This window comes from Budorcas taxicolor, chromosome 13, assembly GCF_023091745.1.
Source record: "Budorcas taxicolor isolate Tak-1 chromosome 13, Takin1.1, whole genome shotgun sequence".
Lineage (NCBI taxonomy): Eukaryota > Metazoa > Chordata > Mammalia > Artiodactyla > Bovidae > Budorcas > Budorcas taxicolor.
In genome coordinates, this window is record NC_068922.1 from 46,865,333 (window position 1) to 46,937,421 (window position 72,089).

A 72,089-nucleotide genomic window follows, 5' to 3' on the forward strand; every position below is an offset into this window, starting at 1 on the left:
ATGACTTTTCTTAAACATCTTACATACTAAAATTGTGATATGCTGATTTTGGCCAATGCACACAGTGACCATATTTATCACCCACACTGGGACATTTTGAGAACAAAAGGGGGTGCTATTGATAATTACACTAGAGTAACAGACATAAGTTGGAGTTGTCCTGAGCAACCAGGACTTACAGCCCCTACCAATGAGCCCATAGTTTTAAAACTGCTAAACTTATGTATTTATAAAATATATGTTACCATTATGATAAAGTTCATTTACATAGTTATATAACTACATACTTAAATCATGAGTAAAAATTTTTGTTTGGTTGCCTCTTTTTTCCCTGCATTCTCTCCACCCCCTATTTTATCTGTTAGTTTTTACCCAGGTTCAATTTTCAGTAGGTTTGCTTGCATCTAAGTGTTCCAGGATTCTACTTGAATGTATTCAGAACTTTACAGTAAAGTCTTGTTCTCATAGCAAACTCCGGTTAATAATAGCTTCATTACATAAAACAGATACCAACAAATTATGTCATAAAATTTGTTTTCATAAAGCAAGACAGAAACTGCCAACTCCTTTGGCAGCAGCTATTAGTATTTGTTGGGTGACTTCAGGCACTCTAACTTCTATAAAGTTTACTGCCTGATTTGAGGTCTTAGTAGGACCCCAAAAAGACTATTTATTTTTTGTTTATGCTGCCTACATCCACATACTGTACAGTACAAAAACCTCACTGCTTTATATGTTTTAGCTGTTTGCTCATCTATTTCACTCAGTTTAATTAATTCAGCACCTAAAACGCTGCTGCTTGGAGTGAAAACTCTAAATATACAAGCATTGTTTGGTGGCACTGATAAGAATATAGTCTTGGTTGTTATCTTTTTCTAGAGGTCAAATTATGCTGGTCATTCTTTATGCTCCATGGCCAGATATCCTAAGAAGACAACTGTCAATCATATATTTAAATGTTCTAAACCAACTACACAACCTTTCTCTGTGTTAGAGTTCTGCAGAGAAACAGAGCCAGCAGGATGAAGAGAGAGATATATATATACATATTAAATATATAATATATAGATATAACGTATATCTATATCAATATAGATATAGATAGATAGATATAGAGAGAGTTACTTTAAAGAATTGACTCATGCAATTGTGGGAGACGAGGAATCCAAAATCTCAAGGGTAGGCTGGCAGTCTGGAGGTCAGGGAAGAGCCAGTGTTGCAGCTATAGTTCAAAGGCAGACTGGAGGCAGAATCCCCTCTCCCTCTCCCTCAGTGTTTTTCTGTTACGGCCTTCAGTTGATGGGATGAGGCCTACTCACATTATAGACGGTGATCTGCTTTACTCAAAGTCTACTGATTTCAGTGTTGCGTGCATGCTAAGTCACTTCTGTCATGTCCGACTCTTTGTGACTGTATGGACTGTAGCCCACCAGGCTCCTCTGTCCATGGGATTTTCCAGACAAGAATACTGGGGTGCGTTGCTGTGCCCTCCTCCAGGGGATCCTCCCAACCCAGGGGTCAAGCCCGCTTCTCTTACGGCTCCTGCATTGGCAGTTGGGTTCTTTACCATTTGTGCCACCTGGTTAATCCCGTCTAAAAATATCATCTCAGCAATAGCCGGACTAGTGTTTGACCAGTATCTGGGTGCCATGATCTAGCCAAGTTGTGCATAAAATTAACCATCATCCTTCCCCCATACCATCTGATGGAACTTGGGCCCTAATTGGTAGGTCTTAGGTTTGGCAACCCCTGGGGGGCTGCCACCAACAGAGAGAAACCCAGGTCCTCAACCCAAGACAGTGGTTTGACCATTTACAGATGAGGGAACAAGTCCTAGAAAAAGGTTCAATGAATTGGCCCCAAAAAACCCAGGGTAGAGTTAGGACAAAAATCCAGCCTCATTGAACAGCTGTCCCCAGCTATTCCTACAATTCTTGGCTCCACCGGGGGTCTGAACTCAAGATTCCTAAGGAATATTCTAATTTCACTTTCTATTTGGAAAACTGGAACGAAGTCCGAACACATTCAAACCATAAACTCTGAAGGAAGACTATCAAAGCCTCTCCCAGATGCACCTTCACATTCCCATCCCCAACCCTCCTATAATGCAGCAGACACACATACTCGTCCACCAGAAAATTCTTTTTGAGAGTGCTTTATTCAAAAAGATCTAAGTCAGGTGCTTTAAAACATATCAAAATGTTACAGAAATTCACAGTTCCCTACTGAGGACTTGTCAAGTTACATTAAGATATCTAAACACATCAGTTTATAAATTCAGAACCAAACACTGAACCAGGTCATGTACCATTGCTTGAAAAGCAAGTTATGATTAAGATAAAAGATACTTCACAAAGCTAAATCAAATGGGGAAACCCTTAAGAAACACTAGCAGTTATACACCAGAAACCAGCAGCTTGGAAAACAGGTCTGCGATCCGCTGGGGAGGCTCCACGGGTAAAGTGAGTTTCTCCCTTCACAGCTGGTCCATGTCTAGTGCTCGGCTATAACACAGCGGGAGCTGTAACCTCCCACGACAGGGGTGCTGCTACTGCTGCTAAGTCACTTCAGTCGTGTCCGACTCTGTGCGACCCCAGAGACGGCAGCCCACTAGGCTCCCCCGTCCCTGGGATTCTCCAGGCAAGAACACTGGAGTGGGTTGCCATTTCCTTCTCCAATGCATGAAAGTGAAGTCGCTCAGTCGTGTCCAACCCTCAGCGACCCCACGGACTGCAGCCTTCCAGGCTCCTGTGTCCATGGGATTTTCCAGGCAAGAGTACTGGAGTGGGGTGCCACTGGATAAATGCTGTCAATTCCCTCAGAAAGAAAGGGTGCCGCATTTCTCTATTTTTACCTCTCTAGATCATTTCTCATCTCGTCTGCCTCCAACAAGAAGACTTTGTGTAAAACAATTTAAGTAGAGACTTGACTAGAGAATCTGTATTGCTACATCAGTGCTCAAGGAGATCTCTGCCTCCTACCTAGGCCTTCACATCATGGTTTGGGTGCTATGATGGTGTGCTAAGTCGCTTCAGTCCTATCCAACTCTGTGCGACCCTTATGAACTATAGCCTGCCAGGCTGCTCTGTCCATAAGATTCTCCAGGCAACAATATTGGAGTGGGTTGCCACGCCTTTCTCCAGGGGATCTTCCTGACCTAGGGACTGAATCCGTGTCTGTTAGATCTTCTGCACTGGCAGGCAGGTTCATTACTACTAGGGCCACCTATGGAATTCCTTTGTTCATACAGAAATTTCTCTTGGAGATGTACCTACGGCACCATGTTCTCTGTGCTACAGAGCTTTGAAACAGTTTTGTTTTTTAAAGACAGCATCTCTTTTCTTTAAGAGAGCTTCCTCTCCTTCTGTGATCCATCTCTCCTTCCAATCTCCTAACCCTGAAATAACTGCCCAAACTCCAGAGAAAGAATTCTGGCCAAGACATTTTTGCATCAGAGATTGTGTTTTGAGTGACTTTTTTATTTTATGGTCTTTATGTCCTAAAGTCTTATCTACATAGATGACAAAATATCATTATCTGGAGGTCTCTAGGAGAGTGTCTTGTTTTCTTTCTGGTAGAAAGGAGGGAAAGGTGAATATATTATTCCTTGAAGTCTCAGGCCAAAACCTCAACCTCAGGGCTCAGCATCTGTCACAGGGATGGCTAATCTCAGATTCTCCCACCTCAGCCTCAACTCAGAGTTAAAGTCCAAAAGCCTGGAGGTCAGTATGCATTCGTCACCAGTTTGCACAGTCAAGCCTATTTTGTGCTTTTCAGTTCCTCCTCAAGGTAACCACTCCCCCTCCCCCTACAATTTAACTCCTCACATTGTCACTAATGTAATTACTAAGAATGTTACCTTGTGCTTAATTCCAACATCACCTGGAGGACTGGATCCCCTTATCACCAATCAGATAAACTCAAGTTTTTCCTTCATTTGATCACCTTATAACATAAGCTCCAGGAAATAGATTAAGTTGGATGAGGCTATGTTGCTTTTCACAAGTGAGGGAAAAAACCCTATAAATTGGCCCTTTGTTCATCACACGATTTCAGGTTCATTGCACACAATTACATAAATGCACACAAATCTGTCCAGGAGTTCAAAGCTGCAAGGCCATGTGATACCAGTGAGAAAATACAGCTCTACATCACAGCAGTGTCTCTATTTCAAAGAATCTTTCCAAAATTCCTGATTGGGTTATTAGTATATGAGAAATGATTTCTAAACAGGATGAGCCAAAATGGAAAACTGGGGTCTGCATTAAGTGAAATGTATCATGTAAGAGATTTCCCTTAATTCCACCCCAATCCCCAATCTTTAAAAAAACCAAGTCTACCCCAGTATCACTTTCTCAGAAAGTGATCTGGCAAATTGACATTTTGCAACATTTCCATGTTTAATACTATCAAAATGTTAGTACAAATTAAAGAGAACTTTCATAAACCAAAATAGCTGTCCAATAAAAGTTAGTCATTAGTAATTTACATTGTGGAAAAATTTTTCCCAAGCCATTCAAGGAAGATTATTAGGGCCAACAAAGGCTTTGAACATTCAAAATAAAAATAACCAGAAGAAAAGTTTTCCAAGTCATTTCTCAAGTGCAAAATTCAGGAAGTATGTTTGCATTCACAAAACTGTTCTTTCCCATCTGTAACAAAGGAAGCCTCTCCCTGGGCCCCTATTATTTTCTGTGCATTTTGCAGAAGCCCACTGAGGAGGCTAAGGCCCTCCTGATTTCTAGTCCACCCTGCACAAGGCTGGTGGATATCCCCACAGAGGCAGTAAGCTTAGCAAAATGACAGGTGGCAGCATATCATCTTCTCGAAAGTCAACAGTGAAACCACAGCTGCAAGCCATCTAAAGAGGTCTTTCTTGGAAGCCATAGGGGCAGATGGGGGCAAGGGTGTTCAGGGCAGGAAGAGCTCTGCTGCAAAGGTCCACTTTCCTTGCAGGCACAGATCAGTGGCTCTTCTTTCCTCAACTGCCCAGCTCTCCAAATCTTCAGAGAGGAGGTAGAGAAGAGATGGGGAGTTCTACCCCAACAAGGCTCAGACTCTTGCTGTTAGGAGCTCCTGGCCCTGCTTGGTTGACCTCCACAGCCAGCACCCTGTTCCAACCATCCATCTAACCCTCTTCAAACAGTATCAGCTGTACTGAGGCTGAGCTACTTGTCAGTCTTCCCAATGGGGGCTCCAAGGGACAGACTCTTCTTGCCCTTTCCCCTCCACTGGAGTCTCTCTAAATATCACCCAGGTAGCTGCTCAGAGAAGCTGAGAGAGAAGTTCCATCCTAACTATGCACCATCACAGGGCAGCCCAAAAGGCATCTCTGAACCCCATACTTGGTAAACAGCAGAAGTCTTCATTCCTAAGAGTCCATTTCCACATACAATGTGAGAGCAACCTGCAAGAATATAGTGGTTGGAAAGTTTAAAGCCTTGACTTCAAACATAGGACTTCAGCTCCGAGTGCAGGAAGACTCCTTGATTATGTGCAAATAGACTGAACTTACAGGCACCTGTCATTCTACAAGAAGTCTTCACATTTCCCTAAGGAGGGGAAATTTCCCAGCCACCCAAGACTAGGCCCTGATCTCGCCAGCCAGTCAGCACCTTATACAAACAAGTGAGACCTGTTTCATAAGACATTTCTTTCAACTCAGGAGGCACCAAAGAATTGGGGTCAACAGCTTGGCATGCTGAGAGAACCATCAGGCTCCCCCTATCTCCAAGAGGTAGCCAGGGAGGCAAGGGCCAAGGGAGGGTCCATTCTTTACTGGCATCCAGACAGATACATCCTTGTTATTTAGAACAATCAAAGTTTCCAGTGTAAAAACCTGTGGGCTTATTGCATCTACCCCACTGATAGTTTATCTTTTTTTTCATCAGACCTGCCTTGAGGGCATGGTTTGTTAATTAATTTGTTTATTTCCAAGGATCTCAGACTCACAGATCCTTCTAGGCATACAAAGAGAATATCTATTAACACAGTGAAAGTGAAAGTCCCTCAGTCTTGTCTCCATGGACTGTAGCCCACCAGGCTCCTCTGTCCATGGAATTCTCCAGGCAGGAATAATGGAGTGGGTAGCCATTCCCTTCTCCAGGGATCTTCCCAACCCAGGAACAAACCCCGGTCTCCTGTATTGCAGGCGGATTTTTTATCATCTGAGCCACCAGGGTAGCCCAAGAATACTGGAGTGGGTAGCCTGTCCCTTCTCCAGGAGATCGTCCCAACCCAGAAATCGAACTGGGGTCTCCTGCATTGCAGGTGGATTTTTTACCAGCTGAGCTACCAGGGAAGCTCCTATTAACACATAAATACCCCAGATGGTGAGTTTGCTAGGCCTTCTTTTCCTTCTAAAGTTGAGCAGATATGTATGGTTGCTCCCTGGCACTTGAGAGGAGAAATCTTTTCTTCAGTCTGAAACCCCTCAGACTGGCAGTGACTTCTCTGATTTTCCTGCCTACAAGCAGCATATTTGCCGGCCTCAAGCACTAGTGCTGGTTGCTTGGAATTGAACTGCATGTGAATATATCATGTAGGCATGTGGATGTGTACCATATGAGCACACACGTGTGCACACACATTTTGGGTCCTCCTTATAATAAAAATTGAAAGTCCTCATGAGTGAAGCAAAGGAGCAGGGAAAGAAAGGAGAGGGAGTTGCTGGCTTCTCCATTGTGGTTTGAAAGCTGGAAAGATTTGCTTTTGAATGTTTCCATGGAAGGCATCCAGCTTCCTGTGAGTCTTCTCTGGGCAACAAAGGCCTCTACAGCATCTGGATCCCCTTCTTCTAGTGGCTCAGATTGTTGCTGGGGTCTCAGCTATCTCCTCCAGCCTCTGCCGAATCATTAGGCGGAGCACAGTGTACCTGGGGAAAGAAGAGCTGCAGTGGAGAGCGGAAGGCAACACACTCCCTCTCGTGACCCTCCCCACCACCTGGGTCACAGCGGGACCAGATGCGTCAACCCTTTGCTTCTTTTACTGGCCCACTCTTGAACCACTTCATTACTTGTGTTCATTACCACAACAGGATTAAAGGGCTGAAGAGGCTCACTCCAAACTATTATAATTATTTTATAATAGAAAATCTGACAAAGAATGAGAAGGTGAAATAACATGAACAGTAATAAGGTTCCCTTCACTGAGTGCTTAATATGCTTAAGGCACTATACATAGAGGATTAGATAATCCTCAACTAGGCTGCACCATAAGAAATTGCCATTATTTTTACCATTTGGAGGAGCCTACAAAAATGGCAACTTCATATGGTTCAACCTAATATTAGTATCTGCATTTTGCCAAAGAGGATATAGTAACTACCAGGCATGGAGGTCCATGGCTTATTGATAAGCACTGTTTTTCATACCTTTCCTGAATTTTGGCAATTCAGATACTGGAGTGGACACTATTATACAGAGTGAACATGGCTTTGCACTACACAGCAAAAACTATTTTTAAAGTTTGGCACAGTAAGTGCTCAATAAATGTTAATTGCTATCATACTAGTTATCACTTTATTCTCTAAGGGCAAGAAAACCTCAGTTGTTCTGCCATATCTGTGAAATGTAATCTATTTTGTGACTAAATATGACAAAAAAAAAATCCAGAACAAAGTTTTAGTACTGGACATTTCAACTCAAATGTAATTTCCAGAAGAGATGTTTTAAAAAAAAAAAAAAGGAGGAAAGATACAAGGAAGGGATTTTAGAGGTACTCTGCTCAGATGAATTTCCACTACCAAGACAATCTTCCTAAAATCCTTGGAATATTTTTATGTCCCATATCAAAATGAGAAGTTGAACAAGAAGCAGAAAGACGAACACACCAACGCAAGTTTCATGTCCCCACCTGACATATGGCATTGTCAACAGGAAGTCCCCTGAACAAAGTCCATAAGACCCAGATCCCGGCAGCAGCTCACATAGCCCCTGCAGGGCTCCAGAGCAGAGCCTTCTCTCATTGAGGCCTCGGGAGAATCCAACCAGCCACCCCAGGGGCCATGCTTACTTGCGCATCAGCTTCTTGACTTCCCTATCTTCTTCCTCTTGGAGCTTCTGAATGAAGCTTTTAAGGACAGGCATCTCGAACTTTATATACTGAGCCACCTGAGGAGGAAAAAGTAAGTCTGGGGTATAAGACCCCTATCAGCACTATTCCAACTGTTTTGGGCATCTCTCTCATGTTAGGCACAAAGGCTTGGGAAATCTGTTTCTCTGCTAATTCAGGATTTCCTCAAAGACAGGAACCAAGTTTTATTCTTCTCAAGGTGGGCAAAGAGTCCATGATAAAGATTGCTTTATCTACATGATATTTAATACATTATCTCATGACTTCTCATTTTTATCTCATGTATTCAATACCACGAGAGGTAATGTCAAACACAGAAAAGCACTTTCTCTTGATTCAGTCATGCAGAGAAGATTGGAACTCATAATATTCAATAAACCCCTCTGATCTCCCCTAAAAGAATTTAAGGAACCATGCTCAGAATGATGATTTGTGCCTCAAGTCTCAAACAGGTATCCAAATGTGAACTTCCTCCTGAGAAGCTGTAAGTGACAGAGTGGCCCCTACCAGCCATTCCTCCTCCCTCACCCGAATCCTCACCCTGCTCTATCAGCTTCTCCACGTGAGAAGTATATGTCTTCACCCTTTTAATGTTGGGCTCAGCTATGCAAGTTGCTTCGGCCAATGGAACATGTATGTGGGTGTGACATGTGTCAAATCCAAGTGGGGGCTTTACATGAGCTTACATGGTTTCTTGCACTCCAGCCATCTGCCATAGGAACCATACCTAAGTAGCCACTGCCTCTGAACCCTTGGCCTCTGAATAAGACACACCATGTAGTTAAAGTGAAAGTCACTCAGTCGTGTCCTATTCTTTGTGACCCTGTGAACTGTAGCCCACCAGGCTCTTCTGTCCATGGAATTCTCCAGGCAAGGGTACTGGAATGGGTTGCCATTTCCTTCTCCAGGGGATCTCCACAACCCAGGTATTGAGCCTGGGTCTCCTGCATTGCAGGCAACTTCTTTACCATTTGAGCCACCTGAAGTCAACCCACATCTAAAGCGGAATGACTGCTACCAGCCTGGAGAATCCTGATCAAGAAAGTAAATGTTTGCTGTTGTTAAGTGACTAAGATTTGGGAATGTTTTTACTATGGCAAAAGCAGACTAATGTGCAAGGTAAAGATCTCAGCTAACTTCTTGAAATTGCTTAGAAAAGGTTTGCAGAAATTTTTCAGCCCTTAAATATACCAAAAAGCCTCAGTAAATTTATTCTTTCTATGGCTATCATTTTGTGCCTGAGCATTCTTCCAATTAATTCCCACAGGACACACCCTCAGCCTAGCCTCTACATTAACTTTCCTTGGCCCTATGATCATTACCATTCAAGAAAACCTAGTATTGAGAAACAGCAACAAAGCTGGGCAAAAAAACCAAGCTTATAACCCAGATATCATTTATCCAACCCACCCACCACCCTCCTGGGACAGATATCGGACTGAAAAGGGACTCACATCATAGGTAACTTCCTCCACCTGGTCTTTTTCCATAAGGAACACTTTGGAGACCTGCTCACATGGGCCCTGGAGGATCCGGGCAATCAGAGGATAATCCGTGTTCTTCAGCTTCTGTTTCTCTGGAACCACACACAGCCAAGAGCAGCTCTGAGTTGCCTGAGGTCTTTCTCACTGTAAGTAGCTGTCAGTGAGTAGCCCCTGAGTTAAATGGGCTAAATGGACCAGGCACCTTAGGTGATACAAGTCAGGAAAACTGATTTGTAAATGAGAGATTCAACAGGTATTGTTCAAAGCAACTGCTGCCGCTCCCCTACCCCTCAGCAATATTTCCATGCCTCAAGCCTTTTGAAAGATGCTGCATTGGAGAAAACAGTTTTCTCTGTGCTTTGAGAAAATCCAGTTCCTTTTTTTTTTATAGGCAGTTAGGTTTTAGGATTTGTTTACTGACCATATATGGCATTCCCCAGTGAACTTATTCAGGAAGCCCACCCGCCTTGAAGGCAAACAACATTTGGAGGTTTCCGAAACTAAGAACTAAGCAAATGAGGGAGAGATTCTGTTTTTAACTTGCTATTTTGAGTTAATTAAAAGCTTTAAGCGCCTCGTGTTCTTTATACTTACCACCGCTGGTATGGACCACATACAATGCAAACTCCTCTGCCGAGTTCTCAATCTGAATCGGGAAGGAGCAAAAGATACTCACTAAAAGCATACATTTATACACCTAAACTGTGGCCATTTCTTCTTCTCAAACACTGCAAAGCTAAATAAATGACAGGCTCTTTTGAGGGGAGGATTATTTATCTACAGCATTAAAAGTGATGAGGAGATGGGGCAGGTAAGTAACTTTATTAATAATAATAGGGAATAAAATAGGTGCTAATATTTATTGCACCATGCTAGACACAGTTCTCACAAACTTTACATGTTTTAATTCATCTAATACTCGTGAAAATCCAGTGAGAAGTAAAATGCTGCCTGGCATATCGGTAAACAAAAGATGTTACAGACATCAGCGATTGCAGGCACCTCCAATGGTGAGCCCGTGAGTCCAGATGAGGACTCAGGAAGGAAACAAAAAGTGCTTGCCAACTAGCAGCCATTGGACTATAGCGACTCCACACGTGACCCCAGAGGAAACTTAGGATGTGAAAAGACCGAACTCTGGCCCAATAGCTGAGGTGCGTATCAAAAGAATGACTTCAGTGAGCCCAGACACTTGCATCCTCCTATACCTAGAAAAACTCTGAATTCCTTAACTTGAGACATCTGGTTTTGCTTTAATTCACAATAATCTTTCGGCCTTCAGACTGCTTGCCCTTTGTTGGAAAACTATGTATTGTAGCTCCCTCCTTGTCTCCTCGGGGCAATTTTCTCAGGATTACTTGAGATGTTGCCTCCAGGGCTTGAAGTCCTACGAAAATCCGCCACACAGAGCTCTCACTCACAGACTTAGATTGCCTGGGGGGAGGGATAGTTAGGGGGTTTGGGATGGACATGTACACATTGCTGTATGTAAAATGGATAACCACCAAGGACCTGCTGGATAGCACAGGGTACTCTGCTCAATGTTATGTGGCAGCCTCCAGGGGAGGAGGGTTTGAGGGAGAATGGATACATGTATACACATAACTGAGTCCCTTTGCTGTTCACCTGAAACTATTAACAACATTGTTAATCGGCTATACTCCAAGACAAACTTCAAGATTTTGTTTAAATAGAAAAAATACATAGCTCTCAACTTTTAGGTTGTGCAGTTTTTTTTCTGTTGACACCAGCAATGGGTGCTCTCAACCTCATTTTACAGATGGGGAGGCAGAAGCACAGGGATTTCAAGTCACTTGTCCAAATCATCTAACCAGCAGATGATGGATGGAGATTCAAACCCAGAGCCCATGCCTTAAACCACTAGGAAACACTGGCTTCTATAAAAATAAGAATACCTGGTTTCCAAAAGACTTAGAAGGTGATGGTGGAACACATACAGAGTAACAAGACTTTTAAAACACCATGTACTATAATTTTCACATCGACTGAAGACTGATTTTTTAAAGTAGCTTCCCTAAATGCACAGAAGTCAATATGTACATGGAGCCCTGATCCAGTCATCAGGTCTGGGGTCCTTCTCTGGTGGAGAAGGGCCGAGGGCTGGTGCTTCCCAGGCTTCAGTGGTATCAGAATCCCTGTAAGCCTTGTTGAACAGGTTCCCTGGCCTCCTCTCTGAGTTCCTGTTCCAGTGGGCCTGATTCAAGGGAGAGAGAGACCTGAAAACCTGCTTTGCCAACAAACTCCCAGGTGATGCTGATTTCATGGGATCTAAAGAACCTAAACCTTCTCTGCCCAGTGTCCTCCTAACCTGGCAACACACACTCTCCATAGCTCCCACCTCTACACCTCTGGGGGCCCCAGGGCACACATGTCACTGTCTGAGACAGCCAGCAGAGAGAACTTGCCTTAAATTTGTTGAGCAGCAACTTCAGGACCTGTGGAGTCGTCATGGTGCTGTTGATGCGGACATTGGTGATGGAGCCATAAGCTGGCGTGAACACTGATGTCTGTTAACAGAAGAGTCTGACTCAGAGTGGGTATACAAGAATGGGGCACTAAAATCCAAGGGACAAGGACAATAGCACTCAATCTGTGCTTCCTGAGAGTCCCCTGACCCTGACAACCTAGAAGTATCAGGCTTTGAGGTCAACAAAGAGCCCTGGGTTTTGCCTAGCTCAGGAACTTGCAACCACCCCACCATAGGAAGCTGGAGGGATCTGAGCTTGCCAATTGGCAGGCCTGGGGAGGGAAAGAGGAACAGATAAGGGAGGCCCTCCATCCAAACAAAACACACACAAAGCACCTTCCACTACAACTTCAACAGGAGGAAGTCTGTGATCATTCTTCCATGATGCAATTGTTTCTAGGGCCAGATTAAAGCCAAGTAGCAAGACTGAAGGAGGGTCAGCTAGCTTGGGGTCTTGAGGCGGGAGATAGATGGGCCCCAGGCTGAACAGTTTCTCCCCATGGGTAGAAATGCCTTAATAGTAGAAACTCCATAAAAGCAAGATGATGGAGGAGGCTGGGCTCTGCCCAGATAAGAGAAAAAAGACCACATATTTCTCAATCTTGAAGTTAAGGAAAGAAAAAAGAAAGTGAAGTCGCTCAGCCGTGTTCGACTCTTTGCGACACCATGGACTGTAGCCCACCAGGCTCCTCTGTCCATGAGATTTTACAGGCAAGAATACTGGAGTGGGTTGCCATTGCCTCCTCCAGGGGATCTTCCCAACCCAGAGATCGAACCTGTGCCTCCCGCATTGCAGGCAGACGCTTTACCATCTGAGCCACCCGGGAAATTGAGGAGACATCCCCAATTGTACATGTGCAAAAAGGCTCCTTGGAGGTCAAAAAGGGAGGGGGTATGATGTCAACTACCCACAGGCCTTTCCACTAGAATCTGAGGCAGGAGCTAGATGGGCCGCAGGCTAGGCATTTACAACTGGTCTCATGTTTGCATTTCACGGACAGGAAAAAGTGGGCTTCAGGCTGGACACTTACAATTAGCCTCCTGTTTGTATTTCCCAAGACAGGAGATAGGTGGGCCCCAGGTTAGGTAAGTCTGCTCTCCCAAATGGAGTAACAGAAACAGGGTAAATAGGTAGGCTTTGTCTCCTATCTATTTACCTTAAGATAATAGTCATGACAGGAACAGAGATGGGCTAAATCTTGTTTGCATAAAGGATCAGGAGGCCATATATTTCCCATCTTTGAGGCAAAGGAGACACTGCACATGTGCATAAAGGCTCCTTGGGGGACAAAAGTCAGGAGACAGTGCCAGGCCATGATGAGTCTTGCTTCTCCCAGGATGCTTTCCTTCAAAATCCATCTTGTCTGAAAGGTACATATGCACGTAGGGGGAAGGTCTTGAGACAAATTAGCCAGGGTGGCAAAACAAGATGATTGGCCAGGTGGAAGACAACGACCCAAACCAACTGCCCTATATTAAACACCTCTTTACTATGCTCCTCCTCATTAGGGAGGACACCCACACACTTTCTCTCCAGGTGTGCATCTCTGCCTTGCTTCTTTCTCATCTAAACAAACTGTTTCTCTGCGTGCTCTCCCACATGTCGTTGTGCTATGTCTCTAATAGTAAACTCTGTACTTGCATTTACAGTTTTTGCCTCCACAATACATGCATTTTTCACTAGAAGCAAGAGCCAGGGAAAAATAGCTTCCAGCCTCTAGCCCTCGCTGGTTTGGTGGCTAGGATTCCTGGGTTTCATCCAGGCTATCCAGGTTCAGTTCCTGGGCAGGGAATTAAGATTTCACTTCATGCTACTGTTCACTGGTGCCTCTCCTAGATCAAATCCATCTTGGCTAAGAGATGTGCATGCACGCAGGGGAGGACCCTGAGATATATCAAAGACTGACTCAGAACCAGGCAGACCAAGATGACCGATCAAAGGAAATCTAGAAGAACTGTGCCATAAAAGTGATTCAGACTACTGTGAGGGTGTGAACTTCTCTCTCTGAGCCCTCCAGGGTGTCTATCCACACATACTGTACTCTTTCTTCCTAACAAACACTTTACTTGCTTCCCTGCTTTCTGCCTGTAGGTGGAAATTCATTTCTACACAGTTGATGGGCCAAGGCTTTGTCACTGGCCGCTGGTCCCTGGTGGTCTAGTGGCTAGGATGTAGCAATTTTCCTGCTGCTGCCCGATCTCAATCTCCAGCCAGAAACCAAAACCCTGCTTCAAGATGCTACAGGCTCAGGTCACGTGAGATCAACCTGAATCCTGCAGCTCTATTTCAGGGCAGCCCTTTAACTCACAGAGAAGTCAGGCTTCACAGCAGCTGGAGGCACATGGTGCAGAAAGAGAGTAACACGTGGATTGGGGGTAAAGGGGGTGATTCTGATGAGAGTTGTCTATGGGTCATCTCACATCTCACTCACTGAGGCAGGAACAAAGTGGGCGGGGCACAACCATTAAAAGAACGGCACAGCCATTGTGAACAGGATACCACAAAAACTGGTTGGAACCTACTAGGCCCAAGATGTCAGCAGATTTGATTTCCAGTAGACCTTCACCTCCATATGTACTCACTGTAATCCATTAGCATCTAAATGACCCACTCACAGGTGCCATGACAGTTCTGAGGTCAACCGTAAGAGGCCAAAAAGTGGGTGGTACCCCAATTCATGGAAATCCCCATCCCTTCTTCAAGATAGAATATTCCTCCCGCTCATTAGCTTAGGAAATTCTCCACCCCATAAAAACTAACCACCCCCATAGCCCAGGGCTGCTCTCACATTCCCAGATGACCCATTGTCCTGGGGCCACCACTCTCCTTTCGAGATGGCCTGCATTCTGTCTGTGGAATGTGTATCCCCCAGGGCTACACTCTGTGGAGTGTGTTTCTCCCAGCACTGCCCTCACTTTCTCAGGTGACCCCATGCCCTAGGTCAACCCCCCCTTCTGAGACAGCCCACACTCTTGTCTACAGAAGACTGTGTAGCTCTCTGAATAAACCTGCTTTCACTCTACTGTGGCTCACTCTTGAACTGTGTGAAGCCAAGGACCCTCATTTGGTGGCCCATCCCAAAGGACTCACCTAAGACCTAGGACACAATCATCTTCTCACAGCTTTTCCTACACCTCCGCCACCTAGGGGGGCTCCTGATCTGGAGGCCCTCATCTCTAACAGAGCCAGCAGCCCATCCAAGGGCGAAGACTGAGTGGCTTCCCAGGTGGTGTCTGCAGCCCTGATGTGGCAGTTGCCCAGGAAGGGGTCTGGCTCCCACTAGGGCTGCCCCATGCCCCGTGCTACCCTGCTTCCCCTACCTTGTGGTTGTAGAAATGGCCGTTGATAGAGAAGCGGTGGCGTCTGATTCGCCGCTGGTCGCTGGGTGTCCTCACATTGCCACGACGACGTACCCCAACATCACTGCGTGTGCGCATCAACTGTGGGGTGTCTTCCTGTAGGGACTTCAGGCCCCTGGAGTCTGAGATGGAAAGAGGAAATGAGGTCTGAATGCCTGGACCTGGGATGTGGCAGTTACAGTAACTTCTTGACCAATGCTATAGAACATACAGCTTCCCCAAAAATATATTTTATAAAAACAGTATTTCTTGCTGGGGAAAAAACATGATACATAATTTACCAAAAAGCAATACAGTGACAAAGTTTAGAGCACAGACTTCAGAGCCAGACTCCCAGGTTCAAACCCCAGTTCTACCACTGCCACTGTAGGGGAGCAAAATTTGCCACCCCAAAATGTCACTGGTATGCTGAAAATGATCAAGACCCAAAAGACTGATAAATGGAACAATACCTGCCATATCAGTAAACAAAGGCTATCACCATCATCAGCGACTGCAGTCACAGCCGATGGTGAGCTGGTAAGTCCTGAGAGAACTCAGGAAGGAAAGAATACCTGCCAGTTAGCAGCCATCAGACTGCAGCCATCAGACTGCAGCCACTCCCTACGGCAACCCCTGAAGAAATTCAGGAAGTGAAAACACAGGATATTTGCCTCAGATAGCTGAGGTGCATATTAAAAGAATGATTTCACTGAGCCCAGACTCTTGCATTTTCCCATACATAGAAAAGCACTAAATTCCTTAACTTGAAATATCTGGGTTTTTAAAATTAACAATTATCTTCTGATTAACTGTCCTTTGTTGCAAAACTCCTATATATCTTAGCTGCCCACCACTGGATTCTTTGGAGCAGCTCTCTCAGTCTGGGTTCCTTGAGATACAGCCTTCCAGGTTTGAAGTCCTAAAAGTTCCCTAAAATTCTTAATTTTTAGGTTGTAATAAGTTTTCAGCCAAAAAACTCAGGAAGAAACTGACTTTTCCCCTAACTGTCAAGGATTTAAGATAGTAGGCCTATTACAGGCCTAAAGCTACCATCAGAGATATCTACAAAGAATACGGGCTAAATGTGGTAAAGGAAACAGAGATCAAAGTTCACCCCATGTCACACTGTCTTTTCAGGGCCAAGCAAACATCTGTTTACCAACCATTGCTTTTCTTTTTTTTTTTTTTAATATAAATTTATTTATTTCAATTTTTACAATATTATATTGGTTTTGCCATACATCAACATGAATCTGCCATGGGTGTACACGTGTTCCCCATCCTGAACCCCCCTCCCTCCTCCCTCCCCGTACCATCCCTCTGGGTCATCCCAGTGCACCAGCCCCAAGCATCCAGTATCATGCATTGAACCTGGACTGGTGATTCATTTCATATATTATATTATACATGTTTCAATGCCACTCTCCCAAATCATCCCACCCTCACCCTCTCCCACAGAGTCCAAAAGACTGTTCTATACATCTGTGTCTCTTTTGCTGTCTCACATATAGGGTTATCGTTACCATCTTTCTAAATTCCATATATATGCATTAGTATACTGTATTGGTGTTTTTCTTTCTGGCTTACTTCACTCTGTATAATAGGCTCCAGTTTCATCCACCTCATTAGAACTGATTCAAATGTATTCTTTCTAATGGCTGAGTAATACTCCATTGTGTATATGTATCACAGCTTTCTTATCCATTCATCTGCTGATGGACATCTAGGTTGCTTCCATGTCCTGGCTATTATAAACAGTGCTGCAATGAACATTGGGGTACACATGTCTCTTTCAATTCTGACCAACCATTGCTTCTCCATCTCCATGTGAATTGCCTTCCTCCCCTCTGAAGTCCCCAAATACTACCCAGTAAGAGGCTGGCAAGTATTAAACAAAGGGGAAACAAAGTCATCTTAGAGAAATTTCCCTGTATCTTTGAGATGCAAATGTCCTATCTGGTCTCCTCATCTCTGCCATCTCTTTAAAATGCAAATTTTTAAAAAGGGTAAAGTAATTTAGAACTTGACTTGTTTTCCATAAATATTAGTAAAAAAGGAAGAAGCCTTTAAAATTTTTTCTTATTCTAACTGTCATTTACAAACTAGTGAGTTCTGTATTGTGATATCTGATTCATGACTAAGTTTGGAAAATAAAGTATAATATTTCTTATTGTGTCTATGTGGATATGTGTATATCTCAGTAAGTGTCTTTGGATATTATTGTTAAGGTTAATTCATAAAAGAGCTCTGTTTAAGTTGCCTTAAAGAAAAGTAAGTGCTTACAAACCAAACAATTCTAAATACAAAGGAAATTAAGCTAAATTAGTTTTAGGTTCAGTGAACAGGAAAGTATTTAGTATTAAATTAATATCTTATGTTAATGTTTGTTTGTTGATCTAATTAATATAGATATGTCTTTGGAACCATCAATATTAAGTAGCACTCTTTCACTGTACCTAGTTTTAATAGAGGTTAAAGGAAATTTTGTTATACCTGTGGCAAATTTGTCAGCAAGAAAAAATAACTTGATAACTTTAGCTAAAAATCATCTAAAATAGTTTCTCCATATTTTGGTAACTATTATTTGTCTCTTGGTTTTCACTAGAATTTAAGATTTTTAGGAGTTGGGAATTCTAATTTAAACATATAATTAAAGCTACTGAAGACAATAAAACATTTTATGGTAGAATGTGTGAGGTTAAGAAGGCATGAGGAGGGACTTCCCTGGTGGTCCATGTCCCTGCCAATGCAAGGGACATGAGTTTGATCCCTGGTCCCAGATCAAACTGGTGCTGCAGAGCAATTAAGCCTGTGCGCCACAACTACTAAGCCTGCACACCTAGAGCCTGGCTCTGCAACAAGAGAAGTTACCACATTGAGGAGCCCACACACCACAACAGGGAGTAGCCACCACCACCCCCTACCATCCCACACTGCAACCAGGGAAAGCCTGCATGCAGCAATGAAGATCGGGTTAACAGTGTTAAAAAAAGACCCAGTTAATAAATGCTAAAAAAGAAAAAAAGAAGGTATGAGGCATGAAATTACATTTTACTGAGAAAGTTTTATACAAGGTCAGGATTAACTAAATTTAGACTGAAGTTGACTAGGTAAATGGATTTTGTTAAGTAAACTAATATAAGGCTGGAATTTGATATATCTCTTTCTATTAGAAGTGCTCCTTTTTGATTACAGTTGCATGAGTTTCTGGGCCCTTAGGTGATCCATATTTGCTTTCTTTTAATCATTTTGAGACTTTGGTTAAATGAATAAATATTGTTTCACAGTGACCTATTGTGTTTTAAAATCTTTTTGATATTTTTAACAAACTTTCCTGACTAAAGCTTTTTTAGCCTCCAGCTGACTCTGGGATACTTCAATAGAACATCTCTGAGACATTTCAAAGAGGAAGGTCAAACTAAGTTTATCTGATATGTTAAATTACTTCAAAATCCTTGTCAAATGGTTGGAGAAGAACCTTAGGTTATAGTGTATGGATAAATGCCACTAATGTAGATATTCCAAAATTTATGTGGAATCCCTCACATCTGATATGTCCTGATATATTATCTAAAATGTTATATCTCACAGAAATAACCAAGTTTCCTGCTAACTGCATTTTACTCAAATCTTTAGGCTATTTTAAGTTTTGTACATGGACTGATGAATATGGTTCATAGTTTTATGACTTTGAGAAATATACTAGCTTTAATTAAAAAAAAAACTTTTATGGTATGACCTACAAGTTGATAAAGTATACATTTGCAAACAAAGCTGAAATATTTCTCATTTTCTATCTGACCCAACCAAAATTTGGAGGCCCCAGCCGGCTCTCCTGTGGACTTGATATTTTATTGCAATTGGACTCCCTGGTGCTTCAGATAGTAAAGAATCTGCCTGGAGTGCAGGAGACCCAGGTTAGATCCCTGGGTTGGGAAGATCCCCTGGAGGAAGGAATCACTACCCACTCCAGAATTCTTGCCTGGAGAATTCCCTGGACAGGAGACTGGCGAGCTACAATCCATGGGGTCACAAAGAGTCGGACATGACTGACCGACTGACACTACAACTGGTTATGCTAATCATCATTTTAATTATTCTTTTTTCCAAGTTGTTTGTGCTTTGTGTCTCCCTGCGGCACTATGTCTTTGTTAATGTTACTAGCTGTGTTACTTATATCCTGTCTTTTTTACAAGATTATTGTCTCTTACAGTACCGAGTGTGTAACCAGGCCTCCAGCAAAACTATGGCTAAACATCTTGAGGCACAGACCACATTTATTACATAGAGTAATTGTAATAGTGTGATTCTAGGTATGGGAAGAAGTAACAAGGGAGAATGTCTCTTGGATCATAATTAGAAGATCTAAATAATCTTTTATTACTGACAGGGCCTAACCAAAAATTTAGCACCCAGAGTGGCATATCAAGAATTCTCGCCTGATCTTGGATGAGCCTCCCAGCCAGCACCATGCAACAAAGTTTGATTATGAAATGTTTCCCAAATGTTGGCCAAATTCCTGACCAAGAGGAGATCAGTCATCAGCAATTGCAGCTCTCCAGTGTGAGCTGATGAGCCCTGAGGGAACTCAAGAAGGAAGGACTATTTGCCATTTGCAGCCATCAGATTGTGGCCACTCCCTATGGTGAGCCCTGAGGAAACTCAGGATGTGAGAATAGAGGATACAGAGCCTTAGTTAACTGAGAAGTATATCAAAAGAATGATTTCAGTGAGCCCAGACTCTTGTATCTTCCCATATGTAGCACGGAATCTTCCCATATGTAGCATGGAATTCCTTAACTTGAGATGCTGCCTCCTGGGTTTGAAGTCCTAAAAAATTCTTGCTGAATAAAACATAACTCTCAACTTTTAGATTGTGAATATTTTTAAGTCTACAAGTACAAAGAAGACACTTTCCAAAGGGGAACAAAAGAAGACAAATCTCAACATTTGGAACACTGGCACCAATGGTGAACACTCCCAGGAAGGTCTATCTGATGAAGCAGTTAGAATGGTCATCACCCCCTTTCCACAAGATTGTGGAACAGACATTGACCGTGGGGGATTATAATAGGGAAAAGCCAGTTTTGATTCCATGTTGGATCTGTCTCTGACTTTACCTTTGTTTTTGTTATTATAAAAATACATAATGGCCTGCCTCAAAGAAATCTGCCCCTCTGTCTAACTGTTAAGCTAAAGTGGCTTTGTTCAGTTCACAGGGAGACAATCTGACCCTGCCCATCAGTGAATGGTTGCAGAAAAGATGAATTTAACACATCCTCTCCTATATTACAAGATAAATGGCCTTTGTACTTTATGTCCTCACCTTCTCTCCTTCTCTGTTCTACAAAAGAAACTGGAATCCAGACCCTGATAATATGGGTTTTTTGGAAACACTATTTTGCCATCTTCTCAGTCTGTGGCTTTCTGACTCATATTCTTTGCCTCAGCACCTCAGCTTTCAGTTTATTGGCCTGTTGTGTGGTGGAGTAGAATGAGCCTGGACTCAGTAACAGGTAAAGAAAAATGTCTTTCTTTCCAACACCATATATCATTAACCTCTCTGTGCCTCAGCTACATCACCTATAGAAGGGGTTAATAATAGCATCCACCTCACAAGATTGTTATATGGGTTTAAATAAATTGATTAATTGAAAGCACTTAGAACAGTGTCAGGCACAGGATAAGCATGATATAAGGACTTGCAAGATATTATGAACCGATAATATCTATCAAAATTACAAATGCACACAGCCTCAGACCTAGAAACTTAATTTGAATGAATTCTACAGACACAAATGTGTGAAATGAGACATGTACATGCACATTGTCTACACTTTTGTTTGTCTAAAGACTAGAAATGACTTAAATGTTTATCAATAGGAAGTGATTAAATTATTTATTCATACAATGAAATACTGCAGAGCTGTAAAGATTGCAGAGGTTCTTTCTGGGTTTGTATGGAACAATCCTCAAGACAAACTAACAGAAATGGGATGTGCAAAATGCTGCCACTTCTACAAGAAAGGGAAAGAAAAAAATGACATCCAAACATTAAGCTTTGTTGCTGTGTATTTCCTTGTGTTTGCAAAGAATATCTTGGGAAGAAAGCCTTCAGATTGCTTCTAGGGAGGGAAAATCAGCAGGTGGATGAGATGTGAAACTTTGAATTCTTTTTTCTTAATAAGTTTTGAATCTCAAGCCATGTGAATTTTATATTTCCAAAAAATAAGTAACAGTATGCAACATTCATCACATCAGTCTTCACACAGTTGGCCCCAAACCGGAGGATCCTCCCACCATGCATGTACCTGTGGAGCTCAATGTCTGATCACTCTCAGGCAGGGCATCCACCTCTGAAATTGGAATGTTGGGCATGGTGAGGGGCTTCAGGATGGTACTGGAAACAAAAACAAACAAAATGCTCAGCCCCTGCAGACGAACTCCCTCAATCCCACCCCATCCCACTCATGCAAAGGGAATACTTCTGGGGATCATGCAGTAGGTGATGAAGGACATGGTAGGCTATGCTGAGGGCCTCATGAGGCTGGCCCAGCTCCTGAGCCAAGCACTGAGCAAGGAAGGTGAATTCTGGAGGGAGAAAGTTTTGCTCCCAGCATTTGTAGCAACATCAAGCCCAGGACAGAGAACAACAAAGAATAGCTGTGTGGTACCTGTGCTGGGTTTCTAAGCACCTACAAAGTCTATGCCTTATTTAGAAAACCCTAATAATGGTCATTTATTTTTAGGGACAAGATTCTAGTACAGACCCATTTATGTTGGAGGAATTACTCAGAAACTTCTTCTGGAATCTAACAGGAATGGAAATTAATAGGTTGGTTGCTATGAAAGTCAGAGTAACTACAGAGTGGCACTGATGGCAGTGTGCTCAGGGTTGCTGGAGAGAGGGTCACATGCAGGCAATCTGAGTTGAGACCTGGTATTGCCCTGATAACTGGGAAATAACTTCCCAAAGCTCAGAAGGACAATGGAAGAAGCTCAGAGAAACACAACCAAAATCAACAGAGGATCTGGCTAGAAAGGAGAATCATATTTGACCAATTAAGACCTTCCCATGGTGAGAAGAGTGTAGGTACCCTGGTGAAACCAAGCAAGACCCTATGGGGGCTTCCCAGGAACAGACCCCTGCATCCTCTTCTTCTTATTTGTTAAAAAGCTTTAGCCTTCTAGGCCTTCTCTGAGTTCCAAAAAAAAAAAAAAAAATCAGAGAAGTGAGAAAATGCAGAAACAAAGGAAAACAGCCAAGCAAGACAAAAAAATAATAGTTTAGCCATAAAACAATTCAAGAACCTTTAGTTCCTCCTCAGGGGCTATAGATAATATCCTGAGCCATACCCAGGAGATGTTTTGCAGATACTGACTCCTCCACCAGGTATATGAAGTTAACTGCATTCTGACCACAAGCAGGTGAACCCCAAACCAGTTGGAACCAGATAATGTTGACTCCTGAAGTACCACCTGATTACCTTACCACCAAATTAATGAGAAGAGCATCTACCACCCTGCAACAGTCTCCGTCACCTTGCCTTTAAAAACTCTTCCCTGAAAGCCATCAAAGAGGTCAGGTCTTTTGAGCATGAGCTGCCTATACTCCTTGCTTGTCCTTGCAATAAATGCAGCACCTTCCTTCACCATAGCCTTGTGTCAGTAAATTGGCTTTACTGCATGTAGGTGAGCAGACCCAAATTTGGTTTGGTAATGCTACGACTCAGCAGAGACAGGACTTACAGTCCAGGGATGATACTTTTTTTTTTTTTTTTTTTTTTTTGCCACATCATGTGGCTTGTGGGATCTTAGTTCCCTGACCAGGGTTTGAACCTGAGCCCTCTGCAGTGAGAATATGAGTCCTAATCACTGGACCGCCAGGGATGATAATTTTAAGGAAAGACAATTGAAAATTGAACATCTAAAAGAACTACTTGTTGTATAGTTATAACTTGTGGGCGTCTGAGCCCCAGAATGAAATCAGAGACTCTCAGGAATGGTGTACACTTGGCACCCACAGCAGCCGCTGCCTACTCCCTAGTCTGAAACCCTCTTTATTGCCCAAGCAGAAACTGGTCTCAGCATATTTCTTTTAAAAAAACAAAAACAACTTTTTATTTTGTATTTGGGTATAGCCAATTAATAATGTTGTGATAGTTTCAGGTAAACAGCGAAGGGACTCAATCATATATATACATGTATCCATTCTCCTCCAGACTCAGCATTCTTCTTAAAACAGTGGTCCAGGCATTCACTTTACTATAGCAGGCACTGGAATAACATTATTTATCATTCCTGAAAACTCTGTCAAAGTATTTGCAGGTTTGAAGAAGCAACCAAGACCAGCTTGATGCCATAAGGAAGGGAAAAGAAACAAGTGTACAGCTTGAAAGACTTTGGAGTAGGCCAGCCAAAGGCCACATGGGCAAATGGAATTTTAAAAACCATCTCTCTTAGGGAATGAAATGTAATACTCCACGGGCTAGGCTGGTGCTAGGGAATGGGTTTGGCCCACTTGAAACCAAATACAGTGAAAATGCCGAAAGCAAAGAAGAGTATGAAACTGCAAAGTTAGATGAAACCAAAGAACCTTGACTGGACGTCTCCGCGGTTCCCCCCACACCCCCAACCCCAGCACTGACGGTACAAGCAAAAAATTTCCTCCTTAAATTCCCTTGGAAATAAACCAGATCAGCTACAGGCTTTGGGCAACATTGTAGATTTCTCTTAAATTCAGCCAAGAAGAGATTTGGCTGTGGAGTTTAACAAAATGTTCAACGGGGCCAACAGAGAGGGCTTGGTTCTCATTTAAAACAGAAAAAAAATCACTGTGGTTTTGGCTGGGATCTTGGTGCATTCCACCATGCTCTGGCCCCAAGGCATTCAGCATTAGCAAATTTTAGGATGGAACAAAGGGTTGTCACTTTACCCTAAAAACTGAAATCCCAGATAGTAGGGATTTCCCTGGTGGTCCAATGGTTAAGAAGCTGCCCACCAACCTAGAGGACATGGGTTCAATCCCTGGTTTGGGAACTAAGATTCCTCATGCCGTGGGACAACTAAGCCCATGCATCACAACTACTGAAGCCCACACACCCTAGAGAGTGTGCTCTGCCAAGAGAAGCCGCCTCAATGGGAAGCCTGTGCACCTTAGCTAGAGAAAGCCTGCACGCACCACTGAAGTAGACCCAGCACAGCCAGACACACACACACACAACAGTAAAGAGGGTGTGCCTTACTAGATGTACAGAGCTACTCATCTGGCTACAGGAAGGAACAGGCTTAGTCTCCACAGACCTTCTAGTGGGAACACGGGAGAGGGGACCTCCCAGACCATCACACCACCACCCAACTCCAGGTGTAACCTAAAGGAAGCAGAGCTTGCTTGGCTGGCTTGGTCAGGGCCTGACATGCTTTCCCCACTTTCAGGTTCCTCTAAGACACAGAGAGCTTTGGACAGATCTGTGAGGAGTGGTCCCAGTCGGGAGGGTGCTGGGGCATTGGGTGTCCTGTCAGAAATCTGCAGACTGAGGCTGGCTAGCCACTACAATACCCCTCAGAGAGGTAGGGTCTCTACCAGCGATGGCACGCTGCTCACTCAAGCCTTAGTGCTTCTCTTCTTGGACTCAGCATCTCCCTTCCTCACTCTTCCATTCATTGATTGTGGTGCCAGGCCTGGAAGCCCAGTAACACCAACATATGCCCGCTTTCTCCTCATTCCAAGTCTAGAGCAGGGGGGAGTGGGAACGGGAGCTTCGATCAAGGCTTGCTGGAAGAAGGTAGCCTTTACCAGCTTGAGAACACATGCAACCCCCAGATGCCTCTGGTAAATCCCCAGTCCTATCTCTCTTTACTCACCCTTGAGCCCCCAAGTTACAGCCAGAGTGCCAAGAGGAAGAGGATGGAGGGGGGCGAATGCGTTCATTGTCATCCTGCATCTGTAGACGAATGGGCCGGCGCAGTCCCCAGGAGATGTTCAGCAGCCCCTCCACAATAAACTCATCTTCCTCCTGCCACAAAGCAATTGGATAAGTCCAGAAAAGTCCCAAAGAAGCCAGCACCATGTTGTTTACGGTAAATGACAGTTTTCTTGATGTGCCCAGGTAGGTGCACCCAAGTTATAGTCACAGCTCAGCTCTGAGCCACTCTCCAGGCTCTGAAGCTGAGCTCGGAGGTCCGCACATAGTTGCCTCAAAATTCATAGACATGTGCAAATTCTAACAATGGTTTCTTTGTTGTTTTTTATACTAATGACTTTAAAGAACGATAAATATATTTCTTAAAGTATGTGAGAAAATAGCCTGTTATTCTTAAATTCTGCTAACAGAAGCAAGAGCTAAAACCTTGAATTAGCTATTTTTCCCCTCCCCTACTATAGAAAGTGATGTGTCTTTCATTATAACACGTTTAGCAATCTGACCCACCGGTTGATGATTTAAAGTAACATTTCCTCAAGTTTGTTCAACAGAATACTAGCTCATCTGGCAGATGAACTGTTACCTTAAAAAGAGTATCAAGTGATCGTGAGTTGGGAGATGATGTGTTATCAGATTTCTTAACAGCAGAACTTCCCAGAGCCAATAATTAGCTAATGTGCTACATAATAACTCTCTAAGAGGTGAATAAATTCTGCAAGAATTCCAAATTTATACTCAAGGGTTGTTGATTGATAAGAATTTAAATGTGAAGGCCTTCTAAAAATATCTGATGTTTTATTCAAAAAGAAATGGATCTCAGGAATCACCAGACCCTTGAGTCATCTATAATACCTCAGAAAAGCTGTTTCAGAGAAGGTAATGGCACCCCACTCCAGTACTCTTGCTGGAAAAATCCCATGGACGGAGGAGCCTGGTAGGCTGCAGTCCATGGGGTCTCTAAGAGTTGGACACTACTGAGCAAACTCACTCTCATTTTCACTTTCATGCATTGGAGAAGGAAATGGTAACCCACTCCAGTGTTCTTGCCTGGAGAATCCCAGGGACGGGGGAGCCTAGTGGGCTGCCGTCTATGGGGTCACGCAGAGTCGGACACAACTGAAGTGACTTAGCAGCAGCAGCAGAAAAGCTGTTTAAGGACCAAAATCTTGCTACTGATCCAGCCACTAATTAGTAGAAGGTTTGAGGACAGTGCCTAAAGAGTCAGGTCTTCTTTCTAGAATCTCAGCAAAACCTTTTGAACCCATGTTTTATAAGCAGGGTCAAGACCTAAGGTCTGGGCTATGGCTACATCTTCAGGACAAGCCCCATGAAAGAAGACGACACATGCTCAGTGAACAACCAATCTGGGTCCCAAGATCATCCTTAGAGAGGGAGCGGGTAATAAAAGAAGGCAGGAGAGGGGTGGAACAACTTTAGGGTGTTTGGGGATCTTAAGGAGAAAAGCGTTATTTAAGCACAGGTTACATGTATGGTCGTCTAAGTGGTCAAGGCTGGCATCAATACTTTATACCACATGATTAGAGGGCAGAATTTAACCCAAAGTAAGACTTTGCCTAAGTGGTGTAGTTTGAGGAACATACTAAAAGCCACTACATACTATACCCAACCTGCCTGCCTTAGTAGCTGAAATTCTACCGTCTGCTATCTGTTTCTACAGATTAAATCAATATGGCTTGATAACCTGAAAATGTGTTTAGAAGGGTATTACATGTACCTTCTTATCAGCCAAGAACACTTGAGTACAAATTATTCTACCAGGCTCCCATATAATTCACCATCTACCCGAAATAGGCTTTACAGAAATGGATACAGGATGGGGCTGGGGAAAGACATATGGATAACAAAAGACATGCTAAGAAGGCATTCTAGGAAGGCTGCTGCAGCTGTGGGGAAAAGCCAAGTTCCCACCCAAAGCTTATGTAACTTGTCCAGATTGCTGCAACAGCACATGGGCCAGATGTGCCAACACAGAGGACAGGGTGAGGTTCCTGAATTGCCCAAGAGGAAAAAGGTTGCTTGAGTACCGTCTGAAATAGTCATTTCATGAAAGCATCCTTTTGGAGGGTCCTCCTTCTGAGGCTAGTATTAGTCCAGCCACAGGAATATCTCCAGAACAGAAAGCACATTCTTTTTAGAAAAAATCTGGGCCTGGGGTATACTTTCAAAGAACTCTAGGGACTCCCAATAACATCACTAACATTGAGAGGCTACTCACTGTGGCAAGAGAGGCAGAGACCCTCTTGGTGAGGGTGACATGGAGACATGGAGACCCAGAAGACATGGAGATGAAGACTTGGCTGGCCACTAGGGGAGGAGCCCCACAGATCTTCCCTGTGACTCCTTACCTCACGATGACGGAGCTGCAAATTTTGGCCTTCATAGTACAAGTTGTAGGTCTTCAAATGCAGGAGAAGTTCATTCCTTAAGAGAAAAATACAAAAGGTGTCACAATCTCAGCTAAAATCACTTATAATGCAATTACTCCCTCTTTTTCTCACCTCTAATCTGGCCTTCAGTCACTCCAGTCGGGGTGTTGTCTACATGTGTACATACACACAAATACACACCCCCATAGAGTGTAGAACCACACATCTTCCATCACAAACTTTCCCAGGATCAAGATCAAGAGTAAATACTACCTAGAACAGACTTAATGTAAGGAGCAACTCCAGAAAACCAAGGCAGGTCTGGTCTGCTGACAAAGGTTAGCAGCTCTCACTACATTTCTCAAACCCAAGCTAAATATGCAGGCCTTGTTAAACCGCAGATTCATAGAAGCAAATGCACTTTAAAGCCCATACACAAGGTTTCTTTAGCCTCTCCACAGACTTTCCTCTCTCACATATCCTGTGAGAAGACATTCACTGCAGACCTTCATGAGACTCAGAAACTCCAAGGATTTCAGGAAGCTAAAAAGGGAGAGCTCCATTGACTTAGGCTTCACTGACATACCTTTGTTGTTTAGTCGCTAAGTTGTGTCCAATTCTTTACAACCCCATGGACTATAGCGCACCAGGCTCCTCTGTTCATGGGATTTCCCAGGCAAGAATGCTGAAATGGGGTGCTATTCCTTTCTCCAGGGGATTTTCCCAATCCAGGTATTGAACCCACGTCTCCTGCATTGCAGGCAGATTATTTCCCGCTGAACCACACGGGAAGCCCCTAACGTAATATCCTGCGTTACTTTTCTAATGTACTAATCTAATCTACTCTTCTTCTCTCCTTCAAGAGGTGCTTTTGTCTCTTTATTCTATGTGCTTTTAGTTTATAAAGACATTTTTTTAAAACCTTACAAGGCCTCTAAATACTGGTTTCCAAGTTGTTCCCTTGGGAGCATAGCTCTGTTAATACTAAACATGGAAGAGAGAGCATGTGACACCCTTTGTGATCAGAGTGAGAGTTGTCAAACCTGAAAATGCTCTGATCAAGTTTTATCTGAAAGCAAATGAAGGGAGGCCTGGGAGGAGGGAGGAGCTTGCGGAGAAACTGAGGCGTGCGTGGTTTTGCCTTTTCTCTGGCAAGAGGCAAGGGCGTTCTGTCACTTTAAGTCCAGTCATTCAGTGTAAAGATTTGGGGCTGTCACAACCAACTCCTCCTCCTAGAAACTCTCTAGGACATCAGCTCTTTTGAGCCTCTAAAGGTACTATGTCTTGAAGACCCTCTTAACTTCACTCTGTATGGCCAGGCTCTGGGGGCATGTTCTTTAACTATAGCAGCAAACTCGCCTGATGCTCCCACTAGTCCACACGCAGTTGCTTTCTCCTTCTCACACACAGGAGCTCCTCTCGTGTACAGAGGAGGCTCCTCTGCCAGTGGCTTCCATCCACATGGGACTGGCCACTGCAAAGACAACACCGTAGCAAAAAACCTTACTTGGAAATGTATTTATCTTGTCCACATGGGACTAGGGAAGTTTGGTGATGGTAGTCCATTCTTCCTTTCTCTTTTCATCAGAAGAGGCCTATATTTGAAAGAAGACAGCAGTTAAAGTCCAGTTGTGTCTTTAAGAAGTCAGCAGAACATGAGCTGGGGGCTGGGAGCACATGGTTCTTTGTCCCTGCCCCAGATACATAGCTTGAGCAGCCCAACACTGACAAAGGGCCAGGGAGATGCCATACTGTTGGCTGCTGCCTCTGCTTGCCAGGGCTTCTGAGAAAAAAACCCAAACAAAAGATAACAATCCCTGCACAGCCCCAAAACCACAGACGATGCTGGCACCCAAGCTGGTTTGAAGGAATGAATCTTCCTGAAGAGAACTTCACTACACAGAATAGAGATTTGTCTGAAAAGGAAGGTTGATATTACTGAGATATACTAAAGATTGGTAAACAACCTTAAAAAAAATGCCCGGAGAGAAATATGCACAATAAATCACAGCATATACATCATCATTAAAACATGACAATATGAAAGGCAATTTAATTACCTGAGAAAATGACAATACATTATGAAAACAAACTTATAAAACTATGAATCCAATTTTGTTTAATATACATGTAAGGCTTCCCTAGTGGCTCAGATGGTAAAGAATCTGCCTGCAATGTTGGAGACCCAGGTTCGATCCCTGGGTTGGGAAGATCCCTTGCAGAAGGAAATGGCAATCCACTGCAGTATTCTTGCCTAGAGAATTCCATAGACACAAGAGCCTGGCAGGCTACAGACCAAGGAGTCTCAAAGAGTCAGACAAAACTGAGCAATTATACTTTCAAGGGTAGTTACCTTAGTGATAAAGAATCTACCTGCCAATGCAGGAGACACAGGAGGAGATGTGGGTTGGATCCCAGGGTCGAGAAGATCCCCTGAAGGAGGAAATGGCAACCCAATCCAGTATTCTTGCCTGGGAAATCCCATGGACAGAGGAGCCTGGCAGGCTACAGTCCATGGGGCTGCAAAGCTCCATGATGTGACTGAGCAGGCATGCATGCAAGCATAAAATATGCATATATATACACATTACTTTGCTAAATGCTAGCAAAGCAATGCTCAAAATTCTCCATGCCAGACTTCAACAGTACGTGAACCAAGAACTTCCAGATGTACAAGTTGGATTTAGAAAAGGAAGAGGAACCAGACAAATTGCCAATATCTGCTGGATCATAGAAAAAGCAAGAGAACTTCAGAAAAACATCTATTTCTGCTTCAAACACTACACTAAAGCCTATGACTGTGTGGCTCACAACAAACTGTAGAAAATTCTTAAAGAGATGGGAATACCAGATCACCTTACCAACCTCCTGAGAAACCTATAGGCAGGTCAAGAAGGAACAGGTAGAACCAGACATGGAACAATGGACTGGCTCAAAATTGAGAAAGGAGTACATCAAGGCTGTATATTGTTATCCTGCTTATTTAACTTCTATGCAGAGTACATCATGCAAAATGCTAGGCTGAATGAAGCACATGCTGGAATGAAGATTGCTGGGAGAAATACCAATAAGCTCAGATATGCAGATGACATCACCCTAATGGCAGAAAGAGAAGAGGAACTAAAGAGCTTCTTGATGAAGGTGAAAGAGGAGAGTGAAAAAGTTGACTTAAAACTCAGTATTCAATAAATGAAGATCATGGCATCTGGTCCCATCACCTTACGACAAACAGATGGGGACAAAGTGGAAACAGTGACAGATTTTATTTTCTTGGGCTCCAAAATCACTGCAGGTGGTGACTGTAGTCATGAAATTAAAAGATGCTTGTTCCTTGGAAGAAAACCTATGACAAACCTAGAGAGCATATTAAAAAGCAGAAACATTATTTTGCCAACAAAGGTCCATCTAGTCAAAGATACGGTTTTTCCAGTAGTCATGTGTGGATGTGAGAGGTGGACCATAAAGAAGGCTGAATGCTGAAGAATTGATGTTTTTGAGCTGTGATGTTGAAGAAGATTCTCAAGAATCCCTTGGATTGCAAGATCAAACCAGTCAATCATAAAGGAAATCAGTCTTGAATATTCACTGGAAGGACTGATCTGAAGCTCCAATACTTTGGCTACATGATGCAAAGAGCAAACTCATTAGAAAAGACCCTGAGGCTGGGAAAGATTGAAGGCAGGAGAAGAAAGGGACGACAGAGGATGAGATGCCAGTTGGATGCCAGTTGGATGGCATCACTGACTCAATGGACATGAGTATGAGCAAGCTCCAGGGGTTGGTCAAGGACAGGGAAGCCTGGTGTGCTATGATCCATGGGGTTGTAAAAAGTCAGACACAGCTGAGCGACTGAACAAGAACAACAACATACATTCATGTGAATGGATACATATATATATACATATATATATATATATATATATATATATATATATATATTAGGGTTTTTCAACCTCAGCACTATTGACTTTGGGGGCTAGGTCATTCTTTGTTGTGAGGACTGTCCTGTGCATTGAAACATGTTTAGCAGTATCCTTCGCCCTTACCCACGAGATGCCAGGAGCATGGCCCCCAGTCATGACAATCAAAAATGTCTCAGGACATTACCACTGTCCCCAGGGAACTAAACTGCCCCCAGTTGAGAACATTTGGCATATGTATATGTAAGTGAATGAAAGGCCAGCTCTCTCAGGTAACAGTATTATTAGAATTTTTCTCAAGTATTTTATTCTGAAATTTTTCAGAAACGAAATTTAAGAAGACAGGAATAGCAATATACTTTTGGCTAGTCTATCCTTAATATTTACTATCCTTACATTATAACACATCTGTCCATCCCTTTATCCATTCAATAATTCATCTTATTTTTCACAAAAAGATGTCCTTTTCATCACAGGGGACTGCAATGCAAAAGTACAAAGTCAAGCAATACCTGGAGTAATAGGCAAGTTTGGCCTTGAAGTACAAAACAAAGCAGGGCAAGGGATAACAGTTTTGCCAAGAGAACACACTGGTCATAGCCAACACCTTCTTCCAACAACACAAGAGAAGACTCTACACATGGATATCACCAGATGGTCGATACCGAAATCAAATTAATTATATTCTTTGCAACTGAATATGAAGAAGCTCTTTACAGTCAGCATAAACAAGACCAGGAGCTGACTGTGGGTCAGATTATGAACTCCTTGTTGCCAAATTCACATTTAGATTGAAGAAATTAGGGAAAACCACTAGACCATTCAGGTGTGACCTAAATCAAATCACCTATGATTATACAGTGGAAGTGAGAAATAGATTGAAGGGATTAGATCTGATAGAGTGCCTGAAGAACTATGGACGGAGGTTCGTGACATTGTACAGGAGGCAGTGATCAAAATAATCCCCAAGAAAAAGAAATGCAAAAAGGCAAAATGGCTGTCTTAGGAGGCCTTACAAATAGCTGTGAAAAGAAGAGAAGCCAACAGCAAAGGAGAAAAGGAAAGATATAAGCATCTGAATGCAGAGTTCCAAAGAATAGCAAGGAGAGATAAGAAAGCCTTCCTCATCAATCAGTGTGAAGAAATAGAGGAATGGGAAAAACCAGAGATCTCTTCAAGAAAATTAGAGATACCAAGGGAACATTTCATGCAAAGATGGGCACAATAAAGGACAGAAATGCTATGGACCTAACAGAAGATATTAAGAAGAGGTGGCAAGAATATACAAAAGAACTATACAAAAAAATTTTCATGACACAGATAACCGTGGTGGTATGATCACTCACCCAGAGCCAGACATCCTGGAATGCAAACTCAAGTGGGCCTTAGGAAGCAGTAGCTAACAAAGTAGCTTAACAAAGCTAGTGGAGGTGATGGAATTCCAGCTGAGCTATTTTCAAATCTTAAAAGATGATGCTGTTGAAGGTCTGCACTCAATATGACAGCAAATTTGGAAGATTCAGCAGTGGCCACAGGACTGGAAGGTCAGTTTTCATCCCAATCTCAAAGAATGTTCCATCTACTGCACAGTTGCACTCATTTCACATACTAGAAAAGCAATGCTCAAAATTCTCCAAGCCAGGCTTCAACAGTACATGAACCATGAAATTCCAGATGTTCAAGCTGTATTTAGAAAAGGCAGAGGAACCAGAGATCAAATTGCCAACATCCACTAGATTATAGAAAAAGCAAAAGAGTTCCAGAAAAACATCTACTTCTGCTTTATTGATTACACCAAAGCCTTTGACTGTGTAGATCGCAACAAACTGGAAAATTCTTCAAGAGATGCAAATACCAGACCACCTTACCTGTTTCCTGAGAAATCTGTATGCAGGTCAAGAAGCAACAGTGAGAACAGGACACGGAACAACAGATTGGAAAGGAGTACGTCAAGACTGTATATTGTTACCCTGCTTATTTAACTTATATGCAGAGTACATCATGTGAAATGCTGGGCTGGATGAAGCACAAGCTTGAATGAAGATTGCTGGGAGAAATATCAATAACCTCAGATATGCAAATGACACATCCTTATGGCAGAAAGCAAAGAAGAACTAGAGAGCCTCTTGATTGAAGTGAAAGAGGAGAGTGAAAAAGTTGGCTTAAAAACACAAGGTTCAGAAAACTAAGTCATGGCATCTGGTCCCATCATTTCATGGCAAATAGAAGGGGAAACAATGAAAACAGTGAGAGACTTTGTTTCTTGGGGCTCCAAAATCACTGCAGATGGTGACTGCAGCCATGAAATTAAAAGACGCTTGCTCCTTGAAAGAAAAGCTATGACCAACCTAGACAGCATATTAAAAAGCCAAGACATTACTTTGCCAACAAAGGTCCATCTAGTCAAAGCTATGTTTTTTTCAGTAGTCATATATGGATTTAAGGGCTGGACTATAAAGAAAGCTGAGTGCTGAAGAATTGATGCTTTTGAACTGTGGTGTTGGAGAAGACTCTTGAGAGTCCCTTGGACTGCAAGATCCAACCAGTCCATCCTAAAGAAAATCAGTCCTGAATATTCATTGGAAGGACTAATGCTAAAGTTGAACCTCCAATATTTTGGCCACCTGATGTGAAGAACTGACTCATTGGAAAAGACCCTGAGCCTGGGAAAGATTGAAGACAGGAGGAGAAGAGGAAGACAGAAGATGAGATGGTTGGATGGCATCACCAACTCGATGGATATGAGTTTGAGCAAGCTCCAGGAGTTGGTGATGGACAGGAAGCCTGGCAGGCTGTAGTCCATGGGGGCACAAAGAGTTGGACACAACTGTGTGATTAACTGAACTGAACCTTTAACATTTACTATCCTTTACACTATCACACATCTGTCCATCCCTTTATCCATTCAATAATTCATCTTATTTTTCATACATTTCAAAGTAAATTAGAAACAAAACATGTCTTAGCAATTTAAGAAGTTGAAATCATACTAAGTATCTTTTCCAATCACAGTAGTATTAAATTAAAAATCAACAGTAGAAAAAAGCGGAAAAATTCACAAATATGTGGAAATTACACAACACACTCCTGAACCAAAGAGACAAAGAAGAAACAAAAAAGAAATTAAAAAACATCTTAAATAGAAACAGAAGCAAACACACTAACAGTTATGAGATACACCAAAAGCACCTCTAAGAGGGAAGTTTATAGCAATACATACCTACATTAAGAAAAAACAAAAGATCGCAAATGAAAAATCTAATTTTAAACCTTAAAGAACTAGAAAAAGAAAAAACTAAACCTACAACTAGCAAAAAAGAAGGAAACAGCAAATATCAGAGCAGAAATAAATGAAATGGAAACCAGAAAAAAGATAGAAAAGGTCAATGAAACTAAGAGCTGGGTTTTTTTAACAAGATAAACAAGTAGAAATATATAAGTTGAATCAATAATTACATTTATTGATTTGTATATATTGAACCATACTTGTATTCCAAGGGAAAATCTCACTTGATCACAGTTCATGATCCTTTTAATAGACTCTCAAAATTCAGTTTACCAGTATTTTGTTGAGAATTTTTCTACTTATATTAATCTAGTATTTTGACCTGTTGTTGTTCAGTCACTCAGTTGCGTTGGACTTTTTGCGACCCTATGGACTGCAGCATGCCAGGCTTCCCTGTCCTTCACTATCTCCTAAAGTTTGCTCAAACTCATGTCCATTGAGTCAGTGATCCCATCCAATCTCATTCTCTGTCACCCTCTTCTGCCCTCAATCTTTCCCAGCAACGGGGTCTTTTCCAGTGAGTCGGCTTATAGTTTTTTTTGTTTGTTTGTTTGTTTGTTTGTAACGTCTTTATCTGACTTTGGTATCTGGCCTTGCAAAATGAGTTTGAGTGTTCCATCCTCTTCAATTTTTTGTAAGAATTTGAGAAGGACCACTATTAACACTTCTTTAGACATTGGGTAGAATTCACCAGGGAAACCATCTGATCTTGGGCTTTCCTTTGTTGGGAGGTTTCTAACTGTGGATGCTCAATATCACTAATACTTAGGGGAATGCAAATCATGCAAACTATTAAATACAGGCTGGATCAACAATAAAGTCCTGCTGTACAGCACAGGGAAATATGTTCATCACTCTGTGATAAACTATGATGGAAACAATATGAAAAAGAATATGCATGTGTATAACTGAGTCACCTGACTATACAGCAGTAATTAAATATGACATTATAAATCAACTATACCTCAATAAATTATTTTTTTTAACACAATGAGATATCATTTCACACCTGTTAGAATGGCTATCATTACAAAGACATGAGACAACAAGCGTTGGCGAGGATGCAGGAAAATTGAAACTCTTAAGAACTACAAGTGAGACTGTAAAATGGGGCAGCCACTATAGAAAACAGTTTCTGAAAACACAATGACCTAACAGCTATGGGAAGAGGTGAAAGCAGTTCTAAGAGGGAAGCTTATAGCAATACAAGTTTACCTCAAGCATGAGAAAAACATCAAATGAACAACCTTACGTTACACCTAAGCAAACGAAAAAGCACAAAACCCACCAAAGTTGGTAGAAGGAAAGAAACTATAAAGATAAGAGTAGAAATAAATGAAAAGGAAACAAAGGAAACAATAGCAAAGATCAATAAAACTAAAAGCCAGCTCTTTGAGACGATTAACAACATTGGCAAACCATTAGCCAGACTTATCAAGAGAAAAAGGAAGATGACACAAATCAATAAAATTAAAAATGAAAAAGAAGTTACAATGGACAATGCAGAAATAGAAAGGGTCATAAGAGACTACTACGAGCAACTCTATGCCAATAAAATGGATAACCTGGAAGAAACAGACAAATTCTTAGAAAAGGACAACCTTCCAAAACTGAACCAGGAAGAAAGAGAAATCACACACAGACCAGTCACAAGCACTGAAATCGAAATTGTGATCAAAAATATTCCAACAAACAAAAGCTCAAGGTCAAATGGCTTCACAGTTTAATTCTATCAAACATTTGGAGAAGAGCTAACACCTATGCTTCTCAAATTCTTCCAAAAACGTTGCAGAGGGAGGAAAACTCAAAACTCATTCTATGAGGCCACAATCACCCTGATACCAAAACCAGGTAAAGATATCACATAAAAAGAAAATTACAGGCTAATATCACTGATGAACATAGACACAAAAATCCTGGAACAATATACTAGCAAACAAATCTGACAACACATTAAAAGGATCATACACCATGATCAAGTGGGATTTATCCCAGGGGTACAAGACTTCTTCAGTATATGCAAATCAATCAAAGTGATACACCATATTAACAAATTGAAAGATAGAAACCATATAATCATCTCAACAGCTGCAGAAAAAGCTCCTGAAAAATTCAATGCTGATTTATAATAAAAGAAATGCTCCAGAAAATGGGCATAGAAGGAACATACCTCAAAATAATAAAGGCCATATATGACAAACCCAGAGTAAACATTATTCTCAATGGTGAAAAACTGAAAGCACTTTCTCTAAGATCACAAATAAGACAAGGGTGCCCACTCTCACCAATATTATTCAGTATAGTTTCAGAAGTCCTAGCCATGGCAATCAGAGAAATGAAAGCAATCCAGATTGAAAAAGAAGTAAAACCCTTACTATTTGCAGATGATACAATACTATTCATAGAAAACCCTGAAGATGCCACCAGAAAATTACTAGAGCTAATCAATGAATTTACTTAAAGTTGCAGGATACAAAAATTAATACACAGAAATCCCTTGCATTCCTATACACTAAGAATGAAAAATCAGAAAGAGAAATTTAGGAAACAATCCCATTTACCACTGGAACAACAACAAAAAATAAAATATCTAGGAATAAACTAAACAGACAAAAGACCTATGTGTATGTGCTCGGTTTCTCAGTGGTATCTGACTCTCTGCAGCCCCATAGACGGTAGCCCACCAGGCTCCTCTGTCCATGGAATATTCCAAGCAAGAATACTGGAGCCAGTTGCATTTCCTGTTCCAGAGGATCATCCCAATCTAGGGACTGAACCCATGTCTCTTGTGCTTCCTGCACTGGCAAGTGGATTCTTTACCACTGAGCCACCTGGAAAGCCCAAAGCCCTGTATACAGAAAACTATAAGACACTAATGAAAGAAATCAAAGATGACACAAACAAATGGAGAGATATATCAAGTTCCTGGATTGGAAGAATCAATATTGTGAAAATGACTATACTACCCTAAGCAATCTACAGATTCAATGCAATCCCTATCAAATTACCAATTGCATTTTTTGCAGAACTAGAACCAAAAAACTTCACAATTTCTGTGGAAATACAAAGGATCCCAAATAGCCAAAACAATCTTGAGAAAGTAGAATAGAGCTGGAGGAATCAACCTTCCTGACTTCAGACTCTACTACAAAGCTACAGTCATCAAGACAATATGGTACTGGTACAAAAACAGAAATATAGATCAGTGGAACAAGATGCAAAGCCCAGAGATAAACCCATGCACCTATAGGCAACTTATCTCTGACAAAGGAAGCAAGAATATATAACAGAGAAAAGAGTCTTTCAGTAAGTTGTGCTAGGAAAACTGGACCTATGCATAAAAGAATGAAATTAGAACACTTCCTAATAACATACACAAAAATAAACTCAAAATAAATTAAAGATCTAAATGTAAAGCTAAAAACTATGAAACTCTTAAGAGGAAAATATAGGCAGAACACTCAGACATAAATCACAGCAATATCCTCTTTGACCTGCCTCTTGCTGCTGCTGCTAAGCTGCTTCAGTCGTGTCCGACTCTGTGCGACTCCATAGATGGCAGCCCACCAGGCTCCCCCATCTCTGGGATTCTCCAGGCAAGAACACTGGAGTGGGTTGCCATTTCCTTCTCCAATGCATGAAAGTGAAAAGTGAAAGTGAAGTCACTCAGTCGAGTCTGACCCTCAGTGACCCCATGGACTGTGTAGCCTTCCAGGCTCCTCCGTCCATGGGATTTTCCAGGCAAAAGTACTGGAATGGGGTGCCCTTGCCTTCTCCGCTGCCTCCTAGAGTAATGGAAATAAAAACAAAAATAAACAAGTGGGACCTAATTAAACTTTAAAGTTTTACACAGCAAAGGAAATGATGAACAAGATGAAAAGACAACCCTCAGAACGGAAGAAAATAATTGCAAATGAAACAACTGTCAAAAGATTATAATCTCCAAAATATACAAGCAGTTCATATAGCTCAATACTAGAAAAACAAACAACCCAATCAAAAAATGGTCAGAAGACCTAAACAGACATTTCTCCAAAGAAGACATACAGATGGTCAACAAACACACGAAAAGATGCTCAACATCGCTCATTAATCAGTTCAGTTCAGTTCAGTCTCTCAGTCGTGTCTGACTCTTTGCAACCTAATGGACTGCGGCATGCCAGGCCTCCCTATCCATCACCAACTCCTGGAGTTGACTCAAACTCATGTCCATTGAGTCAGTGATGCCACCCAACCATCTCATTGTCTATTTCCCTGATGCTGGGAAAGATCCTTCAGTCTTTCCCAGCATCAGGCTCTTTTCCAATGAGTCAGTTCTTCTTATCAGGTGGCCAAATTATTGGAGTTTCAGCTTCAGCATCAGTCCTTCCAATGAATATTCAGGACTGACTTCCTTTAGGATGGACTGGTTGGATCTCCTTGTAGTCCAAGAGACTCTCAAGAGTCTTCTCCAACACCACAGTTCAAAAGCATCAGTTCTTCGGCACTCAGCTTTCTTTATATTCCAACTCTCACATCCATACATGACTACTGGAAAAACCACAGCTTTGACTAGACAGACCTTTGTTGGCAAAGTAATGTCTTGGCTGTTTAATATGCTGTCTAGGTTGGTCATAATTTTTCTCCCAAGGAGCAAGTGTCTTTTAATTTCATGACTACAGTCACCATCTGCAGTGATTTTGGAGCCCCCCAAAATAAAGTCTGTCACTGTTTCCCCATCTACTTGCCATGAAGCGATGGGACCAGATGCCATGATCTCAGTTTTCTGAATGTTGAGTTTTAAGCCAACTTTTTCACTCTCCTCTTTCACTTTAATCAAGAGGCTCTTTAGTTCTTTGCTTTCTGCCATAAGGGTGGTGTCATCTATATATCACATTGGTCAGAATGGCCATTATCCAAAAAAAAAAAATCTACAAACAATAAATCCTGGAGAATGTATGGAGAAAAGGGAACCCTCTTGCACAGTTGGTGGGAATGTTGACACAGCCACTGTGGAGAATGGTATGGAGATGCCTTAAAAAAAAAAAAAAGAAAAAACAAAACTAGGACTTAAACTACCATATGACCCAGCAATGCCACTATGGGGCATATACCCTGAGAAAACCTTAGCTGAAAAAGACACACGTACCCCAATGTTTATTACAGCACTATTTACACTAGATAGGACATGGAAGCGACTTAGATGCCCATCAACAGATAAATGGATAAAGAAGTTGGTACATATATACAAAGAATTATTACTCAGTCATAAAAAGGAATACATTTAAGTTAGTTCTAGTGAGGTAGATGAACCTACAGCCTGTTATACCAAGTGAAGTAAGTCAGAAAGAGAAAAACAAATACTGTATATCAATGCACATATATGGAATCTAGAACAATGGTACTGATGAACCTATATCTTCAGGATAGAAATAGAGGTGTAGGTATAGAAAACAGACTGGACACAGTGGGGGAAAGAAAGGGTGGGACGGATTTGAGAGAATAGCCCTGAAACATATACATTATCATGTGTCAAATGGATAGCTATTGGGAAGTTGCTGCATAACACAGGGAGCTCAACTGAGTACTCTGAGACAACCTAGAAGGGTGGGATGAGATGGGGCGTGGGAGAGAGGGAGGTTCAAGAAGGAGGGAACATATGTATATTTATGGTTGATTCATGTTGTTGAATGGGAGAAACCAACACAACGTTGTAAAGCAATTATCCTCCAATTAAAAAAAACAAAAAAACAAAAAAACACAGTATGGCAGTTTCTCAAAAACTTAAAAATAGAACTGCCATACAATTCAGCAATTCTACTTCTGGGTACATACCCAAAAGAACTGAAAGTAGGACCTTGAAGTGATATTTGTACACCCGTGTTCTTCACAGCATTTATAACAAAAGCCACTCAGGTACCTATTAGCTGATGACTAGATTAACAATGTGGATGACTAGATTAATAATACATATATACAATTCAGACTTAAAAATGAACGATACCCTGTCATATGTCACACATGGATGAACCATGGGGACGTTATGCCAAGTGAAATAATCTAGTCACAAAATGACAAATACTGTATAATTTTGCTTAAATGAGGTACCTAGGTCAAATCCAAAGAGACAAGAAAGTAGAATGGTGGTTGCCAGGGGTTGGGGAAAGGGAAATGGCAAGTTACTACTGATATTTAATGGATGTAGTTTTAATTTTGCAAGATGAAGAGTTCTGTGGATGGATAATGTGATGGCTGCACAACAATATGAATGTACTTAAGGCTACTGAACTGTACACTTACAAATGGTTATAATGGTAAATTTTATGCATGTTTTGCCACAAAACTTTAAATGGAAAAACCAGGCAGAAAATCAGTGTTATAGTGACATAATGTGAAAAAGATTCAACTCACTCCTGCTGGCTTTGAAGCTGGAGGAAGCAGGGTGTGAGCCAAGGAAATGTGGGAAAGGCTTTTAGAAGCTGGGAAGGACAAGGAAACACCCTTAGTCTGGACTTGCGTGGTGTCCCAGGTGCTTTCTGGAGGAAGTGAACTCTAAACTGAGAGCTCAGTGATGAGATGGAGCTGGCAAAGGTGAAAGGCAGAGCGGTCCAGGCAGAAGGAGCATGCACCAAGATGAGGTAGTACATATGCTGGACCTTGACCATGTCAAGGAGTTTGGACTTTGAAGTGCAATGGGATGGGGTGTGTGGTTGGCTGAATAATGGCCACCAAAGATATCTAGGTCCTAATCCCTGGAAACTGTCCATGTCACTTTATATGGAGACAGGGATTTTGCAGATGTGATTAAATTAAGGATCTGGAAATAGGAAGACTATCCTAGGTTACCTACACATGTACACTCAGTCATGTCCACCTCTTTGTGTCCCCATGAACTGTAGCCCACTACAGTCCTCTGTCCATGGAATTTTCCAGGCAAGAATACTGGAGTGGGTTGCCACCTAGTTCAGTTCAGTTTAGTTGCTCAGTCGTGTCCTACTCTTTGCAACCCCATGGACTCAGCATGCCAGGCCTTCCTGTCCATCACCAACTCCCAGAGTTGACTCAAACTCAGGTCCATTGAGTTGGTGATGCCATCCAACCATCTCATCCTCTGTCATCTCTTCTCCTCCCGCCTTCAATCTTTCCCAGCATCAGGCTCTTTTCCAATGAATCAGTTCTTCGCATCAGGTGGCCAAAGTATTGGAGTTTCAGCTTCAACATCAGTCCTTCCCATGCATATTCAGGACTGATTTCCTTTAGGATAGACTAGTTGGATCTCCTTGCAGTCCAAGGGACTCTCAAGAGTCTTCTCCAAAGAGTCTTCTCCAACACCACAGTTCAAAAGCATCAATTCTTCAGCGCTCAGCTTTCCTTTTATAAGCCTAATTAGATTAACTGAGTGGACTTTAAATATAATCACATGTATCCTTAAAAGAAAGTCAGAGGGAGGTTCTGCTACAGACAGCCTCAATAGAGAAAGATATTTGAAGATGCTACTCTATGGATGAAAGATGGAGAAAGGGACCATTAGCCAAGGAACACAGCGAGAAAAGGCAAGCAAATTAACCCTCCCTCTCACCCCTCAAAGGCTCTAGAGGGAGCGCAACCCTACTAACACCTTGGTTTCAGCCCACTGAAACCAATGTCAGACTTCTGGCCTCCAGAATGTAAGAGAGTACATTTTTGTTGTTTTAAGCCACCAAGTCTGTGATCATTTACAGCGGCAACAGGAAAACAAGGGGAGTTATAAGGGAAGGGTGTGATCTGACTTGAATTTTGGAATGATTACTTCACTCTACTCTTTACTTTGAGAAAGGATTGGGGAAGAAAACAGAGGCAAAGGGACCAATTGAGAGGCCTGTCCCAGGGAAGCAGGCAGTGGGGATGGAGTAACAGGGTCCAATGAGTTTAAAGAGGTAGAGAAAAAAGTCACATTCCATCAGTAAAAAGATTTGGAAAGGGCCAGATTCTCACATTACATGGGGCTGCTGGGTAGCCATGCACAGTCACAAACACGGCTGTGAGGAATATGGGCTGAGTTTGAGGCAGGTCATGGAACCCTATGATGCTGAAGACAGGAAGCCCTGCCCGGTCTGTGCCCCAGGAAAGAGACAGAGTGAAGCTCCCAGGGAGGGAATCCTGGCTCTGCTGAGGGGAGGGAGGTCAGGAGAGTGGCAAGGTCACCAAGGAGAGAGTAGGGAGGACTAAAGGGGCAGGGCCACGGGCAGGGATCCAATGAACCCAGTAGGTTAGGCATAGGCAGGAAAAAAGAGTCCCTAGAAGAGGAGGAAAAAGAGGAGACACAGTATCTTGGAAACCAAGAGAAGGAGTCCATGATCAGCAGGGCCAGGAGCTGGTGGTGGGAACCCAAGGAATAGAAACCAAGAGCAGTCTCTGATTTACCACACAAGGTTATGAGGAACCTCAGCCAGAGCCAGTTCCTAAGTTTAGATAGAGTGGAAATCAGATTAGTGGTGCCTGTCCATTGACAGGCCTCATCCTGAACATTCAAGTCTTTCTCCAGCCAGGGAAATGTTATCCTATACTATCTTTGATTGCTGCTTCTCTTCCTTCCATTCTTGGTTTATCTTCTGCAATGTCTGTCCTCTCTCTCCAGCGCTATTCAGTTCAGTTCAGTTGCTCAGTTGTGTCTGACTCCTTGCAACCCCATGGACTGCAGCACACCAGGCTTCCCTGTCCATCACCAACTCCCAGAGCTTGCTTAAACTCATGTTGCTGATGCCATCCAACCATCTCATCCTCTGCCGTCCCCTTCTCCTGCTGCCTTCAATCTTTCCCAGCATCAGGGTCTTTTCCAGTGAGTCAGTTCTTTGCATCAGGTAGCCAAAGTATTGGAGCTTCAGTATCACCCTTTCCAATGAACACTCAAGATTGATTTCCTTTAGGGTTGACTGGTTGGATCTCCTTGCAGTCCAAGGAACTCTCAAGAGTCTTCTCCAACACCACAGCTCAAAAGCATTAATTCTTTGGTGTTCAGGCTTCTTTCCAACTCTCACATCCATGCATACTTTTTTACTTACCAGGTTGATAAAAATCATCAAGTAATCTGATGGCCCAAATGTGGGAATTCTCTAAAGTTCAGTCACTCTCTCCCTAGTGAGTGATCTCACCAAGGCCATCACTATAAATCTGACCTAGGCTTCCGAGGCGGCATAGTGGTAAAGAATTCACCTGTTGTACCAATGCAGGAGATGCAAGAGATGTGGGTTAGATCCCTGAGTAGGAAAGGCCCTCTGGAGTAGGAAACGTCAACCTGCTGCAATATTTTTGCCTGGAAAATTCCTGGAAAGAGGAGTCTGGTGGGCTACAGTCCATGGGGTCACAAAGAGTTGGATACAACTGAGCACACATATAGATTCCTTTGGCCCAGTGTTCGTCTCCAGCCTGATTTCTCCCCACCTGTTTTTTCGTTTTTGTTTTTGTTTTTTACTTTTACATTTTTTGGATTAGGAATGTTAGGAAAATACTTCCACAGTCTACCATATTGTTGATTGAAATTACAGATAGCTGATTCTAGGACCCAAGCCCTCCTTTGTCTGTCTCAAGGATAACATCTGCATCTGTCTTCATAAACTTTCCAACCATCACCACAAATCACTGGCTACCCCCAGCCAGCAGAAGAGGGGGGGGAAAAAAGCTAGCTAAATTTACCTATACTTTAAGGCAAACACAGTAACAGAGCAAACAAAAGGCTGAAATTTAGAGTTCAGTCCAATCTTGCTTAAACAGAATATTGCTTCTTATACAATGAAGAGTCAGAGGAAGATGGTTGATGGGGCTGGGATATGGATTCAATTAGACACTTTCGCCAAGGATGCCCACCAGTATCTACAGTCTTGAAGAGAGAGATCTGCTCAGCTAGCTAGTTGCAATTCTCTGCCTTCTCTGTTAAGAAGAATATATGAAGCCTTTCTGAACTCCAAAATGCCTTGTAAGGATCATTTTCAAGCATCACTTCCACATTGCCTTGAGAATACAGAACAACTCTTCACCATCTCTTGGAAGAGGGGAAAGTAAGAGAGAGGGGAAGGAGGGGGCTTCCCACATCAGCCAGCATCTCAGGCACAGAACTGAAACAGCTGACTGAGTCCCATACAGAGAAAGGAGAAGAGAGGACGCATGGGACAGGAATGAAAGGGCAGATTTGACACAAATAATCTTTGACGTTTAAAACATATTTAAACCTACTGAACCCCCCTGTGAACATGACCACTTAGCCCTCAAGAATTCTAAATCAGTACAACTGCTCTTTAGAAAAACGTTAAAAGATGGAAGGCATGCGTGTGTGCTAAGTGGCTTCAGTTGTATCCGACTCTGCAACTCTATGAACCGTAGTCTGCCAGGTTCCTCTGTCCATAAGATTCTACAGGCAAGAACACCGAAGCAGGTTGCAGCGCCCTCCTTCAGAAGATCTTTCCAACCCAGGGATCAAACCTATATCTCTTATGTCTCCTGCATCGGCAGGCAGGTTCTTTACCACTAGCACCACCTGGGAAGCCCCATTAACTACAAAGCATGTCTGCTAAAATGTCTAGAGACATGAATACTGTTGGGCTTGCCGAGTCAGGACATGAGCCTCCTGGTCACCTAGACACACTGGACACTTGTTGAGGCCACTAACCATTCAGTCCTCTCTTCTGGCACCACTTCATGCCCTAGTAGAATGTTCTGGGTTCTACTCAGCTCCATTAAATGCCTGCGTGATGCCATGCAGCTTGTCAGCAGGATCTAGTACTTCTCACGTGAAGACCCTTCCTGCCTGCTCCCAGGATGACTTGAGGACACAATCTTCCCTAAGATCCAAGAGAATGTCTTGACAAAGCAAAGGTTCCTAAGCTATTGAAGATGATGACATCCCAGCTACAGAGAACTTTCGGGGCCTGCTTTTCATGCTCTGTGAGGGTACTCCTTCTTCTCAGACCCAAGGAAACTCACACATTCCCTAAACCCTGCCAAAACTTACCTCTCCCTACAAACTGTTCCCACCATCCCTGGGTAGTGTTGAGGGGACGGCACCCACACCTCAGTCTGTCCTTCATCACAGCACTTACCACCACACAGAAACCACTAATTTATTGTTTCTTTCTTCTACTGGGCCTAGAGGTTTCTCTCTTTGGGCCCCAGATCCCACACTGTGTCTCTCTCCTGAAAATATTTTCATTCTCATTATTAATTATTTGGAAACAATGGATTCAACAGTCAGCCCTAGGAAAGCTAGCCTGCTGTTTTATGTCAGGGAATTCCTAGAGGCAGAGGATTCTTGTGCACATGAGTTATTGAGAAAGTGACTTCAGGAGAAACCTGTAAGGAAGTGAGGGAAGCAAGACTGGGCTGGGGAAGGAACTGGAGCCTAGCCATAGCCTGATCCCATGGGAGCTCTAGGGTGTGAACAACTTCATGGAACTGTCCCACCCTAAGAGAGGCAGACCAGGCCTTTGTATCTGGCACTAGTCAGTCTTGGCTGAGAGTCACAACTGGGAGGAGGGGGTGAGCGCCAAGGCATTCCCTGAAGAGCAGTTCTCAAGACTAGGGAGCAACTGAGACCTGTCAACAGTCCACACTTATAACATGCGGTAGATAAAGGGGATTGGGTGGATACCAGCAGCAACCACCACACATGCCCCCTGTTAGGGCTTGAAACAGCTCCTGGCTCTGTCACCTTCGTCCACCCACTCTCAAGCTGGGAGGAAACAGCTACCCACCCAGCATCACTGAGTGCAATGCAAGGCTGAGCTGCAGAAATGCGGACAGATGCCCGAGCTCTGGACCAGTAAAAACCCTGCAGCTACCCTGTAGTTGTTGCACAAAGGAGTTTTCCCTTTCTCTTTTCACAGACTCCCCACTCACAGGTGTTTCCAGACTCCCCAAGAATAAACGAGGGGCTATCCAGGCCCTTGAAATCAACCAGCTCAACTTCCTATTAGAAGAGAAAGCATTAAATCCTTAGGAAGCTTGAGGAGGTAGAAAAGGCATTCAATGCTGTCTTAAAATAACAGCTTTGTCTGTTCTTGGTTCTTGGTTCCTCCAAATTCCTGTGCCCTCACTCCCTTTCTGTCAGGGAGCCCAGAGAACACACTGAAGCTATTCTGGCTTCAGAGCACTGCCAGGAGGCTGGCCAATCCCTACAAAGCTTCTGATTCTGCCTAGAGACTAAGTGTCTCTCATCTTATTGATCAACTGGAAAGTCCCAGCAGGCAAATAAAGAACAGAAACAGGGGAAATCCCTGGCAGGAAAGCCCAGAGTGAAACGAAGAACCTCTTCAGTGGTTTCTTTGCTTCTTTGTTTTCTGTCTTCCTGTTTCCAGAACCAGAGTCAGGCCCCACATCCTGACTCCCACCTCAGCTCCCCGGGTAGGATGGGAGTGAGGGAACAACAGCCAATTTATAGGACCCAGGCAGTCCCAGTCTCTAAGAAGATATAACTAGAAGAGAGAGACAGGCTGGGAAAGGGGAGGGCTTATTCCACAAAGCATTCCCAGTGGGGCAAACTCCACAGAGCTATGCCCTGACCAGCGAGAAGGATATGCAGTTGGCAAGGCCTCAACTGAAACCAAGGTGGAAAGGAGTAACAGTTGACCTCAAGACACACAGCATCTCAGAGGTTCTAATTCTGGGGGCTCATTAGACTCTCTTGGAGTAGGAGTAGGGTATGTTGGTGTGTGCTGTTGTGTCCGACTCTTTGAGACCCCCTTGACTATGTATAGCCCACCAGACTCCTCTGCCCGTGGAATTTTCCAGGCAAGAATACTAGAGTGGGTTGCCATTTCCTACTCCAAGGGATCTCCCTGATCTAGGATCAACCTGCATCTCCTGCGTCTCCTGCACTGGCAGGCAGATTCCTTACTACCTCACCACCTGGGGAGCCAAGGGAGGGGGTAGGAGGGTTGATTTGAGATTCCTGATGTTGAGGCTGCAACTCCGACCAATTTCTTCAGACCCTCTAGGAAGGTCCAGGCATGAGCATTTTTATAACCTCCCCACGTCATGCCAATGTACAACCACGGCTGAGAGCCATCATGAAATATGATGGAGACAGAGCTGTACAAACTGAGGACACCCCCAAACGCATCTCAAAGTAGTCTTTCAAGGGAAGGAAAAGAATTTTCTAAAAACAAATGAGTCGTCTTTTGCATTCCCCTCCCATTACTAAACTTCAGAGGGGAGAGGGGACAGCATAGAGCATCCCCAAGGATGAGAAGAGATGCACAGAGCAGATGCAAGGGGCCCCATCCAGCAAACCAGGGCACCACACCACAGAAACCAGCAAGTCAGCTACAGGCACCTGATGCAAATGAAACACTGACTGGGGGCCTGCAGCTTCCCCTTTTGAGTCCTCTCTTTACCTCTTTTCTGAACTCTGTTCTGCCCTGCCCTCTGGGGACAATCTGGAGCTCCAGGATTGGAGAATAACGTTCTCTGACATGGTGCTTTATACTAGAGTGTTGAATATTGCTTCATCAGGTCTCCAGAGGGACTCCACTTTATAACCAAGCAGTGAAAGAGGAGATAGGGCTGCCCCTCTGCACTTCAGCTTGCTAGGATGGCAGCAGGAAGAAGTATCAATGGCAAACAGGAAACCCCAGTCCTATAGCACCGCACAAGGAAGGAGACTTGAGCTATGGCCTGGGGCCCTGCCAAGATCTAGAGATTACAAGAGATGCCACCTGAGCCTGTCCTAGACAACGGCAAAATCTGGGCTGCCTAGGAAGGAACAGCATACTTTCCCTTCCCTTGCTTTCTTCAATAAACGGTCCACTTTCTGGCCAAACCCACATGCCTCCTCCATTCCTTTCCCACCCCTGGTGTCCAGGCCTCCAGGGAACCACCTACAGGGCTCTCAGTCACTCTACTCAGGAAAAGAACACTAAAAAGCACAAAAGGGAGAGATAAGGTCAAGTGTACTGGGTATATGTACTCCATTTCCTCAGCTTTATTATGACTGCAAATACAAAGCTTTGCCCCTCTGCACCCCAAAAAGATGTTAGAGGTTAGAGAAAAGGGGGAGGGGAAGGTAGTAAGTTGGTGCCAAAGTAACTGCAGTTTTTGCATTGCTGAAATTTGCTGTTTGATCCTGGAATACATTCTTAAATAAATGTGGTTATGTGGCATCATTTTAATGCATATTTCTTGCTTTATTTATTTATTTATTGCTAATGACTTACTACTTGCTGTTTATTTTATATTTATTTTAGAGCATGGAAATGACATCAGACAAAAAGCAAATTCGAGCAATTTTCTTATTAACTTGCAACATCAACAACACATTTGGCCTGGGAACTCCTAACAAACAGTGTGGTGGTGGTTCAATGAGTTTTGTAAAAGAGACGAGAGCCTTGAAGATGAGGAACGTAGTGGCTGGTCATCAGAAGTTGACGATGACCAACTGAGAGCCATCATGAAACTTAGAACCACATGAGAAGTTGCTGAAGAACTCAGCACTGACTATTCTATGGTCATTCAACATTTGAAGCAAACTGGAAAGGTGAAAAAGCTTAATAAGTGGGTGCCTCATAAGCTGACTACAAATCAAAGAAACTGTCGCTTTAAAGTGTCATCTTCTCTTATTCTACGCAACAACAAACCATTTCTTGATCGGATTGTGGTGTTTGATGAAAAGGCGAAGACTAGCTCAGAGGCTGGACTGAGAAGATGCTCCAAACCACTTCCCAAAGCCAACCTTGCACCAAAAAAAGGTCATGATCACTGTTTGGTGGTCTGTTGCCAGTCTGATCCACTACAGCTTTCTGAATCCTGGCAAAACCATAACATCTGAGAAGTACGCTCAGCAAATCAATGATATACACCAAAAACTGTAGTGCCTGCAGCTGGCATTGGTCACCAGAAAAGGGCCCAATTCTTCTCCACCACAATATCCGAATTCATGTCGCACAACCAATGCTTCAAAGGTTGAATGAATTGGGCTGTGAAATTTTGCCTCATCTGCCATATTCACTTGACCTCTCGCCAACTCATGGATGGAGGAGCCTGGCAGGCTACAGTCCATGGGGTCACAAAGAGTCGGACACGACTGAGGAACTTTCACTTCACTTCACTTCACTCACCAACAAACTACCACTTCTTCAAGCATCTTGTCCACTTTTTTGCAGGGAAAATACTTCCACAACCAACAGAATACAGAAAATGCTTTCCAAGAGTTTGTGGAATCCCAAAGCAGGGATTTTTAAGCTACAGGAATAAACAAACTTATTTCTCATTGGCAAAAATGTGATTGCAATGGTACCTATTTTGATTAATAAAGATGTGTTTGAACCTAGTTATAATGATTTAAATTTAAAAATTTATAGTCCAAAACCACAAAAACGTTTGCACCAACATAAATAATTGGGAAGAGGTTGGTATGTCCTGCCTGAGGAGGGATGGCACTTTTATGCAGAGGCAGGCAGCAAAAAGAACTAACAGAATACTAGTCAAAGGAAGCCCCGATCTATTTTCCTCACAAATAGTGAACAGAACAATCACAACAATATTACTAAGCTAATAACAAAACAACAGATGTGAATAATAGATGACTAACAGAAATGCAAGCTTACTACAGGCTAGCTATTACCTGTTTTGACTCATTTAATCTCCATAACAACCCAATGCAGAAAGAAATCTTAATAGTCTCACTTTGCAGATGAAGCAATTGAAGCACAAAGAAGTTAAGTATTAATAACTTGTCCAAAGACACACAGGAAGAGACAGAGCTGAAGTTCAAACTCAGGACTGTCTGATGCAAAACAGAACTTATATTTGCTACAGCTGCCTTGCAGTGAAGAAGTTTTCAGTTAAAAATCACCTGACCCGGCCATATTCTAGAGAAATATATATATCAGAATCCCCCAGAGGGCTCATTAAATATAGATTCCGTTTCTCCCACCCTCCCAATTTCTGATTCAACACTTCTGGAGTGGAGTCTGAGAAGGTATATCCCTAACAAGCTTCCAAATGCCACTAGTGCTGCTGGTAACAAGACTCTAAAAGCTTTCTCCTATTCCTTAAAAGAACTATTTATTTTTATCACTTTAAAGATGAGGAAACAGAAGGTATTGACTTGTCCCAAGTCACAGAGCTGACATGAAAACGGTGCTCCTTCTCTGGTGCCTTGGCTAAGCACTGGGTATGAGGGTCTCCAAGTAGGACAGGCAGCTGGAGGCTGGCTTCAGCTGCTAGCCACAGAATGCCCCAGAGTCCTGGGGAAGGCAGGTGAGTCAGTGACTGGCCTGGCAGACAACCTGCAGGAAAAGCAGACCCTGCAGGGAATAGGGATCCCACCCAGAGACCTGGGCACTTGCAATGTCACAGGGCCATGAATGCCCACACATATCTCACCCTGTCTACAGAACAAGCTATTCCTCACACTCATGGGCCCCAAAACTGCCTGCTCCTTGCTCTGGAAAAAGCCTGGGGGTCTAACAACAGGTCCAAGGCCCCTACTGACAGGCAACCTCACTCCTATCCCCGGAGAAGCCTCGCCTGGCACACCTGCCAGATGGGTACATGAGATTCAGCAGGTGGTCAAATGGGCTCCCTCATGCCAGGAGCATGGTCTGCAAAAGCCCCAGCTCCTTCCGCTGACAGCTTGGGCATTGATCCTTCTTGCTCAGGCCTTTTGCACACTAGTCTGAATTCTTCAGTGTGCCTGTGGAAGCTCTGAGGAAATGGTCTGTTTCCTGCTGAGAAGACCTGTCTCCTACTCCCATGCTAGTAGGCAGGTGGCCAGGTGAGTAGAGCTGGAGAGTCACAACAAACAGTGACCACCCCGCCCCCCAAACAATCACCTCCCGGGCCCAGATGAGCAACTACTTGTTTATAGGGAAGTCCCATCTACATCCACAAGTTTTTGACTTTCTGGATGGATATTTAGAAGGAAACCCAAAGACCCTTAGCCTCTTGTCAAATAAGCAGGGTGTTGGAGTGGGACCAAAAAGACATAAAGGAAGCAAAAACTGCATACAGAAAAAGCTATATGTGTGTGAATATGTAGGTGTAGATGTGTGAGGAAACGTATAGGCGTAAATGTGTAAGAGAGTATGCATGTGTAAATGTGTATCGGTGTGAGGGAGAGTGTAAGTAAGTGTGCAAATGAATGTGTTAAGTAGGGGTGTATGACTGTGTGGAGAGAGAGAGAGTGTATGTGTGTGTGTGTGTGTGTGTGTGTGTGTGTGTGTGTGTGTGTGTGTATAAACAACTTTGACTATAGCTCAGAGAATCCACAAGACCTAGAAAGATAACTTCCAATATCTGCAGGCCCCCAGGGAAGGGCCTAGTCACCTCTTCCTCCCGAAAGCAACACCTCCATCTCCTTCACCCAAAGGGCTCCTGCCAAGATGTGTCCCCTCACAGGATAAAACTCAACAAAGTGCAAAATTCCTTACAACTGACTTGGCACGAGGAAAGAATGGGAAGTTGGTGGAGGAAAATAAGACTAAGCATTCCTTGACCTGCATTTCTCAAAACCGAGGGTTATTTTATGGGGTATTTAAAGTCCTACCTTCCGAAGGGCAAATTAAGCTCTCCTCCAGCCCAATAATTACAAGACTTAAGTGGAGCCCTGTCTCACAGGGAGGGCCCGAGATCTGTGTCACTCCTCGTGCTCTGAGCCTCCACTTGCCACCAGCTCGGCAGGGACTGCTGGCTTACCCAGGCCAAGTTGGGAGGCAGCCGCCAACGCCCCACTTCCTACAAGCACAGGTTTCTCTCTGGCCACACTTCCTGTTTACTGAGTGCTTCTCTGAGACTCATCTCTGACCTCACATCCCCTTCCTAAGGATACCCCAGCGGTCTTTCCCTTTTTTGGTGCTATCGACTGAGACTCAGCTTTGTGTGCAGAGATCTTAGGGTTTCCCCTCCTTGCTTCCCCCGAGCCAGGATAGGAAATGCAAAAGCCTAAAGTGCTGTCTTCCTTCACCCCCAGGTATGGGCAGGTTCCTTGCCCTTGGAAGCAGTAAGGAAGGGCAAGCAGAGGAAGGGTCCAGCAAGTACTGAGCCTCCCCCTGGGGGCAGCCATGGTGCATCTTATATCCACCCTTTCTTAACCTCGTTAACACCCTACAGTATGTACAGGCAGGGAAATTCAGCCTCATACAGCAGATCTTGGACCCAGGGGAGACAGCTCATCCAGGGGTTTCCAGAACATTTCCAGGAGGCTCAGGGGAAGTTTTCCACAAAACCACACTCACACTCTCCTCCTCCTGTCCTGCAACCAGCTGACTAACCCGAAAGAAAAATCAGCACCATGAAAAGCTGAACTTCTCAAAATGGTCTTCAAAGGCCATTTCTGTAAAGTCTTTTCACTTCCCCCTTACTGTCTGGGATTCAAAGAGCAGCTGGCAGAGAGAAAACAGGCAGAGCCAGGAAAAGTAATTTCCAGAGAGCACAGTACGTACATCTGTCCCTCCCAGACCTACATTTTCTCAGCAACTTGGTGGAGGGCGGGCAGTTTCCTCTGGGAGCCTTGATTAAAGAGGAACTTAAAGCATTTTCCATAGAACAAGGCGTCCCACAGCAAAGCTACTTGACCTACTCCCTTGACCCCTGAATACAGTCACGCAACCTATCCAGGTTCTGGGTACTGACGCTTCCTGATCTCCTCTCACCTCAGACCAGATTGAAACACAAAAACATACCACCTCCCCTGCCTCCACTCCTCTGCACCATGTTCCTGATTATTCTATCAAATACACAACCCACCATACACACAAAAGAGCAATCCTTGGCCCAGACGTCTATAAAAGCTTGCATGGAGCTTTAGGAAGAGGGCACTGATTATATGAGGCCACTACCCTTCTCCCAGAGTACTTAGGATCTCATGGACTCCACTAGTTAAAGTCTTCTCTGCATCCCAGGCAGGCTGACCCTGCCCATGGACAAAACATTCAGCAGCCGCCACAGGTGCCATGGTGGGTATTTAGTAAATTGAGTTGAGCTATAGGATCTGGAATACACAAAGGATGTTTCAAATAGAAAGCCTGAGGCTCTCATTCTCATTCTTTAAGGAAGATGGTCTCAACAACCCAACTTCCATCTGGTTTGGATCTTACTCACTATAGGACAGCTGTGAGGTTTAAGGCACAGTAAACCCCTAGCACACTCTATCCCACCACCACACACAAAAAACCCTGGGATATGATGATTGAGCAGTAGAGGCCTGGGGCCCAAGGCCCAGCTGCTAGCAACCAGCAAGTCCCACATGTGATTAGTTCTGATGCCCACTGGCTGTCTACCTTTGTTCTGCTCGGCTGAGATGGAGGGCAGACCCTGACCTCCATCCCAGGTGATGGCAGCGGAAGCAACAAGGATGGCCAGGTCCTTGCAGCCCAGTCTGAAATGAAAATGTGAGAGACCAAATACCACAATTCTCTCCAGGGCTTCCTTGTTCCTTTTCTTCTTTTATACAAGTAAAACGGATTGTTTTTTTTTTAATTTTAAAGATATAGAAAAGCAAAAAGATTAAGATCAACAAAAGGACAATTACAGTATAATTCCACTCTTAACCCTAGAGTAGGCAAACTCATGAAGGTGTTAATAGAAGTTACCAGCAGCTGGAGTGAGGAGAATGAATGGAGAGTTAGTGTTCAATGGGTACAGAGTCTCTGTTTGGAAAAGTTCTGGAAATGAATAGTGGCTATGGTCATACAACACAGTGAATGCACTCAATGCCACTGCTATGGTCTGAATGTTTGTGTCCTCTCCCAATTCATATGCTGAAATCCTATGATGGCATTAAGGGGTGGGGGTGGGGGTGGGGAGCTTTGGGAGGTAAATTAGGTCACAAAGGTCGAGCCATGAATGGGATTAAAGGAGACCCACAGCTGCTTCTGCCACAGGAGGATATAATAATAAGTCTGTGATCTGGAAGAGGAACCTCACCTGACCATGTTCACAGCCTGATCTGACTCCCAGCCTCCAAAACTGTGAGCAGTAAGTTTCTGTTGTTTATAAATCACTCAGTCTGTGGCACTTGTTATACTGTATAGCTCAAACGGACTAAGACAGCCCCTGAATTGTACACTTAAAAATGATTAACAAGGTTAATTTTATATTGTGCATATTTTAAATACAATAAAAAATGGAAAATACTTAATATAAGAAAATGTAAGATTAAAATCTTCCAAAATTCCACCTCTCAGTGACAATCACTATTAATATTTTTCCATACACCCTTTCAGAGGCAAATATAAATGGACCCTACAAAACCATCACATTGTTTGGAAATGGCAACTGAAGAAAATGGCAACCCACTTAGTATTCTTGCCTGAGGAATCCCATGGACAGAGGAGCCTGGTGGGCTACAGTCCATGGGGTCATTAAGGAGTTGGACACAACCGAATGACTGAACAATAACAACAACAGCACAATGTTTGGTAACCTGCTCTTTACAAATGTATATTTCCCCATGTTAACAGATACATATCTGTATCCTAAATATTTTGTAATCACATGGTATTTTAATGTAGCGATACACCATGATTAACAAATTTACTATTTGGGGGCGTTGGCCACCTCATGCGAAGAGTTGACTCATTGGAAAAGACTTTGATGCTGGGAGGGATTGGGGGCAGGAGGAAAAGGGGACAACAGAAGATGAGATGGCTGGATGGCATCGACTCGATAGACATGAGTTTGAGTGAACTCCGGGAGATGGTGATGGACAGGGAGGCCTGGCGTGCTGCCATTCATGGGGTTGCAAAGAGTCGGACACGACTGAGCGACTGAACTGAACTGAATTGAGTCTCCATTTTTGGTTTTATTATTATTATAAACAACGTTTCACAGGACATTGCTCATGCACATATTTTTCTGCATGTGTCCAATTCCTCTGGGTGGAATTGCTGAGTCAGGGACTCCCTCAGGAGGATTATCAACAGAGCCTTATGAGTAGAACCCAACCAGGAATGCTGAATTCTGTCATATAGAAGCCATGTGTCTTCCTCCACATGGACTTTTCCTGGATTCCATGTGGGTGTCTACAACTTTGCACAATGGTTCAGGAAAGGGCATATCATTTCCATATCCTCTTTACCCACTCCCCAGTCCTCCTGCGGGGACACATCATGCCTAGGTCATTAAGTGAAACTGGCACACAAGGAAGGCAAAATTTACTGAGACAGTTCTACTGAACTCTCTTGTGCCAGCAGGAAAGACTATAGTAAAACTAAAACTCTAGGATGGCCCAATGCTGGGTGCCCCATGGTGAGTAACCTATGTGTAGACACATGAAAGGTTTTCTTTTGTTAAAGGTTTTTTTTGTATGGACAGAAGGAGAATGTAATGGACTCTTCTTGAGGAAACCAAGGATTAGAAGGGACCTGTGGAATCATCTAATCTCTAGCCTTGGAGGAGAGGAAATCAAGGCCCCCCCCTAAACTCATAGCATAGACACTTCAGTAATTTTTAACTGAACCCCATAAGTGTCTCATACACAATGATTCAGCCAGTTTAGGACACAGCTGAACATACCCTAAATTTCGACACCTAGTACAATTCTTTTTTAAAAAATATTTTTGGCCATGCTGCACGGCTTGTGAGATCTTAGTTCCCCAAACAAGGATCCAACCCACGCCCCCTGCAGTGGAGGCACTAGAAGTGTGGAGTCTTAAGCACTGGACTGCTGGGGAGTTCCAACACCTAGTATTTCTTTTTACCTAGTAATTACCTGCTGCTGCTGCTGCTGCTGCTAAGTCGCTTCAGTCGTGTCCGACTCTGTGTGACCCCATAGATGGCAGCCCACCAGGCTCCCCCGTCCCTGGGATTCTCCAGGCAAGAACACTGGAGTGGGTCGCCATTTCCTTCGCCAATGCATGAAAGTGAAAAGTGAAAGTAAAGTCGCTCAGTCGTGTCCAAGTCTCCGAGACCCCATAGACTGCGGCCTAAGAGGCTCCTCCATCCATGGAATTTTCCAGGCAAGAGTACTGGAGTGGGGTGCCATTGCCTTCTCCTAGTAATTACCTAGGTATTTCTTATCCTCCTCGCCTGTGTACAAAATCGGAAATTAAGACACTGATCACATCCCAGTCCAGTTAAGGCCAGGCTTGTGCTGGAGCTGGGTCCTACTGGCTCTCAAGCCTCTCTCTCCAAAGCATAATTCATGGTCCACCACAATGCCCATTCCCAAATCCATCATAGCCTCACCTGTACTATTCAAAGAGCCAGCAAACATTTGCCTGGATGCTCGCTGTGTCTGAGTACGTATTACAGTGAGACAGTTATCATTTCCATCTTTCAGTTGGGGAAACTGAGACTCAGAGCCTTTTTTTTTTCTTCTTACTTTTTATTAACTCAACCATATTTAAAAGGAATCCAAGATGTCAAAAGCATTCTGTAGGATGCTACTGAAGTATCAATCAAGGTCTCAGCTCTCAAATTGTACAAGGTGAGAGAGAGACAACAATGGAACAAGGAAGAAAGGGATGGGCAAAATGTGCATGAGAATGCAAAAGATGGGGCCAAAGTCCCATGGGGCACAGTCAGGGAACAATTCCTGGATGCAGTGACACTGGAAGTAGCTGGAAATGTGGCCCCAAGCTTTTCAGGTCCTGCTGGGTGAGAGGAATCTTCCACTTTCTATCAGAACCAAGGTTTATCTTTATTTTTTCCATTATGGTTTATTATAGGATATGGAATATAGTTCCCTGTGCTGCACAATATGACCTTGTTTTTTATCCATTCTACATATAATAGTTTTCATCTGCTGGTTCCAAACTCCTAATCCAACCCTCTCTTGCACTCCTCCCCTTTGGCAAGGTCTATTCTCTATGGAGACACAGACTTAAGATGACTTTTAACTACAAACTAAAGACTTAGGTCGATTCCCCCAGAGGTTGCCCATAGGACAAGGATTCAAGTGCAAGTAGAAAGGGAGCGGGAAAGTGAAAGAGGGAAGGGAAGGCAGCCAGTGACGGGAGTCACTGTGAAATGGTCTTACTAAGCAACTCTGAAAGACAGCATAGACTATGTCCCAAAGCTGCCCCAACAGAGAAGTGAGGGAGCTGGAGCATTTATACACTTGCTCCCAAGAGCGTTGTTTGAGGTCAAGGGAACACAGAATGGATGCTGACAGCATCTATTCCATTGCCCAATATTATGCAGCTAGAAAATTTGAAAGCCATTCAAACTCCAAATCCAGTACCTTTTTCATTATAGAAAGGAGTAGTTAATCAAACTAACACTATGGGCAAAGTGCCATGCTGGTAAAAGTAGATGTATTTGCCAAATGACTTGTTTAACATGCCCAAGGAAATAAAATGTATATTTTTGCTAATTGTTATCAATATAAGGATTAGGAAAAGCCATTCTAAGTCACTTTGTTCATCCCACAAGAATTAACCAAATGCCCGTTCCCTGTCCCCTTCTTCAGTAAGGTTGCCTTCTCTAGTTCAGTCACAGCTGCCCTGGGTAAGAATTCTACAGCCTCAAGCAGTAGTCCTTGGGCAGCTGCATCAACCTCTGATTACAGGCTCCAGAGTCTACCATCCAAGGGATGATTAAAAATGACCTCCTGGCCACCTAGCCAATGGAATCTGGAGGATGTTCCTGTTTACTGCGCTCTGCTTCCCCTCTGCCTCCAGCTCCATCCCCTCCCCCACCTCGTCCTCCATAGGAACCCACAAATAATCAAACAATTGAAGTCAGCAATCGTGGGCCTGTGGTAGCTAACCCAGCCTTAAGGATTTATTTAAAATTCTTCTGGAGAGGCAGGGAGTGTTTAACTAGCACGGTATGTCACTGGGATAAATAACTGGACCATATTGTGATGAGTAGTGGGATTAGCGAGGAGGTGCAGAAAAGGACCACTGCTCTAGTTTTATAAACCCTATAAACTGCAACTATGGCCTGAAGACAGACTGGATGTCTTGTTCCATCCCCCAAAACCCTGCTGAGACCTTCCCAGTTTCTCACTCTGGGCAGAGGAAAAGGAACGTGGACAAATCCTGAGACTGCTCTTGGGATCGTCCAGTTTCCCCAAACTCTCCAAGGGATTCTCTGATAATCTCGTCCCACCTCTGCACAACCCTAGAGAAGTGGACTCTGGAGCAGAGTGAAACCACTCTCAGGAAGGTGGGGATGCTGCCAGCTAGAAATACAGCAGGGGCAGATACTGTGCAGGCCCTGGCCCGCTCGGCCAGGTGTAGAGGGCATATTACCTTCCCCTGGACAAGGATGTAACTAGGGGCTCTGGTCCACTGGCCTTCTCTCAACCAGGTCCCCCAAAGGTGTCCTCATCATTCTAACCAGATTTCACCAGCATAAAAACAAGGGTATGTTTAGGTTGCATGTCAAAGATCTACTCAGTACTCCACTTCTGCTCTCCCTTTTTCTGAAGGAGGAGCAGGATTCACCTTCCAGCTTTCTTAGCACAGGGAATCCTGAATTGAACCAGGCTGGACTCCCAGGCATCGCTACCTCCTTACCCCAGGGGAAGAACTACCCTCTTTCTAAAGCTACCCTGCCTCTCTGAGCTCAGCCATCCTTTGAGGCCCTCTTCTATCCCCCTGAGGCCCACTGGATTGCTGCAGCTCTCAGGCATCAGGCTGACCTGTTCAGAGGAGAAAGCACAGTTGCTGCCCATACTCATGGCCTTACTTCAGAGTCTCTGATCCCAAATGCGCACCTCGCAGGCTGACTTCAATTTTAGTCCCTGAAACACTGAATTTGGACACAAGTTTAAAACAAAACAACAAAAACAAGCAAACAAACAAAACCTCTTCTCAAACAACGTAATATAGCTTAGCCATAAGAGGTTTAATTCTTCAGACCACCTGAAGAAAAAGTTTCCAGTAAGTAAATGTAGATTGATGAATAAAATAAATCCAACCCCAGATTCCTCAACCAGATGCTCTGGAAAGAAGGCCCCTGGTTCTGTCTCACAGCTGCTTAAAAGAATCATTGTTTCTAATTCTTTCTTCCCATTGTGCCAAGATCAATTGTGACAGGGATTGTTATTTGTCAGCTCATTGGTGCCTACATTGACTCATCACATGTAAAGTACATATTATGAACTTGGCCAGCTCTAGACAGCTCTGTTCTCTGGGAGAACAAACTCTAGGGATCCAGATTCCACACACGTGGGAATAAAGTGCATCGCAGGGTTCAGAAGCCTGGCCCTCAGCTCCTTCTGTCACTGAGGGGCAGAGGTGCAGTGAATAACTCAGGACCCAAGGAGCGCCCCAGGATAAAATGGAGCCTCATGTCTCCCTATCAGGCCACTGTGTCTCTCTCTGTCCCTAGGGCTTTCCCAGCTTAGGAACTGAGTGCAATGCAGGCGCTCAAAATGCAGTGGTGGCCGGAGTCGGCCCAAGGCACTTGCCTCTTCAGTGAGACAGGACGCAAAGCCGAGGTTCTCAACGACCTCAGGCTCTGGAGGCAGGCCAAGAGCCGGCAAAGGGGAAGTGCAAAGAGGACCGAGGGCCCCAACGCGTCCAACGCCCTTCTGAAGGCCAAGGGAGGCTCAGGCGCTGTTGGTTGGAACTCGCCTCCAAGGAACCCTCGGTTCAGTCGGGAAGAAGAGAACCGGATTAGGATCGGACACCACCACCCACCCAAACCCCCGGGGCTGTCGGCGTCCGACGTCCCTGCACCTGCCCGCCCGGCAACTTCTCGCCAGGGAGTCCCGGGGGACCCCGGGAATAAGGTTGGGGTGGGGAGGGGGGCTTCCTGCCGCCGCCCTTGGCGCGGAGAGAAGGAAGAACCCCCCAGGGAATCGAAGGGGAAGGAAGAGCCTGGACCACAACTTGGTCCCTCAGAAGGCGGGCTGGCCGGGGTTCCGCGCCTACGCGGCCCCAGCGGAGCCCGCACAGCCTGGAACCCCCAGCGTCTGGGAAAGGAGGGCGCCGAGGGACTGAGGGGTTGACACGGAAGAAGCAGGGGACACTGCGAGCAAACTTTCATCGAGGGGAGAGAGGACCGCCCAGTGCACCACACCTCGCGCCCCGCAACTTGCTCCGGGAGCCTTGCTCCCAGCCGCCCGCGCCCCGCGCCTTGCCTGCGTCCGGAACCGGCTGCATCTCGCGCGCGCTGCGGGGACCGTGGAATTGGAAAGTAGGGGGGCGGGGGTGGCCACGGAGCTCGTTCAGCAATCGGCGGGCCAGGATCCCTAGCAGCTCGGCAGAGCTTGCTGCAGCCGCGCAGCTGGGGGTCGGGCGCCCCGCCCCCCTCCGCCCTTCCTTGTCCTCTCTCCCGCCCCTCTGTCTGTATCTGCCTCTATCGGATCTGACCGCCCTCCCTTACTCTTTTCTCTAGCTCTCCACCGCTCCCTCCACCCTCCTTCCCTAGCCTTTCTTCTTCCCCCTCCTCTCGCGGCCCCCCGCCCCCTGGGGGCGGGGCTTCTCCCCTCCCTCCCAGACAAAGCTGTGGCTGCGCGTCGCCTCCTTCCCTCCTGCGAGTCAGGGCTCAGGCTGCCGGCGCCTCTTCCGGCCTGGGGTGGAGGGGTAGAAGTAAGAGGCTGGGGAGAATGAGCTGGCTTGCTCACCGCGTTCTCCAAAACCTCCGAAAGGGATGTAGTCTTGGCCCTTGGCTCGCTCTGGACGGTGATAGCCACTCCCAGAGATCAGTCACTCTGCCCCGCGAAGCCCACGTCGAGCGCCCTGGATTCCCCAAGCAGAGAATATGGGATATTTTTTCTAACACCTGCTTATTCCAGAAAATGTTTGAGCTGAGCAAGGCCCCTTGGACTTCGCGGGCTTTCGCGGGCTGGCACACATGACACCAATATGGAGGCCAAGTTTCTTTGTCCTCTCACTTCCCCGTCTTAGCCATCCCTGAGCCTCATGGCCTCTCAGTGCACAGGGATCCCTAGAGCACCCCAGATGAGGGGCGCCTTATCTGTTCCCTCCTTCTTATCGCAATTCTCCCCCAGCCCCACAAACATACTATGGGCTTCCTGCAATGCAGGAGACCTGGTTCTATCCCTGGGTGGAGAAGAGCCCCTGGAGAAGGGAATGGCAACCCACTCCAGTATTCTTGCCTGGAGAATTCCGTGGACAAAGGAGCCTGACGGGCTATAGTCCATGGGGTCGCAGAGTCAGAGACGATTGAGCGACTAACATACATACTCCAGACCTGTAGAGTTGATCTCCAGGCCTTTTGGTGTCAGAGACTAAGGGTTAAACTATACCTCAGGGTACAGCTGGGTCAGCTCATCCCTCCTGGAAGCCAGACACACTTTACAAATTCATTGTTTGGTGCATGGAATGTGTTTCCCTTAGAAACAATGTTATAAATGGTGATGTGCTTCCCAGGCTGGCCACAAAAGTCTTTTGAATCCAAAATGCAGCTGAAGGTTAGTGGTGAAAACTGTGTCAGCTACCCCAGAACAAGGAGACCACTGATCAACTTTTTCTATAGGAAAAAACTCTTCTGGTTCCTTTCCTGTGAGCTGTAAAACACAAAGCTCAATCATTAATCCTCCCTCCCCCACCCCAAACTTTGGAGTTAATTCTCAGTAAGCTTCTTTGCTTTGCAGGTAATAGGAGCACCTTCAGGGAAATGTATTATGAGGACATGAGGATTTCCCTCCAACATTAAGGTCAGAATTACAGGGAGAGCTCCGTAAGAAGCAAATATAGAACTTGAAGGGCTTCCAGTAACCCAGAAAGTCTTCTCTGAGGAGCTAGCTCTTCTCTTTCATCATAGACTGGCCTTCCCTCCACCCCAGACATATGCCAAAGAGTGGCCATCACTTCCATCACTGGGGCTTAACGCTCCTGTTGAAGAAAGCAGCCAGGTAGTTTTTCATGTTTTCTTGCAAACTTCTACCCCCAGGAGGCACATGACCTCAAAGAAGCAGCAGAAAAGTATTTCTAGAGCCATCCTCCAGTAGAAATACAATGCATGCCCACAGATGCAATTTAAAGCCTTCTAGTCACATTAAAAATAGTAAAAACAAAAAAAGTGAAATTAATTTTAATAATATATTTTATATAAACTAATATAACCAAAATATTACTATTTCAATGTGTAGACAATATAAAGAAAGTTATTCATAAAATATTTTACATTCCATTTTTGTACTAAGGTTGAAATCAGGTGTGTATTTACACTTCAGTTCAGTTCAGTTCAGTCGCTCAGTCATATCTGACTCTTGGCGACCCCATGAACCGCAGCATGCCAGGCCTCCCTGTCCATCACCAACTCCCAGAGTCCACCCAAACCCATGTCCATTGAGTCGGTGATGCCATCCAACCATCTCATCCTCTGTCGTCCCCTTCTCCTCCTGCCCTCAATCTTTCCGAGCATCAAGGTCTTTTCAGAAACCCTCAATTTGAGCATTAAATTTTGAAATAAAAATTTTTAAATACTTGATCTGTATTAAGGTTTTATGAAACTTTCACTTGAAAAAAGTATATTCACATGTACCCAAGTTGTTCCCATGCTTAAAATTTCCCAATAATTGAATTATCAGTTTTTAAATTTGTTTTAATAATTAAGCTTACATAAACTTAATATTCAGTTCCACTAGTCATGTTTCAAGTGCATAATAGTGACATGTAGTTAGTGGCTACCATATTGGGACTGCACAATTTAAAGAGCAAGGAGGTCACTGAGGAGCTTGGAGTCTCAAAGCTGATTTCCCTTTTCTCTTTAGCGAAACAGTGGCAGAAGTATCAAGCACGGTCAGAGAAAATGATTTTCAACATTGTTCTATGTTCCCCTGTAACATCTCAAGAGGCAGACTTTGTCTACCGAGATCAGAGTTCTACTTTGTGCCTGGGAAGAAAAGCAGGAGATGCAGAGAAGTCGGGAGGCCCAAAGCCTACTCTTCAATTGCAGTGTTTTCTGGGGGAAGGGAAGAAGAAGTAGGGGATATAGACAATAGGAAATGCTAAAACTTTTTTGTTTGTGATTTCAGCCAGAGTGAGAAGATATGTTGATGGACCAAAGGGAGTTCTGGGGATAAAATAGAGGAGATCACCTCACTGGCTGCCTCCCTCTTTCTCCAAGGTTCTCAGACACTGACCTGAGGGTGGAGGGGAGCCTCATTAAAGTCAACTTAGTGGATTGCTTATGTTATCCAAAGGGAGGGCCTGGGTTTAGCTTTCTGGGGTCACCCACACTTCCTGCATGGCATGGACCTGATGTAGAGTTCTCACCTGCTCCCAAGGACCAGGGGCCTCAGAAGAAAGCTAAATGGTGAACCATGCCCTTCTGTAGCACCTAGGTTAGTTTGAGCTTCCTCAAGCAGAATGTGAGGAAAGAACTTGGGTGCAAGTCATGTACTTAGGAGTAGATCTCAGAAAGCAGTAATGTGAGACAAACAAGGAGAAAAAGTTAATACAGTATATACGACTGGTCCTCTATTCCTTTGGGGCCTCTAAGCAACTCTGTAAAATGCACCTCAGAATTGTTCTCTCTGAAGGTCAGGGAGCTGGAAATGTATCCACTGACTCTCATTCCACAAGATTATTGGATTATTGGATCTTGGATTATTCCCAAGAAAGTTTACCTCTTCTTACTTCCTGGTTGGGTGAATATCTTTGACCTCAAGGAAACATCTGAGGTAGAAAAGCTGGAACCACTGCCATTGACACTTGAGGTAGGACCAACTACTGTGTATGGAGCTGCCCACCCCAGCTATGCTGGGAGTGAACAGTGGGCTGAGGGAAGGTGACACAAAACATCTGCTCTAAGACCCAACTTGGAGAGGGCAAGTTGACCCTGGAAGCTGATGGGGACTCAGAGGGACCATTGGTGAGGGCTGAGTTAAGGTTAGAGAAGACAGGGAGCACTGCAGAGCTCTGAAGGAGAATGGAGCACCCAAACCATGAGGTATACAAGCTGCAGATATTAGCACTATCTGCCAACCAAACACTGATGAATGGGGACACTACCCCTCAGCATTCTGCTTTCAAGGGATGGTGCAAAACAGTCCCTCTGCAGGGCAGTCAAGGGAGCTGAGGCATTAGCCTTGAGAAGGGAAGAGAATATCCCCTAAAGATCCATCTTGGAGAGAGCTGGGAAGAGAGGAATAATTCAGAATTTTTAACCTAAGAAGACCAACAGGACTGCTTATCACATCAGACTCCATTTTTTCCATCTGCTATGTAGGAGGTGAGAATCTGCAAAGGAAGATCCAGTGAATTAATAGAGAAATAGGGAAGCCTAAGTGAGGTCTGCCCCTGGCACCTCAATACATCAGGACATAGCATAGTGGGCTATCTAGATAGAAATCTGTTTGAGAGGTGAAAAAAAGGCCCTCTTGGGAGATAATTTTCATTCTAGAGAAAGAAGAAACCAAGTTTGGCCCTGTAACAAAACTTTAGTTGAAAGAAAGGAGGTGAGGTTGTCATTGAGCTTTGCCTCCAACCTGATTCCCTGGACAAATAATAAGGGGAGGGGTTGAGAAGATTAAAGAGGCTCTAAGTCACAACTTAAAGGAAGAGATTGGTTCATAAACTTCAGGGATACTCTGGGGCTCAACCAGACATGCTTGGGGATCCTGCTGCTAAGTAATATTTAAGGGACCAACACTCTAACACTCAGCTTCTCAATTTCAAGGTCTTGGTATGTTGACAACATTACCCAGAAAGTGGTAGATGGGTTGCCAGAATGATAACAAGTATCCTCTTTCTGCATACACTTTGCAGTTCCTCTCACAAGAGGTAGAGTCTCCTTATCCACTTTGAATCTGGGTTGACATTGCAGCTTGCTTTGGCCAATACATTAGAATGGGACAGAAGTCATACTGTACCTTTCCAGAACCTGGGCCTCAAGAAACCTTTCATCCTTCTGCTCTATTGGAACATTGTTTTGCCATGTGAATAAACCTGCATTAGCTGGCTGGAGAATGTCCCAGAGAAAAGACAGCCCAGCTAGTCATCCAAGGCCCCAGATATGTGGGAGAGTACAAACAAGATCAGTAAAGACCCTTACCCAACCCAGAACTGACCACTGATGCCTGGGGGAGCCCAGCTGAGTCTAGTCCAAATAGCCAACCAATAAAAGCATAAGGTGAATAGATGGTTGTTATTCTAAGTCACTAAATTTGAGATAGTTTTGACCTTGGATGGCCTCAGCCTACAGCAACTCAAAGCAGAACTTTAGTTCCTGGCCAGGGATTGAGGTCAGGTCGCGGTGCTGAGAGTGCTGAATCCTAGCCACTGGACCAGTGATCAGCCGAAAAAAAATTCCTACAAAAATGGAAAATAGTGAAACAAGGAGGAAAAAGAGTGCAGTATGTGTGAACAGACACACGGGCAGACTTGTGTCACTGAGTCACGCCCTAGTGGCAGTTTGAATTACTTTTATGGGGCGTTTCTTCCCGTTTTCCTTTGGCCAGTCATTTTGATTTGCCTGGTTCTGAGGCCATAGTTGGTATGTTTCAAGAACCTCCCGTATGTGCATATTTATCTCTTAGTCAAGATGGACTCTAGTGAAGAGGCTTATGGGTGGTTGTCGTCACTTACAATGATGTGATGCCCCTTCCCTTTCTGACCTCCAAGGTGTCTTCCTGCACATGTGTAGTCAGGTCTCCTTAACTTGGAGAATGAAGAGTCTTTCACTCTTACCTGAGCAGGGCCCAGCCTCCTCCATCATCCTGCTTTTCTGGAGTTTCTATACACAGGGTAGAAACTGTTCAGCCTGGGACCCATCTATCTCCTGCCTCAGTTTGTTACATGGCAGTAGCTAACTGTTAAAGACCTTAGCAGGATTTTTTTAAAAAAGTAACTGTGTGAGGTGATGGATTTGTTAACTAACTTTATTGGTGTAATTATTTTACAATATATATGTACATCAAATCATCACACTGTACCCCTTAAATCCGTATGTCAATTATATCTCAATAAAGCTGGGGAAAAAGGAAACACAAAAAATGAAAGTCTTTAATACAAAGAAAAAAAAAGAATAGGATGAAGTATCCATGGCTGAAATGACTGGGTTATTAGTGGACACAAGTCTGGAGTCCTCTAGATTATTTATGAGCCTGTGAGAGAGATGCACCTGGAGAACTCTACTCCTGCATACATCCCCTTCCAAAGCAATATAGAGGTATTTCCAGATGGTCAAAGCCTGAGTGAGCTGATAATATTTAGATTTATGACTGTCAGTGTGATCCCATTTGTTCTCATAAATGGAGGAACTAAAGGATATTTTAATAACAAAGATTTTGTCATTGAACTCCACAAGTTTATCTTTCATGAGGAAGGATTATCTTAATTAAGAGTTTACTTTTTCCACTGATAAGAAGTTTTCGTAGCATCTAAAATACCTATATGCAGAGTACATCATGAGAAACGCTGGGCTGGAAGAAGCACAGGCTGAAACCAAGATTGCCGAGAGAAATATCAATAACCTCAGATATGCAGATGACACCACCCTTATGGCAGAAAGTGAAGAAGAACTAAAAAGCCTCTTGATGAAAGTGAAAGTGGAGAGTGAAAAAGTTGGCTTAAAGCTCAACATTCAGAAAATGAAGATCATGGCATCCGGTCCCATCACTTCATGGGAAATAGATGGGGAAACAGTGGAAACGGTGTCAGACTTTATTTTTGGGGGCTCCAAAATCACCGCAGATGGTGACTGCAGCCATGAAATTAAAAGACACTTACTCCTTGGAAGAAAAGTTATGATCAACCTAGACAGCATATTCAAAAGCAGAGATATTACTTTGCCAACAAAGGTCCATCTAATCAAGGCTATGGTTTTTCCTGTGGTCATGTATGGATGTGAGAGTGGGACTATAAAGAAAGCTGAGTGCCGAAGTATTGATGCTTTTGAACTGTGGTGTTGGAGAAGACTGTTGAGAGTCCCTTGGACTGTGAGGAGATCCAACCAGTCCATTCTAAAGGAAATCAGTCCTGGGTGTTCATTGGAAGGACTGATGCTAAAGCTGAAACTCCAATACTTTGGCTACCTCATGCGAAGAGTTGACTCATTGGAAAAGACTCTGATGCTGGGAGGGATTGGGGGCAGGAGAAGAAGGGGACGACAGAGGATGAGATGGCTGGATGGCATCACCAACTCGATGGACAGGAGTTTGAGTGAACACTGGGAGTTGGTGATGGACAGGGAGGCCTGGTATGCTGTGATTCATGGGGTCGCAAAAAGTCAGACACAACTGAGTGACTGAAATGAACTGAACTGAACTGAAAATACCTGTATGGATCTGGATTCATCCTCAGAGATAGGAGGGTGGATTAACATTTCTGTGTGCTTCGCATTTCAGTAAGCTCAGGAATATGCATCTCAAGCCCCAGACAGGAGCCATATCTTGTAAGATTTTCTCCCCTCCAGTGGAAGTGCAGACAGGGACTGGTAAGAGGGGAAAAGGATTCAAAGTACACGGACCTGGACTTACCTGGTTAAGAGTCTGCTTTCTAATGCAGGGGATGCAGGTTCGATCTCTGACCAGGGAACTAAGATCCCACTTGCTGCTGGGTAACTACGCATGTGTGCACAACTGGAGAGCCTGTGCAGTGCAACCACTGAGCCTGCACCTGTGCTCCACAACAAGAGAAGCCACCACAATGAGGAGCCCATTCACAGCTTCTAGAGAAAGCCTGTGTACCATGATGAAGAACTTGTGTGTGGCAACAAAGACCCAGCACGGCCAAAAACAACAACAACAAAAAAGGTACATGGACTTGACTAGTTTATTTCCAGGAAATGTGTCTCTTTTCACACAAAGTATTTAGTGAAGCACCCTAAGGCTAAACTCTCTGGGCAGGTATTCCTCTAAACAAAGTACTTATAAATAGACTTTGGTAATTGAACTATGTTTCAAATTAGATAGGAGATTACATATGATTTTTCTAGGAATCCATCTGAGTTTCCCTAACCCCAAGGTTACATTCCATTAAAGCTCCCTTCCCATTTTTGGTTGTATTGAAATACTAATCATTTGGTGTGAAAATGTTACCCTGTAATAAGACAAATTAAATACACTTTCAAAATTATATTCATAGAAGAGATATTTGCTAGACATCAACTGTATGCAAGGTGCCATGCTAGGCATGGTAAGAAATAAGAATAATGGAGCCCAGAAAAATATTAGGCAGCATCTGCTTAAATAATGTTATTTGGCAAGCTCGGAAATTGAGACTTAGATAAATCAACTCACTACATCATTTGGTAACAAGAAAGAGAAGCTATTTGAACCAGCCTAGGAAAAGTGAGACTGATTTTTTTTTATTAATTTATTTTAATTGGACGCTAATTACAATATTGTAGTGATTTTTGCCATACATTGACATGAATCAGCCATGGGTGTACATGTGTTCCCCATCCTGAACCCCTGTCCCACCTCCCTCCCCATCCCATCCCTCAGGGTCATCTCAGTGCACCAGCCCTGAGCGCCCTGTCTCACGCATCGAACCTGGAGTGGTGATCCATTTCACATATGATAATATACATGTTTCGATGCTATTCTCTCAAATCATCCCACTCTTGCCTTCTTCCAGAGTCCAAAAGACTGTTCTTTACATCTGTGTCTCTTTTGCTGTCAGTGAGACTGATTTTAAAGAAACAAGAGTTTCTTCCAGAACTCATGGGAAGGAAGTGAGCCAGGCCCAGGATGAACTAGAATATGCCCTACAGGATTCAATCTGTGTGTGTGTGTGTGTGTGTGTGTGTGTGTGTGTGCGCACGCACGCGCACATGCACGGGCGCCTGTCTCTCTCTGTCTCTTTCTACCTGCTCCCTCCCTCTCTTCCTCCTTGCTTCTTATATTGCCATCTCTCCACATCTGCCCAGATGAATATCTTTCAGTCTACAAGCACTTAGATCCTGCACCCAGCTTCAACACACTCAGTCTCTGTGGACAGCAGCAGGGTAGGGCCAGGACTTCTCAAAATGGGGACAGGTGCACAGAGGGCAAAAATATTTAGTCTCTACTGAGTAGTCACATCATCTGTTCATCTCACATCTGTTGGCCTTTACATCTCTGGCAGCCCAGGTTCACGTTTAGGCAGTGCCCCTCTCCATGAGGGCCCCACTCACCCCATGAATTCCTCAGTGTTCTCATAGCACTGTTTCAAAATGCATCTACAAGGACCACTTTCTTGGGTCAACCAGCCCAAGAACCAAGTTGGTGTCTTATTTATCAGTTCACCTCCTTCTCCATCTGCAGTGTACTTCCAGTACACTGTAAGTACTCAACACATATTTGACAAATGAGAAAATGAGTCATATTTCCTTGTTTGCCAAGTTACAAGCATTAACTCATTTAATGCTCATACAACCTTAGGAGAAGGGGGTATTTTTATTTTCATTTTATAGATGAGGAAACTGAAGGACAGAGTGGCTAGGTACCTTTCTCACGACCACAGCCAGCAGGTGCTAGAACAGGAATATGAACCTGGGAAATGAATCTCAAGTCCCTCTCTGAACCCTTACGTTTTCTGTCTCCTCAGCCATGCACAGGGGAAATACCCACTAATCGTCACTCAGACTGCTAGCCTTGATGGCGTCATAGCAGGTACAAGACTTTCTTCTCACTTTGAATGTTGCTGTGCTGAAGTTTGTAGCTAGCCTGATTTTAGGGGCAGCAAGGATAGGTTGACCTTTTTGCTAGGTAAGCAAGGAATCTTCATCTCTGAATTATAATGACATTAATAGGATGTTTGTATTAGCTGGTCTATTTCTATAGCAGTTAATTCAGTGAATGTTTATAGGCAGCTCCCAGGTACCACACATTATTTTAAACATTGGGGACATAGCAGTAAATAAAAAGGACAAAAATTCCTGTCTCTATACCTCATGGAATTTCCATTCTAATGAAATACTTGTCAGGAGACCTGAGTTCTGCCCCCACACCATGTACCTCTTGATAAGGTTGCTTGAGAGCCCGCACGATACAGTGGCTAGCTTTTCCCAGGGAGAATGATCCGAGAAGAAGGTGGCAGTAGTTAAAGTCTTTCATGACCTAACCTCAAAAACACACATTGTCTTTGCTATTGCATTCTTTAGAAATAAGTTATAAAATTCACCCACACTCAAAGGAGAGAAATTAGGTCTACCCTTAGGGAAGGAGTGTTAAAGAATTCTGAAATCACTATACCCTGAGACAAGAATTTTGATGCAGTTGGATTCTTTGGGAGGTAATCCTAGAAAGCACCAGTGAGGGAGTGGATAAGTGGATCAAGGGGAAGAGTAAGGCCAATTAAAGTTGTGATAATAAGCAGCTACCCCTGTGGCCAACGGGAGCTCAATTGTACAAGTTCTCTGAGAGACTGTGTGGAATGTGCCTTAGACTTACCTCATTGGAGGGTGGAACACTAGGGCATTTGCCAAGTGTACCAGTCCTTCATTGGTTGAGGTTAAACCCCTGAATTCACTTCTGTGTACAGCTGCCATCAGTTGAGAAAATGCTCATGATTTCCAAGTTTTAAGCAAAGAAAAAGCAAGATACACAGATGCTTATGGTGGTAGGAAGCTATCAGTGTGCTGGAAACTATCTTCCTTTGCAGCTGTAGGTGAACTCAAGTGGGCTAGGGGACAGAGATGATATTGGGGCATCAACATCGTCTCTTAACAGCCTGAAAGGCTGCCCATTTATTAGTCCTTGCCCAAGGCTTCCCACGTGGCTCAATGGTAAAGAATCAGCCTGCCAATGCAGGAAGATGCAGGAGAAGCAAGTTCAATTTCTGGGTTGGGAAGATACCCTGGAGGAGGAAATAGGATCCTCTCCAATATTCTTGCTGGGAAGATCCCATGGACATTGGAGATTGGTAGGTTACAACCCACAGGGTTGCAAAGAGTCAGACACTAAAGGGATGGGCAAGAGAAACTAAGTAGACACAAATACCCCTTTTCTTCCTCCTACTGCTAATAAAGTGGTGATTTTTATATTGAACAACATGAAATTTAAAAGTCAAAGCACTAAGTAGAATAAAGATTATCATGATAGAAGTCACACTTTCTAAAAAAGATATGTCTTCTTTAGAAAGCTATAAACATCTAAACACCAAATAACATGGAAACTAAAGATATAAAACAAAAATTACTAGAAATGTGAGGAGAATTCCACTTAAAATGAGTTTTAGAGGACTTCTGGTTCAAGATGATGGAGTAGAAAGACATGCACTCATCTCTTCCTATGAGAACAAAACCTACAACTAGCTATGGAACAACCATCAACAGGGGGATGCTGGAACCAACCAAAAAGAGATACCCCACATCTAAAGACAAACAAGAAGCCACAGAAAGATGGTATGGGGGGTGGGCAATCATGATAAAATCAAATCCCATA

The 72,089-nt window shown here is 43.7% G+C and overlaps 1 protein-coding gene across 1 annotated transcript; it reads right to left on the reverse strand.

The window, feature by feature from the left end:
• Positions 1-6,804: 6,804 nt before the first annotated feature.
• RASSF2 (Ras association domain family member 2) lies at positions 6,805-29,263 on the reverse strand. Its single transcript, XM_052651123.1, has 10 exons — positions 29,205-29,263; positions 27,677-27,752; positions 25,252-25,403; positions 21,699-21,787; positions 15,367-15,527; positions 11,984-12,085; positions 10,152-10,203; positions 9,528-9,649; positions 8,014-8,111; positions 6,805-6,874 (listed from the first exon to the last, which is right to left on the reverse strand). The coding sequence occupies exons 1-10, from the start codon at positions 29,261-29,263 to the stop codon at positions 6,805-6,807; spliced, it is 981 nt and encodes a 326-aa protein (XP_052507083.1).
• Positions 29,264-72,089: the final 42,826 nt, after the last annotated feature.

What these genes read in the sequence shown, in the direction of transcription:
- RASSF2 (XM_052651123.1), bottom strand. Translation starts at nt 29,263, where the DNA reads ATGGACTACCATCACCAAACTTCCCTAGTCCCATGTGGACAAGATAAA. An exon ending in TCAGACATTGAGCTCCACAG is followed by an intron (nt 15,528 to 21,698) that starts GTACATGCATGG and finishes TTTCCATCTCAG; the next exon opens with ACTCCAGGGGCCTGAAGTCC. An exon ending in TGGAGGAAGTTACCTATGAT is followed by an intron (nt 8,112 to 9,527) that starts GTGAGTCCCTTT and finishes TTTCCTCCTCAG; the next exon opens with GTGGCTCAGTATATAAAGTT.